This window comes from Triturus cristatus, chromosome 3_1 (genome assembly GCF_964204655.1).
Source record: "Triturus cristatus chromosome 3_1, aTriCri1.1, whole genome shotgun sequence".
In the NCBI taxonomy this organism is placed as follows: Eukaryota; Metazoa; Chordata; class Amphibia; order Caudata; family Salamandridae; genus Triturus; species Triturus cristatus.
In genome coordinates, this window is record NC_140583.1 from 993,257,640 (window position 1) to 993,329,728 (window position 72,089).

General features: G+C 43.7%; 1 protein-coding gene across 1 annotated transcript; it reads left to right on the forward strand.

Annotated features, from left to right (window-relative positions):
- Nucleotides 1–3,970: 3,970 nt before the first annotated feature.
- SLFNL1 (schlafen like 1) lies at nucleotides 3,971–55,208 on the forward strand. Its single transcript, XM_085646235.1, has 4 exons — nucleotides 3,971–4,272; nucleotides 4,585–5,278; nucleotides 29,668–30,315; nucleotides 55,035–55,208. The coding sequence occupies exons 1-4, from the start codon at nucleotides 3,971–3,973 to the stop codon at nucleotides 55,206–55,208; spliced, it is 1,818 nt and encodes a 605-aa protein (XP_085502361.1).
- Nucleotides 55,209–72,089: the final 16,881 nt, after the last annotated feature.

Below are 72,089 nucleotides of genomic sequence, written 5' to 3' on the forward strand. Positions count from 1 at the left end.
TTTCCTTTAGAAATTACATATATGAGAAGGTCTTATTGGCATCAAAATTATGGTTAGTGCTCTAAAAGACTAAAATAAGGACATATTTTCTGAGTTTTCAAATAGCGACAAAGCACTTTTAAATTATTTGTTATCTTTATGTTTTTTTATCCAGTTGACCACTTGATTAAATGTTGCACTTAGGGGAGAGGATGTGGTGTTACTTCCAGAACTGCAGACTTTGCAACTGGGGAACCAGGTTGGAGTTTCTGCTTCAGCTCGACATTCTGTGATTCTGGTCAAATCACTTAGTCTCCCCATGTCTACAACCAAAATGAATTTGTTCTTGTGTGATGTAACCAATGCTCATGTAAAGCACTCCAATACCTGACAAGTCTGCACTATATAACACTGCAAAAACACAAAATAATAAGTGTTTTGCGCACTTCTGTCATTGGGCTATATTTGGGCTACATCTGGGTGATTTTGGGCTACATTTGGGCTCTTTTGTCTCCGGTGGCCATCTTGGGAGATTTATTTGTTATGAAGTTTCCTAATTTCCTCATGTACAGCAGTCTCCTCAGTAGGAAATGCTTTCAGTTTTTTACTTTGATTCCATCATGAAGGTATTCAGATATGTCACACATTTGCCATAAATCTGAATGTTAGCACTCTAGTTGCTCATTAGATCACTGTAGTAAAACTACTGTTCACCATGGAAGTCTGCTCCTGGTATTAAAAGTGCATGTTTCAGTCTGCATGTCAGAATTGTTTAATGAAATAGAAGAGGATTTGAGAAGTCACTCAAAATGTGCCCTCATTTTCTTTCTTCAGCATTAATCATAATTTCTATGGCAAAATGAACCCCCTCATTGTGTTCCTTTTTAAATTAAATGTTTTAAGTGTTACCAGTTTATTCCAATCAAGATGGCTTCAGGTGTGCCATACTTTTGTCATAATGAAGACAGTAAGCGCTCTAGTTGTTTTTAAGAACACTCTGGGACATTCTGTCATTGGGCTATACTTGGGCTACATCTGGGTGATATTTGGGCTACATTTGGGCTCTTTTGTCTCTGGTGCCATCTTGGGAGACTTATTTGTTATGAAGTTTCCTAATTTCCTCATTTACTGCAGTCTCCTCGGTAGGAAATACTTTCAGTTTTTTACTTTGATTCCATCAAGAAGGCATTCAGATGTGTCACACATTTGCCATAAATTCAGAATGTTAGCACTCTTTTTGCTCATTAGATCACTGTAGTAAAGCTACTGCTCACCAGGGAAAACTGCTGCTGGTATTGAAAGTGCATGTTTCAGTCTGCATGTCAGAATTTTTTAATGAAATAGAAGAGGATTTGAGAAGTCACTCAAATTGGGCCCTAATTTTTCTATCTGCAGCACTAATCATACTTTCTATGGCAAAATGAACCCCCTCATTTTGTTCCTTTTTAAATTAAATGTTTTAAGAGTTACCACTTTAATCCAAGCAAGATGGCTTCAGGTGTGCCATACGTTTATCATAAGTAGGACTGTTAGCGCTCTAGTTGTTCTTTGGAACACTCTGGGAAGCTGCAGTAGAACACAAAGGAATCAACTGACAGTCTCTGCCCTTGTTGGATGTACATGTTTTACTGAGAATGTCAGACTTCATTCTCACATGACTGAGAAAGATAATGTGAATTTACAGAAAATAAGCTCTCAGTTTAGCTTATAGATCACCTTCCAAACCTCTGTGGGAAAAGCATGAGAAAATATTTTTCTCTCAATCATGATATCCCAGCAGAAGGCTTTTTCACATGGTGAAATCACCTTAGAACATACCACAATTCCTAAAATGAGTATGGTACCATTAACAAATGATTTATAATGTAACTAAAGTCTTAAAACCTTCTATTAACTGCAATGCTTTTTAATGAGGTGCTATCATGTATATTGGTCCCAAGATGGCTGCCAACACTTCTTGGATGAAGTGCTGACAGCCAATCAGATCTCAGGATGAGATGTGTGGTTAGGCTCCGCCCACATATATATATGATTTTACTTTTGATTTTCTCAGGAACTACTGAACAGATTGACTTCAGATATGCAAAAGGCACATCCCTGACCTGAGGACTACCTCTTTGCCAAATTTAACGTAATTCTGTTCAGCCGTTTGGGCTGTACCTTGGACTAAAGGTCCCTATGGAAAATTGCATGGGAAAAACGTGTTTTGGGACCCCCCTTTTATCTCAGCCCCCGCTTGACGAATCCCCCCGAGACTTTCAGGGTAGGAGCGGAGCGGAGCGCCCCACCTATTTTGAAAACTTCGTGAGGATTCATCAATCGGCGCCAAAGTTATTCCAAATAGAATGTTGCGGATTTCCTATGGAAACACGGTCCTAACTATAACTATCTACTGGCGACCGCCAGTAGATATATATATATATATATATATATATATATATCGATATATATAAATATATATTGATATATATATATAGATATATATAGATATATATGGGTTTAACTACCCTTAATTATAGTTAACTTTCATTGTAAAGGCATGCGTGGTAAAGGAATATTTGCGGTAAGTCATGTGTGGTAAAAGCTTTGAGTTGTAGGGGCAATGCGTGGTAAAGATGTATGGTAAAGGCATGCATTGTATATGCACTGTAGGCCAATATGGCCATGTGCAAACTGTTTCCTATGGCACAATTTGTCCCTGACTTTCAGTTTCAAATGGCAACCATTTTTTCAGATGCGTTCCTTTCCAATGAAGATGCTCTAGTCATGACCAGTGATGAAATTCTTTGCAGATAGACTAAGAACCTCTCCTCTTCAGTGACAGGAGTGACACGTTGCCATTCTTAAGTATGTGTTTTTCCAGTTTCGGGCATTTAGAGCCCCATTTTAATATTAAAATGAGGAATTGGCATATCTTTTCCCTCTATTTTAGCTGCTTATGACTGGTTTTGTGTCTTCTATGGTTCCAATTACTCATGGAGTAAGCCACAAAGGAAAAGCACTGTTTTGTATGGTTTACCTAGTTCTAATCGTTAGCACTACAGTGTGACTCTGTTTATTTAACCCGACAGAAAAGTGGTGATAAGATTAGTGTTTCCCTTTTCACCTGAGACTCACAATTGATTTCCCTTGTCATTCTTTTTCTGATTGAGTACTTTTTGGTTCCCCAGTTTAGCAACTGAGTGGCTGTTCTAAGTCAGTATAGCTTTGTGATTGTATATGACTGTCAATTCATGACCACAGATTGACCAAATGGACAATATTTGCCTCCCTCTTTTTGTTCCCAGGTGAGATGGGTATTTCACGGACATGACTCCCTGTCCTGGTGAGACCCATGAATGTCTGCCACAAGAGACATATTGCCAATATCTCTCACATTGAACTGAGTCTTTTGAACAATCAAATAGGTGTACTGATAAATACTACCTTTTGCTCCCTAGTCTGTGGACTCAGCCTGCCACATAGTGTGTTTGACACATATTCACTCACTTGTGCATTTTGCTCTATGCACCATGCCATCAGTACTTAGGATTATTTATTAGACATCCCATCAATACCTAAGTATGATATTTTTTTTACCACATTTTTGCCATTCAACAGCAATACAAATGCTTGTGAACTGAAAGTTTGCTTTATTCCGGTGTGTTCAATGGGGAATGAGTTCTATTTTATTTCTACATCTCTTATTGAAGGAATGCAAGGTAAGCATTAATCTCCAACTGTGTCTGTATATATAATCATTTGGGCAATGTGCCTAACAACTGCAAACTGACCCTAGAGAATCGCTTTTTTGCTTTACCTACAATTAATCTGTTTCCCTGTGGGATAGGGGTTGTGCCAGTTAAATATAGTGTGAAAATGTCACCAAGTGACACCACATATATTCACACATTTAGATTGAAAAAGACTATTTAATTTGTTTCACATAATAAACTGAAATAATATCAATAAATTCAGAGATATTTATTATTTCTCTGCATTAGATTAAAAGATGGACATTTTGGATGACTTGCAAAACATGGAAAATATGGAAAGAGAGGTCTTATCAAGAGAAGATGTCTACCAGGTAGATCCACCACTTTCGGACCAATTCAAAGAAAACCTTCCAAAAGTGGACTTACCCAAGGATGACCTAACAGAAGACCTTCTTAGGGAAGACCTATCAAAAGAACTAGCGAAGGAAGATCAAGCAGGAGAACTGCCCAAGGAAGACGTAACAACAGAAAATTTACCCACAGAATACCTGGAAAAAGAAGACCTACTCAGGGAAGATCTAACAAGAGAACTACTGAAGAAAGAAGAAGCAAGTGAACCACTCAACAAAGACTTAGCATCACAAGACCTACCCAATCAATATCTGGCAACAGAAGAACTACTCGGGGATGACCTAGCAAAAAACTTAACCCAGAAAGATCAAGTAAGCAAATTACCCATGGAAGACCTAGCAACAGAAAACCTGTCCAATGAATACCTGGAAAAAGAAGACTTCCTGCGGGAAGACCTAGCTAAAGAAATACCCAAGGAGCATCAACCTAGAGAACTACCCAAGGAAGACTTAACAAAAGAAGGCCTATCCAATGAACAACTGGAAACAGATGATCTACTCCGGGAAGACCTATGGAAAGAAGAAACCTCAAAGGGAGACCTGGTTGAAGAGGAGTTATCAAAATATAACCTATCACAAGATGGCTTATTGAAAGTAGATATTCCAGAGCAGGACATCCCTGTACAAAATGGAGATATGTCCACAGAAGATGTGCTAAATGTAGATTCAACACAACAGCACCAGTCAACTAAGGATCTTCATGAAGAAGAACAGTCAAGGGAGGAAATAAAGACAGATATTCTGCTGCGTGAAGCCCAGCAACAAGATTATGCACCCAGTGAAGATGTATCATCTGAGGAGCTGTTAAATGATGGCACATCAGCAAATCTCCTGCCAAAAAAGGATCGACAGACAGATGAATTACTCATAGAAAGCTTGTCAGACAAGCCAAGCGCGTTGTCTCTCTATGTGGGTAATCTGAATTCCCATTTCTCTAAAGAGGTCCTGACTTGTATGCTTAAGGATATACTAGCTAGCATCAGTGTGAACCTGCAGAGGCACGACATAGAGATCATTAAAAAGGGAAAAAATGCATACGCCTTTGTCCACCTGGAGGATGAAAGCAGTTACCAGACTGTCATGACCCAGTTCCACAATCCTTCAAACTTGGAGCAAAGCCTGCTCAAGGAGTTAGTTAAGAAAGGGAAAACCCTGAAGGTATCCGAAGTCAAGAGTAATTTCCCAATAAGAGAGGTGAGCACTTGACAGTCAAGGAAACATTTCTGTTGGTTACACCACCCAAGACATGTTTAATGGAAAAGTGCGTGTCACAAAACTATCAATCTGAGAGGGTATGTGTGTGCCAAAACAATCAGGCATATTATCTTATATTTTATTGTTAAGGCTTGAACCTTTACTTTATTATGTTTGTAGGATTCATTATAGTGTGAATAGTAGGACAAACCAACAAAACTGAAGAAAATCAGACTTCCTAAGTAATTCATTCAAAAATCTGTTGATCTATGCTTGGAACCAGTTGTTTGTATTTATTGGCCATAGTTCTGAAAAAATGACAAATATTTCGAAACTGAAGGATGACAATGCTTGAAGTTGCTCATAACACTGCTGACTTTAACATTGAAAATCCTATCAGGGTTTTGTATGGCAGAGTTTGGTGGGTGGGATACACCGTCCCAAATGTGATGGACATCCCATCCGCCGTATTACAAGTTCTATAAAAAGATTATGGAATTGTAATACAGCGGACGGGATATCCTACTCATTTGTGACAACCCTGTCCACCAAACTCGTGATCCGACCCAGAGTGTTGGTGAGGTATCCATGATAGGGAGACCTGCTAGGATTAGATGCTGCACAGATGATTTTACGCAGGCTGTTACAGGCTATGACAGTGGTGAGGTAACTTGAACACTAAGGGGCATATTTACAAGCCCCTATCGCCACGGGAATGTCACTTTTACGACGTTCCTGCGGGGATAGGGGCTTCGCCTTATTTACGTGGCTTAACACTGCCTTGTATATAAGGCCTCCTTTCACGCTATGCTTAGCGGGAAAGGGGAGGGCAATGAGTGTTGCTGTGGGCGTTCCACTGCACCACCCTTGATTTACAAGGGAGGTGTAAATAGGAGGCAGCACCAAAATAAAGACCAGGGAAAACCTGGCCTTACCCTGGCACAACGAGGAGAAATGTTTAATTTCTCCTTGTTTTTGCTGTTTTCATGTGTACTGCGTTGTGCAGCACATATGGAAACAGCAAATGGCCAATGATTGTTTATGTACAGGAAGGTCCCACTTCCTGCACATTACCAATATATATTTTTTTTAAATGCCATTTTGCAACTTCTATGTGTGCTGCATTAAGCAGCACACATAGAAGTTACAAAACAGCATTCAAAGATTGTTTATGTGCAGGTAGGAGGACATTCCTGCACATAAACAATCTTCCCCTGAACGCAGACACCCTTGCACTATGGTACAAGAGTGCCTGCATTGGCGCTAGGCTGCTAAGTTTAGTGTCAGTTCAGGGGGAAACGCAGGGCTGCACCATATTCTTGTAAATATGGTGCAGCCCTGCGTTTCTGAAGTGGCGAAGTGAGGCGTTCAGCCAGGAAGGCTAACGCCTCACTCGGCCACTGCCCTTGTAAATATGCTCCTAAGTGCCTCATTTATGAGGTTTATTCGCAGGGCAGCACCGCGAGGAGTCTTGTTGAGCTATCCTGCGTCAAAAGAAAAGGGCAGGAATGCGCCTTATCTATAAGATACAGCGCATTCCTGCCCTTTTCCCCCAGCGCTGGCGCACAATGGGCTGCCATGCGCCAACACTAACACCTTTGCACCATGGTGCAAGCGTGCCTGCGTTGCGGGGCTGATTGATTTTGTGCAGGAAGGGACACCTCCCTGCACAAAATCAATCAATTCAGGTGATTTCCTTTTTCTATGTGTGCTTCAAAATGCAGCACACATAGAATAGGGACGCATTCCCAGGATTCCGATTTCTTATAAATCTGGGAATGCTTCAGATTCCATGGGTGTTACGTAGGAACACCCACAGGGATTAATGAGGCCCTAAATTAGTTGAGTGCATGTATGAGAGCTCCTTTTTTGGGTCCTAGTGCAATCACTGATTACTAGTCTGTATCAACTGGTAAGTACTTATACAATTGCTTGTGGGCAGGGTCATTAGCAACTGGTCTTGCATGGCTACAGGTCCTACTGAGTGCTCACTGGTTGAATAACCAAGTTACTCACTTTGTACACTTGACTCTACTTGGTACGCAATAAACAGTCTTAACCCCAAAAGGTGGCACAGTGGTGGAACTCATGTGGTGCACAGCAAAATAAATTACACTTAATAAAGACAAAGTTCAAAGATATTTCTTCAAAGTAGAATCCATCTTCCTATATGAACAGGAAAGGTAGAACTAATGATGCGTACCAAAAACATATTTGAGATCCTTCTGGGATAGAATATGACGATATGACAGAGTTTAAATAGTAGGGCTGGGAACAATCTCAGTGTAAGGTGCAATGGTTTTGATATCGTTAGTAGACTTTGTTAATTTTCAGGTTTAATACAGTCTTTGCTTGCAAGAGCCAGCTGATGGGACAGAAGATCCAGATGTGAAGTTACAGTCTATCAGGTTAGCCATAATATTTCTGCCACCTGCTCTAGTTCTCAGCCTTCCTGGGTGCAAGGTTGGACATATCAGTCGGTTTTAACTTAAGTGACTGATTTTCCATCAAAATGCCACAAATTTCAGGATATCTAAAAACCCACTGCCGAACAATAAGTGTCCTAAATGCCAATTGGCCAATTCAAAAATGTTGGTGTGCAGTTAACGGGGCTGTGTGAGGTATGGCTATAGTTCATGGGGAACAGGAGACCAACTACTCACATGTCTGTGCAGGACGACTACTGGTGTTGATATAGGATGGCACTCAGAGGGGCATATTTACAAAAGAAGTGACGGAGCGCGGCATTAGCCTTGTTGGCTTAACGCCGCGCTCTGCCACTTCTGAGACACAGGGCTGCACCATATTTAAAAGAATACGGTGCAGCCCTGTGTTTTTCACTGCGCTGGCGCTAAATTTAGCAGCCTAGTGCCTACGCAAGCACCCTAGCATCATAGGAATGATTGTTTATGTGCAGGAAGGTGCACCTTCCTGCACATAAACAATCTGAAATGGTGATTTGTGACTTCTATGTGTGCTGCTTTGTGCAGCACACATAGAAGTTGCAACTCATCATTTTTTTTTAATGATTATTTATGTGCACGAAGGGACAAATAAGCAATCAATGGTGTTTTGCTGTTTCTATCTGTAAAGCATTTCTCCTCATTTCACCTCTTTAAGACCAGGTTTTCCCTGGTCTTAATTTGTCGCTGCCCCATATTTACGGCACCCTTGTAATAGGGGGAAGCGCCAAAATAAATGGGTGTTGTGGTGGAACACCCACCACAACACCCATTGCCTGTCCCTTTCACGCTAAGTATAGCAAGAAAGGGTGCATTATTTAAAAAATCAGTGTTAAGCCACGTCAAGTGGCTTAAAGCTGCCTTGCAAATAAGGCAAAGCCTATATCGCCACAGGAACGTCACTCTAAGTGACGTTCCTGTGGCCATAGGGGCTTGTAAGTATGTCCCATAGTATGCATACTTGGCAAATCAAACTTCAAAGTCTCTTATCTTGACAGACTCTGGACACAGTCAATAATATTTGTTGGCAGGGCAACCATAGGACAGGGAATATTAACTGCATCTAGAACAAGAATGGCACTGGTTGGGATAATGACTATGCAGGTTCACCACACTGGAAGTGCTGAATTTTATATCTAGATCCTCAGACTTCAGATCTCACAGAGGCTCATTGGTTGGGATCTACCAGCTGGACTAGAAGTCTCTCAAAACTACAGGTTGGTTCACTCCCTTGAGATGCCCTTTGCCTGGACTTCATAACTTGATATTGCTATTTTTTCCTTCTAATCATGGTCCAAGCTCTGCTCCTCACACTGGGCAGTTCTGCTTCCACTTCTTCAAGGAAGGCTGCAATACCTGGGTTCTCCAGAGTCCTAGCCTAAGTTCTAGCCTTAAAGAAAACACCTACTCCAAGCATCCTGCTCCCAACAGTTGCTTCTCTGGGCAGGTGCAAATTGTTGCTTTGTGTAGTCTATTTGAAGTACAACTACTTGGTAAATGAGGTCATTATTTGTCTTGCTGTGAGGGTACTGGCAGCTAAAGGTGAAGCTTTCTTTAAAGAGAATCTCTACCGTGGAAAAAAACTGTTCTCTTTACCCGGCTCTGACTCTCTAACAATCACCAACAATAGAATTCCAGAATGGTACTTAGTTTAATGACGTCTGCTTGGATTTTGAGATCTATCATCATTCACTAGATGGCCCCTTTAAAAATTGTGAACACTTCTGTATTCAGGGCAGAGGTTATCTCACAGAAATGTCTACCTTGTCCCTGGGCTTTTTAGAAGATACGCAGGGATGTCAGCTGGTCCTGAGAACGTGGATTGCACCCTAATTAAACATATTTCCACCAGGGCAGGCTGGAAGAAGTGCAGAAGTAAATATCTGAATTCTACCAGACATCTGCAGGTTTTTGTAGGCAGCCTTTCATGAACAGCAACATGCAGATTGTGGTGTCCACAGAAGGAGATGTCACCCGGGAATTACCACTTGTTGAAGGCCCTTATTGTGTCCTCTGTCGGAAATGGGAGACGATGTGCAGAGAGGATAGGTCCATATGGAGGCCTTAGCTGAGCTGTGTGCATTCTGCTGGTCTTAATTTTAACTGCCATACCTCCCAACCTGAAAACAAACGATCAGAACTTTTTGAACATATAGGTCTGACTAGAGCTTGAGGTTAGTGAGTGTATTTATGTGTGCCATATAGTCTCAGAATGTAACCCCCTCTTCCAGTTCCCAAAGTAAACCTTGATTGTCCCTCACTACCCTTGGAGAGAGGAATGTGCAAATAAATTAACTTTATTTCCAGTTGCAGCTCATAGTACCCTGGGCTCTGGGACACCAGCGTTAGACAAGAATATCTACCAGTGACACTGTTGAGAAGTCACTCACTGTTCCAAGGCCCAAGGAACAGTCAATGCTGTAATTTGCCCTATGCACTGTCCCACTCCAGGAAAGCCAGTGCTAATATATGCCCCTAGAGTCAAGACAGTCAATGCCATGATGGGATGAGAGCATCCCACTCATACAGGCTTTTGAAAATGGCAATGAGCATCAGACTTTCTTCAGCAGGCCAAAAAGAACAATTGATGGGCTGAATGCTGCACAATATCAAACATTCACCCCAGTAGAGATCTGGGTCTCAATCCATTGTTTGCACCCCATGCCTTTCCAGTTCAGACCCAGCCATATGCAAATCAGTCTTGACCCTGTCCCCCATGGGAACGGCCCAGCCCGAACTGCCAGGCTAGGTCCTTCCTGGACTGGAAACAAGCATCCTGGGACCAGTTTCAGTGCATCCCCCCTCATCAGCCAGGCTAGCTTGACTCCAGTAACATGGAGGGCATGGGACCCACGTCTGGGCATACCCGTCCCACTCGGGGTGACAAATGCAAAAAGAACAATTGATGGACTGAATGCTGCACAATGTCAAACATTCACCCCAGTACAGGGTATGCCCAGACGTTGGCCCCTTGCTCACTTTGCCACTGGATTCAAGCTAGCCTGGGTGATGAGGGGTGTCACCCCGAAACCGGTCCAAGGATGCTTGTTTCCGGTCCAGTGAAGACCAGGCTTCGTAGTTCAGGCACGGGGTAAAGACTGATTTGCATAAGGCTGGGTCTGAACAGGGGTGGCGAAGTGAGATAAAGAACAATGATGGATTCAACCCAGATCTGTGACGGGGGTGAGTATCTGAAAAGTTTCAGTGCTCCGTCCATCGTCTCCTTGTGTTTGCTGTGTAAACGCTATTAGCCAGTTGCTGCCATGATGTACCCTTGGCATACCCCCAAAGGACAGCCAGTGTTTTAATGTGCACCTAAACTCCCCCTCACAGGCCAGTCACTGCCATGAAGTGCTGTGAGTATTATTTGGCCACATACCAGACAGTGTAATGATATACTCCAAGTTATGCCTTCATCCCCTTTCATTTATTTGATTTAAATAGGGAATGTGGAGTGTCACCATTTATGTAGTACCCTCCCTTACTTTACTGCATAAAGGGAACGTATTCACTGTAGCTGGATTAGATAAATAGACCCTCTCCACCAGATAGTTCTAGCTGCATATTGATTCATTTTTGTGCACACTTGCCACCAATATTGTCGATAGCAAAGCAGTGTGGAGAGCCACAAGTACTGTTACAGTTTGGCTCTGGGACAGAAACGGCAAGAGATGTTGAGTTGTAATGTCAAGGGTGATCAGTTGTGCAGCGGCTACATATGTCCTCACCCATAACACAGTGAGTTGCTCTTGTTTAATGGCACAAGGTTCTATTTTACTTACACCATCAACCAATATTTCAGGAAATGTCTGGAATTCTCAAACTAAAATCGTAATTGACCTGCAAAGCCACCTAGGTTTGGATTTGGCACATCATTGCAAAAAAATAAGTTTGTGTCGAGAAAATAAATGACAAAACTCATAAAACAACCAGGTAGGCATAAAATCGTGAAAAAGGGTTTTCAATATATAGGAAGTGATGGCGCTCAGCTAGTATGCGTGTAGGGTGTTTGGCTGAACAGGTAAAAAATTGTGCTAAACAGGAAGGGGAGACCCCTCTACCCCTTAATGTGTGTAGGGTAGACCCTACAACAAAACAGTACAAATAATCCTGTGCACACATATAAGATATAACCAGTAAATACTGCAGTAGACAAAGCAAAATATGCAAAGTTCGTTAGTGTTAATGGATGTTCTTTATTCCTTTAGGAAACGCAAACAGCCGACACGTGTTTCGTCAGGAAAAGTAGTCCCACGAATCTTCAGGGCTGAGAAAAATAGCGTGGATCTAATAGAGGCCTAACACCGGTGATATTTCCAACCCAGCTGGGTACACAATTTGAACAGTGAGAGAAGTAAGCAAGCAATTAAAAGCCTGTACGACGTTTCTTGAATGTAATGTATTCGAAAAGCCGGTGATGATTCCAAACCGATATCAATATCAATAACACACACACTGTAGCATGGGTGCCGCCAGGACGTGCGATCTTTTCTTCGTTTAAATTTACATTACGAACACATACTCGTGTTCTGCCCTTACGTTATCATCGCTGAGATCGCGATGTCTACTGCACTTCGGTTTCATTGACCTTATTGATATTGAATACACTACCCTTTTGGATTCTTTCTCTGTCTTTACTCGTGGCACCAGACTATTGAGATTTGATAACCAAGCTAACCGATTGACACCAGTTTTTATGATTGATGAGACGTGTTAATTGCCAGTTTGGAATTATCACCGGCGTTTCGAATACATTACAGTCAAGAAATGTAGAACAGACTTTTAATTGCTTGCTTACTTCTCTTACTTACTAGCTAAGAACCAAATTGCGAGTCTAATCATACAAGATACAGGGGTTTTGACCTATGATAACGGTCAGATATTAGAGGAAGTCCAAAAATATATGTCAAGGATCTATGCAGAGCGTGGGGATTTCTCCCCTGAAAGAGCTGAAATGTGGCTTAATCAATTAGTCCTACCACATCTCACAGAAGCAGATAGGGTCTTTTTAAGCTCGCCAATCAAAGAGGGAGAAGTATATAATCAACTAAAGAGCATGGCAAAAGGTAAAGCTGCGGGACCAAATGGGCTCCCAGTAGATGTGTATCAAATCAGTCCAGAATTAATCGTACCGGTCCTCACAATCTTATTTAATAAAATACATCTTTCAGGTGAGGCTGTCTCACAAACATGGACTGAAGCGACAGTGACTCTAATATTAAAACCCAGTAAGGACCCCCAGATCGTCGAATCCTATCGGCCAATCTCGCTGTTGAATACTGACTATAAAATCTTTGCAGATGTATTGGCAGCGAGATTGGCTAAAGTTATTAAATCAGTGGTTCACAGCGATCAGAGGGGCTTTATGCCGGGTAGGCAGCTGAACGAGCTTACGTTTCAGGCTATTGCTGCTATAGATGTCGCTACTAATGAAAAATCTCCCCTGACCATTGTGGCTATTGATGCCGCAAAGGCTTTCGACCAAGTTAATTGGTTCTATCTATGGGCAACATTAGCCGCATTCGGTATGCCATTGAACTTTATAGCCTCGATTCGATCCCTATATATAAGTCCCAAAGCTAAAATCTTAGTAAATGGCCTTCTTACCGATTGGGTACATATATCGCGTGGCACCAGACAGGGATGTCCCCTTTTGTTTAATTTATACATTGAACCTCTTGTTATTAAGCTGAGAGCAGATCCTGTTTTCAAACCTTTTAATATTGCGAGTTTGGAGCTGAAATTTGCTCTCTACGCGGATAACCTTTTAATGTTCACTCTGAATCCTGAAGAGGCTATCCCTAGACTTTTTGCTCGGGCAGAAGACTTTGGGGCAATCTCTGGCTACAAATAAGTAGAGAAAAGACCGAGCTTATGCAGTGGAACCAGGTTAAAAAGTATCCGGGTGTCAAACCTAAGATGAGATACCTGGGAATTCACTTAGTTCAAGATATTAATCAGCTATTTAAAATAAATCTGGATAGAGTTTATAAGGAGATTTGTCATCTCCTACAACGCTGGTCTGGTCTCTCGCTTAATATCTTCGGCAGAGTGAATCTCATAAAAATGGTTATTTTACCAAAAATCACCTACTTATTTAATTATATCCCGTTAACTTTCAATTCGAAAGACATTGCTAAAATACAGGGGAAAATAGGTTCATTTATATGGAACTCCAAGTCACCGAGAATATCATGGAAGAAATTGAAGAAGAAACTAAAACTTGGGGGTCTCGCCCTCCCAGATATACTCATTTACTGTCACTCGTTCCAACTAAAAAACTTTAGACGAATGGCTGATAAGGCAGATACTTCTGTTTTAGGCTGTCTATTTCAGGCATTGTTACATGGATTACCCCAAGGTCAGGAATACTTTCTGTTTAAATTCGGAGATCCCAGGTTTTATAAAAAAGTGAGACTAAAGATTTTAACAGCAGCTCAAAAAAATTGTTTTTGTTTCAGGAAAAAGCTGGGAATTCCCTATTATGCTCCCCAGGCCCCGATTTGGGACTCCCCAGGGACTCCCGAGTGTTTAAAGGATCAACTAGCTCGCCCCTTGAAGTCGGACGGTATAACACACTTGGGAGATCTTCTAAAGGATACGCAGCTTATGGATTGGGATTCTCTCTGTAGATTGACAGGGGGTACACTCACCAGGTTTAAATATTATCAACTATCGGGTTGGTGGGCAACTCTCGGGTCGACGTCTTGTTCACCTAATCCAAAGTTTGATTTAGTAAATAGGAAAGGGACTTGGAAAAGAGAGTTGGCCTTTTGGTATTGGGCCATGATGGTGGAAGAAGAAGTGCCAGAGGCCGAACTCTTAAAAATATGGGGTGAGGCGGTTGATTTAGATCATGACAATCTTCAGGAACTGTGGGTGGATTCCTTTACAATGTTACACACTGTGGTTAAGTCAGCTACACTCAAAAGGAATCATTTGTTTACCCTGTATAGAGTATACATCTCACCTAAGAAATTAGTAAAAATTACAAACCTAGAACATCGATGCCCTCGTTGCAGGTTCCTTGCCGCTGACGACATACACATGTTTGTTGATTGTCCATTGCTGGTGAGTTATTGGGCTAGAATAGGTGAATTCATCGTGGCAGTATTGAATATACAATTTACAATCACTCCAAGGATAATCTTGTTTGGGCTAGCTAAGGAATATCGACATGGTGACACGGACTCTAAATTAATTTTTTATGTAATGTTGTTGGCTAGACGAGAAATATGCAGGGCGTGGAAAAACGAGAAGGTACCCACTTTTCCAGACTGTTTGAAACACATCATCCTTGTAAGTGAGTCCGATATTGCTTGTGATCCTTCAAGTGGTGTAAAGATCTGGGCAGCTCTAATGGCCTGGCGGAACAAATGAAGGTATTCCGACCCTTCTCTTTCTCCCCCTGGGCTTTAAACACCGGAACCGCGTCATACATATTGGGGGCAGAGGGGAAGGGGCTCCCCATCTAGATTGCCCTTTTCATCTGGTGGCATATGAGGAATACAAAAAAAAACAAAAAAAAAGAAAATTAAAAAAAAGCAAGAGGTGTCGTGGTGGAATGCCAACTGCAACACGCATTGCTTGCCCCTTTACCGCAGAGGACTGTGGCGAAAAGCAGCATGTATACAAGGTGGCGCTAAGCCAGGTTAGGTGGCTTAGCTCCACCTTGTAAATATGTGAAATGGCACTATGCCACCGGAGCGTAAAAAAAAGTGACGTACCCTTGGCGATTGGGGCTTGTAAATATGCCCCATTGTTTACAAAGTTGCCTAAGTGTACTGGAAGCATGATATGAAGGGAACAAAAGATGACTACATCCAACATGTCAAATATTAAAGGCCTGAGTCAAAAACTGCACATTGTAGTACATTTTGAAGTACTACAGTAGTACCAAACATACTACAATGTGCTATTCACAAGCTGCATATTTGTAGAAACTTGCCCTTTTTAATCAGTAAACTACTTTCTTTATTCACAAACTGCACTTTTGTAGTCACTTACACTTTTCTAGTAAATCCCTACCTCCATTAGTTTATATGCAAGGGTGTTGCAGCACAAGTGGTTAGCAATGTGTAGCGTTTGACTTACTGCAAAACTGTAAGGCCCTGATTCAAAAAGGTAAATTTATACTTTTGTGTAACTTTATGACTTTTTCCAATTCACAAAGAAGTTTTATGAGTAGTATCTTTACGGCTGCCTATCTTTTTATGTGTGGAGCCTCTAAAGCCAGTGTGGAGACCCTGCAGTTGTAAAGATACTGCTCGTAAAATCCCTTTGGCAATTGCAAAAAATAGTAAACTTACACAAAAGTGTGAGTTTACCTTAATGAATCAAGTGACTACAAATGTTTGTGACTACAAAAGTGCAGTTTTTTAATACCGAAAAGTAGCAAAGTTACTCAAATCTGTAAACTTACTCAAAAGTGTAAGTTACCTTTGTGAATAAGAACCTACATGTCAATCATATTGTGTTAATGATACATTTAGTAAAAATTCTACATCAACAAGCACTTTACATTTGATGGTTCGCATACAAAACCTAAATTTGTTCCAAGAAGAGGTAGAGCTCAAGGTGGGAAGCAACGGCGAAAGGACCAGAATCATGGTAGAGAGTGGAGGAATTGCCAGGAAATTGTGTAGAGTCACAGAGGAGTGAAGTTAAGTAGATGGATCTGGAAAGGTTTTCTCAGTGACAAATTTGCCTATGATGGATCCCATCATGACAGCAGAAACCGCTTCAGATTAAAGAGACAACTGGTGGTTCAGGCCTCTATCCTTTCCCGGCTGGACTACGGGAGTGCCTTGCTACTTGGAGTCAACCAGGCTGAGGCTACTAGGCTTCAGAGGGTGCAGAACGCTGCTGCACGGGCCATTGTTGGCCTTCCGAGACGATGTTCTGTCTCTGCTGTTCTGACCTCCCTTCACTGGCTTCCGGTCAGACAGAGAATCAAATTTAAGGCTCTCTGTCTGACATTTAAGATTCTGAAGCTTTCCTCTCCTCCTGCTTTGGCGGGCCTTATTTCTTCATACGTCCCCACGCGGTCCCTCAGGTCTGAATCTTACCATCTGGCGATTAAGCCTAGGTTCAGGCTGAGTAGGATGGGAGGACGCTCCTTCCATGTTCTGGCGGCTGATCTATGGAATTCCCTTCCTTTACATATTCGCGCCCTAAATAGTCTGACTCTTTTTAGACGCGCCATTAAAACCCACCTGTTTGCCTCTGCTAATTGATTTCTCTTCTCCTCAGCTTTGACCTGTTGTGTTGTGTACCTGATCAGGCGCCAGGACGCCCCTTCGCTGGGGCAGCTGTGCGCCTAATAAAAGTTATTAACATAACATAACATAACTTCAGAAGCAGGAAACTTCACATGCAATGGTCCATAATCCATGGTGTTCTGGGGGTGTAACATCTGCCATACCTCAGATTGGGGGTACGTCCAACAAACCCTAAATCAGGCAATTTCATTCTTCTCAGTTTTCTCTTTCACATGAATGTTTCCAGTAACTAGAAAAGCGAAAACCCACATATCTTCAGAATCAACGCAATCACCATGTTGCTAGAAAAGGATTTTAAATTCATGTAAAAAATGTGGAATACTGAATGACAAAAATGGGGACCTTAGCCTGTGAGGTCAGCACTTTCAGATTGTATTTCATCCTCATACTCAGGAGGATTCACCAACCTGCACCACCTACCTTTTTCAAATCGAAGAAATGTATTACTCAAAGGTGTGCGCTGATCTATACCATTGTGGATCTATATTTCATTTTTATTTTTCTGAGTAAATAGACAACGCACCCACCATAATGTCATAAGAGGAAATTGCCAACCTTACTGAACACAGAGCAGAAACATTTGTGTTCACGAGAGAAGAAACTCAATGAATTTATGCTCTGATAGAAGAAACGGAAAGCAGCAGTACCAGTACTGGTTCTATACAATCAGATATCAAACATCTTCTATACATTTCTAAAAAAGCAATCAACCAACACCTTCATGCAAGTACCTTAATCAAGTATCACAAAGTACAGCGCATCCCAAGAGGATTGAGAATCGCCTTGAAATCTACTTTATGCAAGAACAACGCCAGATTTACCGAGAAGTGGCAGGCGATCTTAAACAAATGTTCTTTGGACCTAATATTGTTAATTATTGAGGAGTTATCTAAAATATTGGAGGACCTAAACAAAGAAATTCATCAGCTCAAACAAGAATTGAGTGAAAAGTTGTCTAAGGAAAATTGGGGTGAAACTTTGGATGACCTAAACAAACAACTAGATACATACACAAAAGAAATCAATGAGAGGAAAATTCGGAAATTTAAAAGAGACATGATCGATTAGAAGATGGAGAGGTATACAATTGGGCAGATATTTACGATCAGAGGAGACAACAGAGACCAAACATTGGACGATTCTCGGACACTGAAGCTTCATCGTCTGATGACAAACAACCTAGAGGCTCTCAACCTAAAGGACTGGACCCCCAAAGAACGGACAAGGAAGCCTCATCCCCATCTATATCAAGTAATATCACAGATAGTAGGCCTTTTTTAGAGAAAGGCCAAAGACCACCAGACGAGGCAGGAGGAGAACACAATGAAGAAAGCAACAACCAGTAGCGAAAGGCACAAGAAGCCAGAGACTATATTTATTAATATTTCTCAACATCATCTCACTGAGTTTCAAATCAACACGCTGCAGAAGGGTTCTTCGTATGTACCCACATATCATTCTAATGCATTAGAAGCAGAAATCAACTTATATAAATTCATGCGGTTACTGAGACTGAAACATTTTTTCACCAACGTTGTTGAAGAGAATCCTCGTCCTCATACCAACACTTTACTTGGATTACGGAACAAAAGTACATTCATCGCTCCTATGAGTCATAAAGTTCTAGATGCATTTGAGACAGTTGTACTATGGAATCTACGTACCATCTTCAAACAAACCAAATCGAAAACTTCTAATATCATGCAAAAAGAAAGACAGACTTTACAACAAATAGCATCCAGTCATGAGATTACCATTTTGTCAAGCTGATAAAGGAGGGGCCATGGTTCTCATGGACACCACCTACTACATGGAGAATGTCGAGAATAATGTTCAAGATAAAAACATCTATTTGAAACTATCATTTGACCCAACCAATGAGTTTTTGAAAATCCTTTTAAAGATTGTAGATGACGCTTTGGAAAAAGGAACCATAACGAGAGAAGACAAGGCTTACCTCATCAAAAACAACCCATCTGTACCATACATATACATGATTCCGAAAATACACAAACATTCCACTAAACCTCCATTTCGACCAATCGTATCTACTGTCAATTCTATACATGAACCTATCGGCAAATATCTAGACAAACGTCTGCTGCCCATAGTACAAAATATGTCTACCTACATCAAAGACACCACAGACCTTTTAAACATTCTTGTAACAATAACATCCAGTATAACCTCAGACACTATACTTTGCACCCTTGTTAAATCATTATATACCTCGATCCCACACAATCTGGACATCTCTGTGGTGGAATCTTTTTTAATTCATTGTGAGAAAGATGAACAACTTAAAGTATTTCTAATAGAATTACTATGCTTTTCCCTATTCCACAGCTACTTTAAATGGCAAGATCATTTTTATATTCAATCTTCAGGGACATCGATGGGCAATTGCGCCGCACCGGCGTATGCAAATCTCTTTATGCACAGGTTTGAATTGGATCATATTCTTAACCAAGAAAAATGGATTGAATCACCTCATCCTATACAAAAGAGACATCAACAACAGTTGTGTGCTAAGGAAAGGGACACACTTGGGAGTTATCCGAAGCCATTGAGACCCTCAATTTGGTTGATGAAAGAATTGGATTTACCTCATCAATTAGTCAAGAACAAATCACCTTCTTAGACACATGTATCTCTAACAAAAATGGGCATTTAATCACCAATGTGTACACTAAACCGCCAGACCAAAACAATGTATTGCATTTTCACAGTTTCCATCAACCATCCCTCAAGAAACATCTTCCGTACTCTTAACTGCTTAGATTAAAAAGAATTTCATCTAATGACGTACTATACAAAGAAAGCATGAGTACATGCATCAAGAACCCATATTACAATAGGCAATCACAAAAGCAGAAAACAGTCATGTGAAAGCTTAATAAAACAAACGGAGTCAAAAACCAATGAAGAAAGATTGGTATTCATTTCTAAATTTTCTACCCACAGTAATGAAATCAAAAACATCATTTTAAAATACTGGCCCATGTTAGACACGGAACCAGACTTTAAAGGCATTTTTGAAACCAAACCAAGATTTGCATACTTACGTACCAGAAATTTTAAACAGATCTTAACCAAACCAATGGATTAAAAAGAAGGCACTTATCGTGGAACGGTACCTTGTATGGACTGCGGCAATTGTAATTCTATCATCAAAGGGAACACTATACGGCACCCTAACCGTGGAACCATCATCAAATTAAGAGTGACAGCCACATGTAATAGCCAGAATGTTATATACATGTTGAAGTGTCCATGCGGACTAGCTTATGTGGGAAAGACAGAGAGAAAAATGAGAATACGTCTGAATGAACATAAGAGCAAAATTCGTACGAAAAATGTTAAATCCACAGTTGCCACACATTTTTACTCATTGCATCACAACATTAGCCAATTGAGATTTTATGGTTCTTGAACAGGTACCGATTAGACCAGGTCGAGATAATACGCAATAATACGCAATCCAGTGTGTTTCAAAGGGAAACACACTGGATTAACTTCTTGGACTCTGTAAACCCGAAAGGGTTAAATGAACGGATGGACCTTAGTTGCTTTTTTTAAAAAATTTTTGCCTGTTTTGAACTACACAAGGGATGCGTTGGAAAAAGTGACACTCCATTTACTGTTATTTTTACAATTATCATTTCTTTTTAAATTATCATTTTCATGTACCTTGTTGTTGATTTTAATATGGGTCAGGACGACCCCCATGACATTAGTCCCAAAAAAAAAGTGTCATTTAATGTTCAGAAAATGTACACAGACATTTGCAATACATTTACATAATATATGGTTTCATGTTTTCTATTATTATATTTGTTTATTTATAATGAACACTCTCCAGACAGTCAGACCGATAGCTTGTGTGTACCTTAGCAATTTTTATTTTTCCTTTTCACGTTTTATCGACTATAGGCCGATCACATTCTCTGGGCATTTTTGTGTCCGTTCTCTATTTTTCTTGTCACGTTAGTTTACTGCTACCAGCATGCACCGCTTCACCTTTTCTCTTCTGGGTTTCTACCTTTGTAAACCTTACAGGACTTCCATCTTCCACTTGCGCTCATACCGAGAATGGTTGTTCATACTGGCACGATTTCGGCTCCGGTAAGTCTTTGTCATTTTACAACAAGCGCTCAGAATGAGTTGTGCTTCTAAAACGCGAGTTCGACTAATTGTCACTTCTGTTTAGCCGCATTTATATTGACACACCGCCGAACAGAATATACGCAAAAATACGGCGTTCTGTAAGTTTGCATGTCATGCAGTTCATGTTTTGGATTACAGTTTTATTTAATTCTCCACGTTCTGGGCTTTTCCTTTCAGGGTTTCTCACTTGCATTTTCTCTTTTACTATCACGTATTACCACGATATAATGCATTTACGAATTTCCTTGTACGGCTTGATTGCACTTTTTTATTATACTTTATTGACGCACGCTTACTCAACAACACGTTCGAAACCTAAACTATCGGGAACGTGGAGTTCCATCCACTTCTTCTTTGGAGAGAATTGTTGATCCATCTCACTGGCAGTTTTATACCTTTTTGACTAAGTATTTCACTTTTCACATGTTCAGGGACTACTGTTCATTATGACCAATGCTCACTGATGTTACTAATTCACCACTTATGGTTATACATGGCATTTTTCCCATCCATGTGATATTGTGGCAGGTTTGCCGACTTTTGTGGTACTAAGCTTGAGTTTCTTCTGTATTGCAGAGTGAAGCCCCTGATGAAGGGCCCCATCCCAAAATGCATTGGGCATATAAAAATTTGTGAAATTAATTGTATGATATCAAATGAGGATTATCATTCAAGTTCGTACTAAGATTGATATCAACTAAATGAACACTTCATGGATTCAATAAAGTGAATTGAGCAGGAATTATTTAAAAGTGGACATTACTTTTTATTTGAGTGCAAGTTTGAGACGCTCCTCAGTCTGTGAGGTCAGCGCTTTCAGATTGTATTTAATCCTCATACTCAGGAGGATTCGCCAACCTGCACCACCTACCTTTTTCAAATCTAATAAATGTATTACTCAAAGGTGTGCACTGATCTATAACATTGTGGATCTATATTTCACAAATGGGGAGGAGAACAGTCTGTTTTTGGTGCTGGGAATACTTTTAAATATCTTACCCTGACAAATGCACCTGTAAGATTCTTAACAACGTCCAGGCCACAGTCTCAGCACCAGGTTAAGCTTCATTGTCTGCTGTTTACATAGCAGCCACATGGGTTTCTACTGTCAAACAGAAAATCATACAAATACCTCAATGAGCTAAATTGTGGTAGGAAACTTTCACAAACAATAGCTAAACTGATTTATGCTACTGAACTGTACAGTACTATCCTATAAAAAAAATATTTTGTAAATCTTTTTATTAAACAGACTCGACATCAGGTACAGGGCCACAAAGGTCAGTATAGAGGGTACAGTGGATTCAAATATGCATATAAATACAATAGGACAGTTCATTGGAAATCACGGGGAGGGGGGTTCATTGCTGTCCAGGTCACGGGGAGGAGTACAGATGTCACCACGGTAGGTATTCCAGGGAGCCCATATCTTAGAACATTTCCGGGGGCAGCCCCGGGCCACTGACACAGTCTTTTCTCTTAGCATACACCAATCAAGGTCTTTTTCCCAATCAGTAATCGTGGGTGAATGTGAGGCCCACCAAAGCTGCGCTATGTTCCTCTTGGCGATCATGCAGCCGAGTGTGACCCATTGTGTGGTGTGTGTGTTAAGGTTGGTCGGTTCCCAGATGTTGAGGAGGTACCAGGGTGCTTCTGGCTTAACTTCGACCTCCAATGTTTCGCTCATGACTATGTGAATTTTAGGCCAGTATTCCTGGATTGTTTCACAATGCCAAATAATGTGCAGGAATGTGCCCATCTGAGTGCACCCACGTCTACAAGATCCGTCTGTCAGCCCACCCATGTGCACCAGTTGGGGACCCGTTATATAAATCCTGTGCAGGATCTTTAGTTGCACTAGGCGAAGTCGCACTGGGACCGCAACAGTTTTGGTGGAGGAAATCGCCGTCTGCCAGCCCTCGTCGTCTAATTCGATGCCATCTCCAGTCCATTTCTCACGTAGTGACAGTAAGGGGTCATCTATGTTATTGATGAACTATCCTATTAATTTAATGTGCATAAATAATGTATGATGTTGCAGAAAAATAGCAGAATCCTGAAACATACCTGAGCTAGGTTGAATTTGGCAAGGCAAATCAGAAGGAAACAGTGTTGGTAAAGTTTTCTAAGAAATTATGATGATATTGGAAAAAGGTCAAATACATATCATTTCATAAAGCTTTATTCAACAGTTAAGTCATAAAAGCACAAACATTTAAAAAGAATCACCACTAATTCTATATGCAACTAATTTTTAGAAACATCCATATTAGATCTTTTTATATAAATAATTAAAATGTTATTAAATCCCCATGTTAACTGTCCTGTTGTATAATTAAAATTATAATAATTAATTGAATATAAAAAAACCGACATTCGTTACTAACGCACAACAATGGTTTTCATACAGATTATTTATCATTGCCATAACGAAATAAAAATAATAGATTGATTTCTTAGCAGCATAGTTAAGTTCTCTAAACACAAGACTAATACCATAAGTGGGCAATTATATTACTACAATGTCATCCACCGAACTAGCCACTATCTGCCTAAACGCAGAATCTGTGAACGAATGGCCCATGCCCAATTAAAAAATGTAGCCATCACAATGGGTATGGGCGGAGAGGAATCGGTACCTAATATTCGTAAAGCCTCTACATGTCTTCTAATACCCATAGCATTACATATGGGCTTTACCCACTTACAACGTGGAGCCACATATAGCGGGCAAAAAAACAGTAGATGAGATACAGATTCTTGTTGGTCCATACACATTGGGCATTTATCATTGGTTGATCCAGCCCACCTAGCGCTAAATAGCTTTGTTGGCAAAGTACCTACCCTAAATTGGAAATAGAGTTTACGATCATACGGTTTCTCAATAAGATCCCAATACTTCTCTAGTGCAGGCCAAGACTTATAGTCTAAAAAACGTCCAGTGAGATAGGAAGAAAGTCCTGTGCAGCAAGCTGATGTGAAAACCATTTCCCAATACCTTTCCTTCAAGATCTTCTTTGAAGGAAAAACAACCGTGGAGGGATCATCCCATAATGCGGTCATATCCAATCTGACTAACAGAGAACAGATCTCCTTAAGCCACTTAATTTTATGGTAGAGATCTGCTTGGATAACATCAGTGAAGCCCTGAGCATAATGTATTAATTCCTCAGTGCACCATATTCTACGCCAAAATAATAAGGGACGAAGCTTGGCCATATCTGCTACTGCTTTCCTTCCCAAGTCCAATAAAGGGGCCTCATAGGGGTACTTTGCGGGACACCATTTATTTTGCGAAGAAATGCATTCTCTGCTATAGTTAGGTGCTTTAGATTTTCAAACCCCCATAACTCAGCTCCATACAGGGCCCAGCTCAATACCTTCATGCCATAGATTTCTAATACGGGGCTGATAGGTTTGGTAAGGGAGGATTTGAATTTAGTTAAAAGAATCCCAGCTTGCTGATTATGATGTTTTAGGACTGCCAGGTCAAGTTGCCTTTTCCAACATATGTTCTTCTGAAGGGTAACACCTAAGTAAGAAAAGGCATTGACCTGTTCTAAGGGAAGTTCATTCATATACACTCTTCCTTTAAAAGATTTATGCTCTTTAAAGGACATAAATTTAGACTTAGCAGCGTTAATTTCCAATCCACGAGTGAGGCAAAATTCCTCAAACCGCTGGAGGGCCCTTTGGAGACCACTCAGTGTTTTAGAGATGATTAGCGTATCATCCGCAAACATGAGGATAGGGATACGAATACCTGCCAACACCGGTGCGTCAGTGGGGGTCTGGGAAAGATAATCTGCAACTCCATTGATGAAGAGCAAGAATAGAGTAGGGGCCAGAACGCATCCCTGGCGTACTCCTCTTTCAACGGGAAAGGTTTCTGTCACATCACCCTGTGACCCCCACCGGACCCGGACAAAGTTATCCTCATGTAAGCGGACAATCAATGTCAACAGCTCTGGGGCCATCCCCATCTCCCGAAGAACTTTCCATAATTTACAACGCGGGACTAAGTCAAAAGCTGACTTTAAATCAACGAATACAGCATATAATGCCCCTTTACCTAAGACCACTGTTCGCCAATATATGGTTATAAAACGGAATATTTGGTCTATCATACTCGTGGAGGGAAGAAACCCTGCCTGCAAAGGGGACAGGATATTATGCTCCTCCACCCAAGCCTGCACCTTACTCAATACTAATCGGCCCATGACCTTCTGCATTGAGTCAATAAGGCTGATGGGTCTATAGTTACCTGCAACAGCCTTATCTCCTTTCTTGTATACAGGTATTATCTCAGCCCCTTTCCTCGAGGGAGGGACCGCTGCTCCATGTGCTATGGCATTAGACAGGATGACGATATACTGGCACCAAATTTTCTTTTCTTTAAAAAAAAATCTGCTGGGATACAATCCATTCCTGGTGCTCTACCCTCTGTAACAGCATCCAATGCTATATCAACTTCCTCTGGGGTAAAGACCACACCAGAATAAAATACGTGAGAAAATATGCTGTTTGACATTTCGTCATGACTACTAGCGTACTGTGTTTGAAATAATCAACCCATCGATTCTGGGCTACGTTATTCTGTGGAGGATCTGGACATCCACCCCTATCCAATTTGAAGATGTCCCAAAATAATTTCGGATTTTTGGCCTCACACGCTTGACTCAGCTCCTGCCATCTACATTGATCCCATTGCCTTTTAGCCTCAGTCTGTGTTTTCCTATAGCAATCCCGTGCCTCTCTTCCTTTGTCAAGGTCCCTTACACTTAATACTTCACCCAACTTAGCCCGGGCTTTTCGGCAGGCCCCATTATACCACCCACAGGGTTTCCTATTCTTTACGCTCTTACCTAATCCTGGTTTGTAGAAATACGTTTTTAACATGGAGAAGAGCTTAACATGGGCTTCGATCATAATCGAATGAAAATCCGGTTGATTGATACTAGCACCCATATCTGCCAGTACATTATTGACTTCTTTAATTATGGCAACCAGGGTATCGGGATGTTTAATGATTTTACTCCATTTAAGATGACGCATATCGTTGATCAAAATTAAATCGGATGTTATTACGCCTTTGTTTGCAATTACCTAACCCCCCGCCTGGAAATTAAATATTGAACAGAGGGGATTATGATCACTTTATAAACGTCCCACTATCCCCATATCCTTTAGACAGTGCCATAATTTTAAATTAATTAGCAAGTAGTCAATACGGTTAGACCTGTAGCCATTGTCATATGTATTAGCACCTTGCCTATCGGAAGGTGTACAACCATTGGCAGCCCTTAATCCTTTCCCCATGCACAGCCTCTTCATTTGTATGGCCACCTCCGTCCATTTTTTTATAGATATTAGCTCAAGTTTGGGGATACCCCATCTAATATCTTCCTCGTCAGTAAGATCCAGATCTTCTTGCCCTAACGGTTCAAAAGTTGTGTTAAAATCCCCTGCTATGAGTGGCAATATGTTACAAGGAAGAGCTTCCAGTATATGATCTAGGGCTGTAATTACTTCTGAACTACGCCCCCCCACTTGACCTCTTGCATAAATGTTATAAACATCGATACTACAACCTGTAGATAAACTTATTCTCACTGCAAGAATATCATTGTTTATGACTGATAGTAAATGAACTTTGTAACTTAGAGCCTGCCGGACCCAGATAACAAGTCCCCCTATTGGTCGACCTTTATCTTTCTTTGTTGCAGGAACCTGAAAATTAAGATAGCCTGTGCGAAAAACCTGGTCCACGGACCATGTCTCTTGAAAGATACAAATATCATATTTGTTGATGAAATTAGACCAGTCGGGCGATGATAATTTGGACCCAAGTCCCGCTATATTCCCTGATAACATTGATATTTTGGAATTGTTAGAAATCTTATCATCAGGACCATTAATCCTACCGGGATAACATTGCTGTCTTGATTCAATTATTGACCCTGGTACTATCTTTATGTTCGATACAGCTACCAAATGGGTTGGAATTACCTCAGGGCTAAATAGATCCTGGACTACTTTCTGGATTCTAGTTTGCATTTTGGGAAGACAGGAGTCGTTTGTCCCAATCTGAGAGTTGACTATGTCAGCAATTATATTTCTCCCCCGAGGTGGATTGCTATCATTTGGTATCTCAGCTTTTACCTTCTACTCAAAATTACGATATGTACCTAAGCGTCAATCGCAATCCTCCAAACCTGACAAGGCATTAAATCTATTATTCAATCTGATTTCCCCTCCTTTACACACAGCTTCTCTTCTACCCTCCAAAGATGTAAACGAAGGGCCCTTATATCCACGTAGGGGACACTTTGATGGAGGAGGTCTACAATAAAAAAACTCTAAAGTAAGTGGAATTATTGGGGAGCTCCTAATTTGAGGAGGGAAAAGGTTAATCAATATTTTTGGGAGAACTCTTGGGTTAGAAAAATTGATAATAACACAGATACCTTCAAACAACTTCTTCTGCGTTCCCACCCACCCCACCCCACTAGCCATAATAATTTCATTAGCCAACTGGTAGCCCCCCTCTTTAGTAATATTCATATTATTAGTCAACCAATGTAAACATTTATCCAATAAATGGCTTGTATGTTCTGTTTGTTTGGCTCTTAACTGGGGAACTTTTGCTAAAACTATAGCCAATGGTGCAGCAGCTGGAACAGGATGAAATGGCATCGGATGAAACTGTGCTCTATGTCTAGTGGAGGTTAATTTTGTTTCCCCCGACTTGCTTCTGACATTTTGAATTCTAACTGCCAAATCTGGGGTACATGGAGGGCCTCTTTCGACACATTCCTGGAGCAGATATTTGTCACGTCAAAATTAGATGCATGGTTATTCAAACCTAATTCAGGAGGAGATGGAACAATGATCTCTGACGAATGATTGTCTGTGTCCCCCTCGTTTCCAGGCAATGGTGGGGATATGTTTGTCACCACAGATGGGTTTTGGGGCTCAGACTCTCCATCTCGTTGACCATCATTATTATAGGCTTTAGCAATAATAAGCCTATGGCGATTCTGGGTTCCCAGTTCAGTCATCCGATTTTCCATAAGCGACAACCTTATTAAAACTGGTGCCATTAGATTATCTATCTTTGTAGCAATAGTTTCCCAAAGAAGATTGTTAGACTGAATTAAGGTGGTAGAAGAATCAATGGACCCCTTAGAACCCGTCAGCTTTTTGGAGGGAACAGGTTGTTTTTTCGCATTTGTTTTAATAACCAAGAGTAGGCCTTGTCTGCTTTGCTTTATTAGAAACCACCATATCTCCTATTCTTGTACAATTGTCCTGTAATATTGGCAGGGAAATGGGATCAACCGAAAAGGAATCCATAGGAAGCACCATCAAGCTATCGTCATGAGGCAAATCTATAAGTGGAACAGATAGAGGAGGGGTTGCTTCTCCTTCAATAAGATCCCTTAGAATACCTGGTGATGTTTCGTGAGAGGGTGAAGAAGGGGCATCAGAGACTTCAAGAACAACTCCCGGTGTTAGGCTCCCAACATCCATGGATAATCGCCTTTCGGTACGCTCAATTTCATCCGAGAGTATGCTCGCTGCTCTAGTCAGATATGAATCCAGAGTGGCCCCCACCCCTCCATTCGCCTTGTCTCTTAAGCCCCGACGTTTAGCCATTGTTGATAATAAATAAAATTTAAAAAGCACGATACCTTGTCTTACTCAGAACGTTGTCGCGTAGGCCCGGCCCAGCCTCTTCCGGGCTCAGACGGGCCCGCCCTTGGCCCGGGCTTTGGCCGCGCGCCGCCCGCGCGCGTCCCGCGTTGCGTGGGCACCTGTCGGTGATGTAGTCGCCTTGAGGCGCGTGCTGCGCGTCAGTCGGTGCGAGGCTGCCGCCGCTCTCCTCGCGGCAGGCTCAACCGGCAAAAGAGCAACTAAACTGCAGGGTTCCATCTAGGCAAGGAGTCCCGCGTTGCGTGGGCGCCTGTCGGTGATGTAGGCGCCTTGAGGCGCGTGCTGCACGTCAGTCAGCGCGACCCCCGTGGCCTCCTGGGGGTTGAAGTCCGAGGTTGCTGCCGCTCTCCTCACGGCAGGCTCAACTGGCAAAACAGCAACTAAACTGCAGGGTTCCGACTAGGCAAGGAGTCCCCTACAAATACATGGATGGCATATTTGGTCTTTGTTGTCTCGACAAATGTTTAACTTATTTAGTAGAACTTCTAAATAAAGTGTGTGTATTGTTTCTGTTTCATGTTATATTGCTTTAAAGTTCTCAGAATCGAAGGCAGTCAAATAACAAGGTATTATATTTCATGGTCTGATTGGGGCCAAAAATTACCATTACTCTTCCTTACCCCAGTCAATACTTTTGAAGAATGATACTTGATATAAGTAACTATTCTCCTAGGATTTTTTGTTTTACTTTTCATCAAACTGTAACTTGCATGGTTGGGTGTTAAACCTTATGTCTTTCATATTTTTCTTATGTTCTGCACAGACATCATCACCCAAACGTAAGTCTGTAAAAAAAAGTAAAATGGGCGAAGAATCACAAAGGTTGTCTGGGAGTGGAACCAACTTCCCTGTGGGGGAATGGACAGACCCGATGTCAGGGATTGTGGCTGGCACAAAGTCAGAAAGTGCTATAGCCAAACAACACATCAAGGGCAAGGAGCACTTCTACTATGGCGCCCTCTTGGGCAGCGAAACAAGGAACGTGGAATTCAAGCGTGGAGGAGGGGAGTACCTGATCATGACCTTCAAGCACCACATACGCAAGTACACCTGCGGCTTCCTCAACAGTGACGGTGGTAGCCTGTTTGTTGGAGTTGAGGACAGTGGTGCTGTCCTAGGGGTGCATTGTAACCACAAGGAAGAGGACCGCCTGCGGCTGCTCGTGGACTCCATTTTAAAAGGATTTAAACCTCCTCTCTTTCCAGACGCCTACTCTTTGACATTCATCCCTGTGATCAAAGCTGAAGACACTGGGCTATTTCTGAAGGTGATCAGGTTAACAGTTCACCGGCCCAAAGAACTAAATGAGCCCCTGCTTTTTGAAACTGACCAAGGAGAAGTCTACCTGCGTAGAGATGGCAGCATTCAAGGACCTTTGTCAGGGAATGCCATACAAGAATGGTGCCGAAAGGTAAGAATTTAAGTTACTTCTTCCTTCCTTTGGTTACCACACTAATATTTCAAAAGAACCACAACATGCACATAAAGGTAAAGTTTCAGGTTACTGTGCCGCCCTGGATGTGTTTGTGTTATGTGAAGGTTGCAGCTTGTATTCTCATTGTGTTGTGCCAGCTTTTTAGTGTTCTGACATTAAATACAATTAGTAATGTCGTTGGCATTGGTATTTGTATGAAAAAAATGTAATATTTGATGGACAAATTGCAATAGCTACTCTTTTTTTAGAAACACTTCCTGTAACTGCCTGCATATTATATTATCTCATTGTGTTACATTCTACAGAAACCATAGTTCCTTAGGAATCATTTAGGAAATAATTCATTTAGCATTGACTGGGATGCAACCGGGTAAGTCCCCACCTACAAAACGGTCCCCCCTTGAATTCTTCCCTGCTGACACTCCCCCGTTTAGACATGTATACCGATGTTTCACAGACCAGACTTCAACCAGCAGACATGACAAGCAGGAAGGTTTCTAGTTCTGTGCTTCCTCTATCGCTCAATCGCTCTTATTACCACCAAGGCCAACATTTTGGCCAAAACACTAACCAGCAGATTATCCAAAGTCATAACCTCCTCCGTACATCAACATCAAAACAATTTTATGTCTAGTTGGAACACACAAGATTGCCTCGGACTTGTACAATTGACTTTGGCCTGCACTTACAAATTCTCTGTACTATTGCATCCATCTTACTGGATTTTGAGAAGTCATTTGACTTTCTAAGCTGAAGTTTTCTCAAGCAGGAAACATGAAATTGAGTTTTAGATGTGTCTCTTATGAGGGGGTCCTACATAAATCCTCACTGGGGCCCAGTGTGAGTGCATGGCACGCCATCCTCACCCTTTCCCATCGAGAGGGTTACCCTTTATTGCTATTATTGGTTGCCCAGGCATTTGAGCCTCTGGTAGAGTGTGTTAGATGGGAGGTGCTGTCACAAGGTTTTTAGTGGGAAGGAGACACTGAAGACCGTGTTTGTTTTTTTGCAGATGATATGCTCTTCCTTCAGTATCCTGAATGGACTGGGAAGAGACTTATGGAAATCCTAGATCTGTATGGTACGGCTTCGGGACTCACGTCAGCTTTAACAAATCTATTACTGTCCTAGTGCAGGGGGACGCCTGGCCACCCATTGCCAATCATTACTCCAAGTCTAAGGATATCATTTAAAGTACTTAGTATATAAACCACAACAAATCCTCAGGCATGTTGGGACCTGAATAAGGCCCTTCATACAGAAAAGATGCAGAGGGACGTGTGCAGATATGGGATACTCTTGCCATTACAATCCTTTGCAGTGGAATGTTATTCAAAATGATCACACTCCCAAAAATGCATCACATACTTCAGAGTTCAAAACATGGCTGTTTACCCAGGCATATGATTAACCGCAAACATGGCTGTTGACCCGGACATCTGATTAACTGTCCAGGACTCTTATCACTCCTATAGACAGCGCCAAGAAACCAACTGGTGTACATGCGCTTTATAAATAATTTTAACATAATTTATCAGAGTAACCTGTGCGGCATACCATAGGACTTTTGAAACTCCGTTACATGCCATACATCCCACAATGTCAAAACATTCTAGCACCTTGCAGTAAAACCCTTTTCTCTGAAAAATCTTGAGCTTACGCTATGAAAAGCTCAAAAAGTGGCAAAACCTGGAATCATAACTACCATGGTGACATTTTTGCTGGGGCGTACTTTTATGCCTTTTCCTACTCTTGCATCATACATGGGATCTTAGAAACTTTACTGCAGGTTGACATCCTTCAAAGAGGCACGGCTGCTGATAGCCAAGGTCTGGACAGTACTCCATGTGCTTGGATACCTTGTTTTTATATTAAAAATAATTACGTTCTTTTTTTTTTTTTTTTTAAACTTATTTTTATTGCCATTTTCACATTTCTTATATTGTACATCATACATATTCGTCAAGTGGTCGTATCCGATCATGCATCCTGTAAGGTTACTCAACAATTGTATTGCTTGATGATTCGTTACCAAGAGGCCTAAACAGTGTATACAATCATCGTGACGTTCACAGCCTACAATCTCGGGTTCCATATATGGCAAAGGAACTGGGGGTCAACAATGGTGTAAACTAGGGGATGAATATGGAAGAATATATCCAATTGCACTAGGGGGGGAATGCAGCGTCGTGATGGTGAGGTACCTCTAATACCATGTGTGCCTATCTTGGTCGTTGCGACCCAAAATCGTAACAGTGCGCCTGGAGTTAGGGTCTGTCAAGGTTTTGCACGGCTGGGGGCCTACGGGTTCAGGTGGGCAGAGCCTGTGATTGTGTATTCCGGATTAGTTGTGTAGATGCGTCGTCTGGCGGGTCCGCCCCCGGGGAGAGCTGCCTAAATTGGTACAGTAACATAGCCCATTCCATTGATATAGGGTGCTTGCGGGTCCCTTTCACCTCCTCCTCCCGTAATGTCTCCTCCTCCGCCGCCGCCCATTTGAGTGTAGCTCCCACCCACGCCGCCACCGGAGGGCCGATGGGGGAACGCCAATGCATGGCTATGCTGCGTTTGGCCAAGAGCACCGCTAAGGAGAGGAAGCGAGTCTGCACCTTGTGTTGCTTACTGATGCGGAAGATGCCTATGGCGCTGGCCTCCCAAGTGTTCATGCAGGTTAGCCCAGTGAGGGTGCCCAAAGCGGTGTGAATGTGATGCCAGAAGATTTGAATGACGGAGCAGCTCCAGAACATATGTCGAAAGTCTGCGTTTTGTTCTTGACATCTGGGGCATAGGAACTGAGTGTCAGGGTAGAATCGTTGGAGGCGTGCAGGTGTGAGATAGGCCCTGTGTAGGATATAATATTGGATGTTTTTAAATCGTGCGTTTCTGGAGACTTTCTTCGGGTATCTCAAAGCCTTCACCCACTCCCCGTCATGAAGCACCCGCCCGATTTCTGCCTCCCAGGTGGCCCGGAGGGTCGCCAATGGTTTATTAGTTAATTCCCGTATGGCTTTGTAAAGCCATGTAGTTAAATGGCGTCCTGCTCCCATGTGTAGGATCGTGTGGAGCACTGGGTGTGGGAGCGGTTCCCCGTTACTTAGGTCCTGATGTGGTCGGTAGCTGTCTAGGAGTTGGCGGTGGAGCATAAACTGCCCTGGGGGAAGCCCGTATTCCTCCACCAAACTAAGGAACGGTCTTAGTTGCCCGTCTTCGAAAAGGGACGCTGCCTCTGTTAAGTCACATCCCGTCCATGTGCGAAGCGCGCTATTCGTGTAGTAGTGTTCCCGATTGGGCCATCCCACTAGAGTGAGTAAAGGGGAGTACAATGGGGTCCCCGGGGACATGCGGTGTATCCGCAGCATACACTTACGTGCGACCAGCACCTGTAAGGGGTACGTGGGCTTTGGGCGTGTGCCAGGGAGGAGCAAGCGACGGATCTCCGGAACTGATACCCGTCCCGCGATGGTATGCGTTTCCACAGTGTACCTGTCTGCTGTCCAATGAGACAGCCATTGCAATTGTGCTGCTAAGAAGTAGGCTTCGAAGGATGGGGCTCCCAAGCCACCCTGCGTGGTGGGCAGTTGTAGTTTTGTCAGGGCTATTCTGTGTCTGTTAGACCCCCAGATGAGCGCACTAAGAAGGGAGTCTAGGTCCCGGAAAAAGGTCCTGGGCGGGATTACGGGGAGGTTGGTAAAAAAGTACAGCAATCTCGGAACCATAATCATTTTGGCCAATGCCACTCTCCCAATGGGAGCCAATGGGAGGCTCTTCCAAAAGCCGATCGAAGCCCTAATGCTCGCTAAAGCCCTGCAATGATTACCCTCGAACATATCTGCGGTGGAATGGTAGAGACGAATACCCAGGTACCGGGGCGCCTCCGCGCTCCAGGGTACTCGCTGGGTTCCCATGTGAACCACCTGTGGAGGTAGTCCCGGGTGCAGCGGATAAATTGCGGATTTATCCCAATTTACTCGTAGTCCTGAGGCCATGGTAAATTCCTGCAAGGTTTCCCAGAGGGGTGTCAGATCATCCGCAATGTCCCGTAGATAGATCAGTAGGTCATCTGCGTACAAGGAAACACTATGCACCATGTCCGCTATCGGGATGCCCCAGCTCTCACCTTCCCTCCGGAGCCGCACAGCCAGGGGCTCCACCGCCAGGGCAAAGAGCAGAGGGGACAGCGGGCAGCCCTGTCGCGTGCCTCTCTGAACCGCGAACTCCGTCGATATGCATCGGCCTAGGCGCACCCGCGAAGTCAGTCCGGTGTACAATAAGCGCGTGTAGGCGAGGAGGGTGGGCCCTATGCCTACTCGCTGCAGCACCGAGAACAGAAACTGCCATGCGAGGGAATCGAAGGCCTTCTCAAGGTCTAAGATGAGACAGGCCGCTCGAGGGTATATCCCCTGTACCTGATCCTGAATGTGGAAGACTCGCCGTATGTTCTGGGACGTACATCTGCCAGGTATAAATCCGCACTGGTCCGGGTGAACCAGAGAGCGTATAATTTGGACATATCTATCCGCTAAGGTCTTCCCGAAGAGTTTACAATCGGCAGACAATAGCGATATCGGACGGTAGGAGGCCATTAGTTGTGGGTCCCTATGTGGTTTCAGGAATGTCACGATTACGGATTCTCGCATGGATTTCGGCAGTTCTCCTTTCTTCAGCGCCGCCGTAAACACCTCCACTAACCGAGGGACCAGGTGCACTGAAAATGTTGTGTAATATTCTAGAGGGAACCCATCCAGCCCCGGAGCTTTATTGCGGGCCAGGGCACGCAGGGCCCGCGTCACATCCACCGAAACTAGTATGGTATCTAGGGCCTCTTGCTCTGTTCTCGTGATTGTTGGGAGCGGTAAAGGATCTAGAAAGCGATCCACTACTTCCTGCGGGGTAGAGGTGGGGTCACTATATGTCTCGGCATAGTAGTCGCGGAAGGCCCCCAGAATCTCCGCCTGGGAGTGCACTAACACCCCCCTAGGGTCCAGTATCTCGGTAATGGGCTTGACTTCCGTGTCTTGCCTGGCTAACCACGCCAGTAGCGTGCCCGTCTTGTCCCTCTCTTTATGCATCCGGGTAGCATATGATCGGAAGTTGCACCTTCGCAGATCCGTGGAGGCCGAGTGATAGGCTGTTTTGGCTTCTGCTATACGCCGCGTTTCCTCTTCGGACGTAGCATCCCGCTTGGTGAGGGTCGCCAGGCGGTGTTCCGCGGTGGTGAGGGCTTGTTCCAACACGCGTCGAACACCCGCTATTTGCCGCAGGCATTCTCCCCGGGCCACCACTTTAAACGCATCCCATTCCACCAACCTAGAGGACGCCGTCCCCGAGTTGCGCGTGAAATAGTCTTGGATGCTACCCTCCTGATCGTGACGAAAGATCTGGTCCGATAGGCAGTCCCGTGGCAAACGCCACATGGGGACCGGTGGGTGTGGGGGCTGCCAGCGTATCTGGAGAATGTGGGCATCATGATCGGATATAATCCTGCCCAGGTAGTCTGTGTGGGTGATCCGGGGTAGGATAGTCGCCGTAAATAAGAAGCGGTCAAGGCGGACGCGCAAGTTGTGCGGGATGGAATGAAAGGAATACAAGCGGACCTGGGGGTGGCGCAGCCGCCAAGCATCAGTTAGCGACCAGTGTGAAATCCATGCCCGGAATCTAGTGGTTTGCTTATGTGCCGGGGAGTGCAGTGGAGGTGGGTGCGATCGGTCAAGGTGCAGGTCTAGTGAGCAATTATAGTCTCCTCCCAGAACCCAGGGTATGGAAGCAAATGGGGCAAGGACCCCTGTGAGATGGTCCCAGAACTTGTCTTGGTCAACATTAGGGGCGTAAATGCTACCGAGAAGTACTACCTGTCCGTCTAAAAGACCCTCCAGTAGTGCATATCTACCTTCTTTGTCGATTACCCTCCGAAGCTCCCGGAAGGGGGTCCCCGGTCGCACCCAGATCAGCGCCCCGCGCGCATACGCAGAGTAGGTTGTGGCACACAGGAGACCCCGCCATTTCAACTGCAGTTTCCCGACCTCTTTTGCAATGAGGTGTGTCTCTTGCAAAAAGACTATCGGGGTATTGTGACGTTTTGCATAGGAATACACCGCATATCGTTTGCGCGGAGTGTGCAGCCCCCTAACATTCAGGGTAAGGAGGGTGACATCAGTGTGTGGTGTGTGATGCGTCATGGTCTGTGTCTGTTCGCCTAGCGCAGGGACTACGCCTATTGAGGTGCGTATACCTCGGTCGCTCCGGGTGGTAAAGAGTGTCTGCGCCCCCCGACGCCGCATAAGCATATGTGGGAGATGGTTGGATCTGTTTCATTCCATGTGAGGGGTGGGAAAGGTGTGTAACTGGGGTATACAACTGAACCAAAGGGGTCGAGGAACATCCCCAATACCTGGGACCCATCGTCAAGGACGGTGCGTCCAAACCTGTTCACCCACTTAAGGGGAAATACGACAATATATGAAGGGGGGCGGCGGTGCATGCGTGCTGGGCCAGAAACGAATCGGGCCAGTAGTAGGAGAAAAGGACGTTGCACCTGCTACAGCAGGCTACGATAGAAGGGCCAAAGTGCAATAGGTGGGGAAGAAAGTACATTTGTCGCAATGGTAAATACAAGAGTCCCCTTTTCATGTCGCATGGGAGCCAGATTGTCCATCTAGAATGAGGTCCGCCGTCTGCGGAGTGACCATGGGGGGTGTCACGGAGTTCTCCCCCGTCCCATCACTGTCATTCTCCTCCTCCGAGGTAAAGATATGCGGCGGCCGATCAATGTCATCCGGTAGAGGAGACGCCTGCAGGTCGATCACTGCTTGCAAGGCCTCCCTTCGTTCTTTCACGATTTGCTCAAGGTCAGGAGAGTCTTGGGTGCGGGCAGGTGCCCTGCCACTCGCGCCTGCGCGTGGGCGTCGATGCGACCGCCTTCCGGATCGTGGAGGCTTAGGATGCGGGTCTCTTGTGATCTCCGCCCTGGATTGTCGTGCACAGTGCTGGTCTGCCCAATCTTGAGCTTCCGTGACGTTCGTGAAGAACACAGTAGAGTCAGCGTAGACCACCCTGAGACGGGCTGGGAAAAGCAAGGAGTAGTGGATATTGTTCTCGCGCAGACGTCTCTTTACATTCAGAAAGGAGGCACGTTGTTGTTGAACTGCTCGTGCATAGTCGGGGAACACCATAACACGTTGGTTGTCGACTCGCAGGGTGCCCGCCACTCGTGCCGCACGTAGCACCGCATCCCTGTCACGGAAGTGGAGGAATTTCGCTAGCAGCGGCCTCGGGGGCGCCCCTGGGGGCGGTCGGCAGGCCGGGACCCTGTGGGCTCGTTCCAGAGAAAAGAATGCGGAGCGGTCCTTATCCGGGGTGAAGGATTTCACCCAGGTCTCTACGTATTGCAGGGGGTCCGTGCCTTCGATTCCTTCGGGTAGCCCTATTACGCGAATGTTGCAGCGTCGTGAGCGCCCTTCTAAATCGTCCGCCCGCTCCTCCATGATGGTTAGGCGATGCAGCACCTCCTGGAGCGTCTGCTGGTGTTTATCAAGCGTTGGCTGTACTTCTTCCATCTTCTTCTCTCCGTCCTTCACTCTATCCACCAGTTTCCGATGGTCGTCCCGGATAAGGCTAATGTCCGTCGCTAGTGTCCCGAGTCGCTCCTCCATGGAGACCCTGGAGTGTTCTATGGCGGCCAGAACCTGGTCCAGCTTGACAGATACCGAGGAGTCGGGCGGCGACTCCGTCGCGCCCACCCATGTCCGGGCTCTAGGCATCTTTTCCGGGGCCGTCTCGGGGACCGCCGTCTGTTGGGTCCCCCGGGGCTTCCCCATGGTTGCGGGCGAGGTGCGTCCGCTGGGGGGCACCGATTCCCTCTCCCCCCACGGAGGCAGGGGGGTCGTCTCGTCTCCTGTTTCGCTCAGTCCAATGGTTTATGTCCCCGCCGGGGCCCCCCACACTCCGCCACCGGCCTCCGCAGCTCCACTGGATCCTCCGTTATTCCGCTCCTGTCTGTGCGCTATGAGGAGGCCGCCGTCCGGCGTTCTCAGGGATCGTTTATGCACAGCATGTGAGAGGCGCCGTCCCAACTCGTGTCTTCCCTCAACGCGGGCCCTCGCAAGGTACTCCACCGCTCGGCGCTCCTCGGTAGGTTCCCAGGCTGGCCACCCCTATCGGCGATGTTCAAGGTCTGGGTGCCGTCCGGGTTCGTGTCGCCCCGCAGGGCGGGGTATCCCGGGTAGGGTCCGGGAGGGATGTAGGCCGCTCCTCCACAACACTGGCGCCCTCCGCTCCAGGCCTCAATGAGGTGCCGTCCCGTCGGGCGCCATCTTAGGGTCAGGCGCCCCGATCCCGTTTCCAGACCCACCAGGGCTCCCCTCCGCAGCACCGCACTCACCGCGGGCGTCGCAGTCTCCAGGCGCCTCCAGGGAAAGCGCCGGGTCTCATCTGGTGCGCCTCGTCCCTCTAGCTGCGGGGCCGATCGTTGCGTGAGACTCGGGCCGCTGGTGTCATGGCCGCTCTCCTTCTTCGCGCCCGGGCAGGGAAGGGGACGCCCACACTTGCAGCCCGTCTCCGGGGCTTCACCAGCCCACCGTGGTATGCAGGTATCAGTTGTGGCTCCACGGGGGTCACAGGGTAGGTGTGTCGACTGTGCCCGCCGTCCAGTGGTCCACCGGTCCCTCTATCGCGGGCTTCAGGGTCCGCTCGCCGCCATCTTGCGCTCCCGGGTCCCGGTCCGGAGCTGTTCGTCGCCGCTACTCCGTTTCCCCCTCTCAGCGGTGCACCACAACGGAGCAGCGGGTGCCTGAGACCCTCCACTGCCCAGCGGTAAGTTTGCCGAGGGGGTGCAACGTCAGGAAGTGGCCACTTGTCCGGCCCGATCGCGGAGCCCTAGCAAGATGCAGCCGCCATGATAGCCGGCTTGGCCACGCCCCTAAAAATAATTACGTTCTTTTTATTTAATTCTATACATCGCTTTTAATCATTTTTAATACATAATAACATTTTCTTTTTTTTACTTTAGTTTAAATCTTTTTTCTTAATTTAAACTTCATAAAAATAACTTTATTTAAACTTAGTATGTTCAAAATAATGCTGAAACATTTTTATATTATTCTGAATTTAAAATAAATATTTCAAATTTAGATTATTATTTAGCATACAAATATCGCCCAGATTGAGGAGGTCTCTACCAAGTGTGTGGAACATCAAATAGGGCTGTAAAGCCACTACTGTTAGTAACTTTACAGTTAAATTGGACATTTTTACTGACTCTACACTTTATTTTAGGGGTGAGGATATGTACGTCTTCACTTCTGAGTAACTTTACACTCGGAAATGGTGAATAGCCAAAAGTAGTAAAGTTACTCAAAAGTGTAAGTGTACTTGTAGTAATTGTACACGTGTAGATTTACCTTGGTGAATAGGCCTCCTAACCTGGAAGTACCATATCTGTTTTACAGCTCTTGTTTGAGAGTTCGGTCCACATAAGAATAGCAAAAGCTTTCGAGGCTTGATCACATGTGACATTTGATTTTAAGCAAATTGTCCCATTTGTGCACGCTACAACTGACTTATTAAAATATTGACTAGGCCAATCATTCAGCAGAAACAGCTTTCATGCTTCAGGGAAAAGCACATACAATCAGGAAGTGTTTGATAGGACAAAACGGTATCATGGTAAAAAACGTCAACTATTCAGGACAACTGAAGGAGGAGAAGTGACCCAGATCATCCAGATTCACAAAGGTTTATCACCGGGTTAGCGTTACTTTTGCAACGCTAAACCAATGCTAAACCTTTTTTGGGATTCACATACTTTTTGTGTGGAAAAGTTACGCAAAGCAGCGCAAAACCTTGCTTTGCATTACTTTGCATCCAGGGGGCATTACTTGGGTGGTACATGGGTGTACTCGTCCTACCAACCATGCTTTTTGATGCTAAACCCAATTCTCAAACATCAGTAGAAAGGGGTTAGCACTAAATATTAACGATGATGCAGAAAAGCAGACGTTAAATGGAGAAATGTTTTCCTTTCTCCGTGCTTTGCTGACTTTGCATGCATGCTGCAATGTACAGCACACATACAAAGTAGGAAAAGCTTTAAACTTATCTAGAAGTAGATTTTGTACAGGAAGTGTACCCTTCCTGCACAAAACCTATGCCAGACTCACGCACACACCCTACTGCTATGGCGCAAGAAGTGTGTGTGTGGCGGCTGGCAGCTGAAATCAGCACTGGCGCTAGGGATAAGGGAGGAGAGAGCCATTTATATGTGAATCTGGTGCTCTTCTGCTCCCTCCCTGTCACACAACCCAGAGCAGCATCTCTGGGTGCTGCGCTGCATTGCCCGACACCTACGAGAATCTTGGCTTTGGGGGTCTATTTACTAAGATTTAATGCCGTGTTTGCATCACAAAAGTGATGAAAAATGACGCGAAATCTTTTTTTACAAATTCACTTTCCAGCGCGAAACTGGTTTAGCGCTGGAAAACACTTAAAGTAGCGCAAAGCAGCAGATAGCGCTGCTTTGCATTACTTAGCGCCAAGGGGGCTTACTATAGGTGGTGCATGGGCTTTCCCATGTAATCATCCAAGCTTTCTGACGCTGAACCCTATTTACTTAAAAAAGACCGGGTTTAGCGTGAGAAAATAGCGTCCATTCCAAATAGGTGTTATGAGGGAGAAATACTTTTATTTTTCCTTTCTTTTCTAACTTTGTATGTCTGCTGCACTGTACAGCACACATACAAAGCGGGAAAAGGTTTCAAGTTAGTCTACGCATGGTATTTGGTACTGGAAGACTTCCCTTCCAGTACAAAACCTATGCTAGACTGACAAAGACACCCTTGCACCATAGTGCAAAGGTGTGTCTGCAGCGCACTGCAGCATACTTCTGCGCAGGCACTAAGGAGATGGGAGGAGAGGGCCATATTTCTGTAAATATGGAGCTCTGCTGCTCTCTCCTTCTCATACAGCGCAGCATGTGTGGCTGCTGCACTGTGCTGCACGAAAAACTGGCAAATCTTCGCCTAAGAATACTCCTCCTATCCAGACATTTTTGCTTCACTGCTTTCACCCAGTTAACTGTGGTGAGAATTGAGCAGGCTAACTGTGCAAAATTCGAGGTTGGGTTTCTTAGAGAGAGGGAAAAGACATAGAATTAGTGAGTATCAGCTGTTCTTAGTGGTGCCAGACTGTTCAGTGTAATAGATCTATTGTCTGCTTACCACCAAATAAAAGTCCATGACAATTCAAGACATCTACCCTCTATTGTGACGCCTCTGGGAACTTTCAAGTGTATCAGAGTTGCCTTCAGGATGGCTACTGAAGCTGCTTGCTTCCAAATGGCCATGAAGATTGTTTTGATTGATATTCCTCATTCCTCAGCTGATAATTTTTCAGGATCATATTTTGGTTTTCTGTAAAGATGAGGTGGAAAATTACAACATTTTGAGACAAGTCATAAGAAGACTGGTTCAAAATGGACTAACTGGGGGTGTGGCTAGCCAACACCCAAGATAGCCACACTGGGATAGAGCCCTGGTCGGCCGCCGACTAATTCTCCCCTCACATCCGTCACACACATTCGTTTGCCCGCAAATTCCCTGGCTACTGAGGCGGCTTGAGTCAAGGATCAGTCCGATCCGCCGCAGAGACAAATCGGACCCCGATTGCCGGAGCTGGAGCCCTTTGATGATCTCAGCCGCGGGGCGCACGCAGACACCGTGACACCGTGATGCCTTCCCTGTAGCCGGTGGGCGCGTCGGAGACGACCGGCCTAAAGGAGGTGCTTGCCGAGAACGGACCTCGCGGCCGGTAGCTGCCGCTTCTACATCACACCGTCCAGGCTCGGGGACTGGTGTGGACCCCCACAGACTATCGGTGAGTCACAAAGGCCCGAGGTGCTCAGATCACCGCGCCCTGGACACATACGGCGCACTGGAGTCCACGGCACTTCTTGACCGGCTCTCGAACTGACTGTGGGCAGAGATACCTATCGCTATACACCCCGCGAAGCCTAAGGAACAGTGTTGGGGCCCATGAACGTTACGGGACTGTCCAAGACGTTTTTGGCTCCTCTTCTTACCCCCCCCCCCCCCCAACCTGGTGGCCTGACTCTGCTGGGAGCGGGGGGCTCCCTCTTGGTGAAGACGATGGGGGCTGTCTTCCTGCCTATCTTGCGCGCCAGAGCTGTGGCGCCATCACCCCTTTGAGGGAGACCTTCAGTGCCCGGGCTGCGCCTGCCTGTGATCCAGCTGCCGCCATTTTGGGCCGCGCATTGCTCCTTGCCGAAGAGGCACTGGCCCAACTGACGTGCCCACGCCTGTCCACTACCTTGTTCACCCGACACCTGACGCTCCTCCTACCCGCCATCTCCCGACGCAATGGCCACAGCTAGGGGCCCCAAGCCATCCACTATGCATAAACTGTCCAAATGTGGCCATTCCAAGCCTGAGGAAACAGAGGGGAAGCAGAAGGGTACATCTAATGATGGAGGCCCGACTTTGGCGGACATAATGGAAGCGGTCCAGGGGGTCCGCAAGGCATTGAAACTCAAAATTGACACCGTCTCTAATGATGTCAACCTGATGCGCGCTGACTTGAAGACTATGGGGGAGCGAGTCAAGGCAAACGAGGGCTCTATTGGCATGCTTACGACCTCCATAACATGGCTGGATTCGGTAGTCAAGCAACTGCCGGCCCAAACAATCGATCTTGAGGCACGACTAGAAAATTACAAAGAGTGCAAGACGAAACAACGTGCGTATCCTGGGGGTTCCCGAGCGAACGGAGGGGCAGGCCACCGACCTGTTCGTCGAGGACTTGATCCAAAATCATTTGCAGCCTTGGTCTCTCTCCAACTACTTCTCCGTCGAACGTGCCCACAGAGTGCCTGGAGGCCCTCCAAAGCCAGACGCTCCACCTCATCCCATTCTGGTGCAGATCTTCAATTTTCATGACCGAGATATTATCCTCCAGGCTGTGAGGAGTGGACCTACCTTGAAATTCGAGAACTCAAGCGACACTTTTTTTCTGGACTTTACCTACAAATTGCAGCAGAGGCCCCGCTCATTCCTGGAAGTAAAGCGTGCTCTCAGGGCACACAATCTGAAATACGCCATGCTCTTCCCAGCAAAGTTACGTGTGCAATCGGACGGCAAGTCGCTCTTCTTCCAGTCCCCGGAGAAGGCCTGGGACTGGCTGGATGGGTGGCGTTCTTCCACAGACCGGGACGGCGCTTCCCGGGATCAACTTCACAACTCCGACCGTCCTAGAGGAAGAATTGGCTGAGCTCCTGCGGTACAGGTACTGACGGGCTTAACACGAACTGGGGTTCACGCCTTGTGTTTGGTGACTTGCCATAATATTGACTACGATACCCCTGTCCACACTCCTTAGTTTTGGTGGATGAGAAACATTTGCCAGCCGACTATTGGTTAACACTTCTGTATTCTCCCACTATCGACCACTCTGAGACAATTGTTACGGTTTAATTGTGGCCTGGTTTATTGGGGGGAAGAGGATGGGCGGATATATCGCCCAGAGCGATTGGGGTTACACACTTCCGGTTTGGGGTAACAAGATCGTTTAGGCTTCATTTTGGGCAACTGCGATGCTTTGTTGGGGGGAAGAGGATTGCATTGTGGGTTACATTGGTGGTGTAGCGTTCCCCTCTACTTTTTTTAGTTATGGGTATTTACGCGCTCTGAAAATTGGGGTGGTGGGGAGTTCTGAGTCCATGTTGCAGGGAGGCAGGGGGGGGGGGGGGTTCCAAGGTGTTTTATTAAGGTTTTATTTCGACTTTTGTTTTAATTTTCTGAGAAATCCATCTATGATGATCATGCACACTTGTAGGGTGGTTACTGGCATACATGCCGACTTCATCTGTATATTTCAGTTATGTATCCCACTGCGCACTATTATTTCCTGGGCCCGGTGGGAGACGGGGCTCCTGTTCTCCGATCCCAATGAGTGATACTCCTATAGTCTCTACCTTCTTGGGCCGACTCAAAATAATCTCCTGGAATGTGAACGGCTTAGGCGACCAGATAAAAAGGGGGCTAGTCTTGCAATATCTGAAACACCATACCCCTGACCTCGTACTTCTGCAAGAAACACACATTCTCGGCAATACATACAATGCATTGGATCGATGGGGCTATAAACTACTTGCGCACGCGGGTTACACTAGGGAGTCCAGAGGGGTAGGCATTCTTGCACGCTCCTCCCTTCCTTTCTAGGTCAACACAATTACACGCTACCCCGCTGGGCGGTTTGTTACGGTATCTGGAGGATGGGAGGGCCGCTCTCTCAATGTGACTTCATTATACATACCCCCCAAACTCCACTCCTCCACCCTGACTACTTTAGGCCCTCTTATGCTGAACTTACCAGAGGGAGACATCTTACTAGGGGGAGACTGCAACGCCGCCTGGCTGGGGACTTGGATCGATTACCGCCCCAACAGAATGAACCACAGGGAAAATTCCGGTCAGACTTTTTAATGGCCCTGGGACTAGTTGACGCGTGGCGCACACATCACCCGTCAGATTGGCAGTACACCTTCCTTTCCAGGGTTCATTGGAGCATGTCACGTATTGACTATCTTTTCTGCCAAGCCTCACAGCTTTCTATGTTTAGTGACATAACCTTTTTCCCAGGGGCATATCCGACCACTCTACTATCCTGTCTCATTAGGGTGGTGTTCCTTCCCACTCTCGTCGGGAGATGGCCCTCAACCCATGGTACCTCCGAGTCCCTGAGATACGAGATAAACTGATAAAGGCCATGTCGGATTATTTTGCAGACAATGAGGGCTCCGTCACCTCGGATGTAACGTTATGGGAGGCGTATAAGATGGTGATTCGGGGGCGTGGGGTGGCGGCAGTGGCCGGCCATCGAAAGGAGAAACGTAAGCGTTTAGAAGATATAGAACTAGAGGTGGCCGATCTTGAATGCGACCTAATCGCATCCACTTCCCCGGACACTTCCCACAAGCTTGCAGTGAAGCAGAAAGAATATCATGATATCGACAGGAAAGCGGCCCAGGCGCAGCACTACCGCTCTACTCAATATCGGGTATATGAAATAGGAGATAAGGCCAGTAAATTGTTGGCGTGGCTGGATAAGCGGGAATACGCCAACGGGTAGGTGGCTGAAATTGTGGCCCCTAGCGAAGAGAGACAAAGCGACCGGGATGGAATTGCAGAGATATTTGTGAATCATTTTGAACGCCTCTATGGCCCTACGTCCACTTCCATGCAGGAAGAAGCAGCCGACCTGCTTTCTACCCTCCCCCTGCTAAGGTTAGACCCTCAAGATGTTACAGCCCTTGACACTCCATTTGATCCTGAGGAAGTATCTAAGGCGATTGGTGCATTGCGCTCTGGGAAGGTCATGGGTCCTAGTGGCCTCCCAATCGAGCTCTATAAAGCAGTCTCCTCGGTGCTGGCCCCATACCTAGTGTGAATGTATGATGAAAGTGCAGAACATGGGATTTTGCCTGAGACAGCACTTAGCTAACATCGTGGTCATACACAAGCAAGGGAAGCCCCTGGACCAGTGCGGCTCACATCGACCGATTTCCCTCCTCGACCCAGAGGTCAAGATCCTAGCTAAACTTCTGGCCCTTTGCCTGTCGCCCCATCTCCATAAATTCATACACCTGGACCAATCCGGTTTTATACCGACAAAAAATACGGCGCTCAACCTCCGTCGCCTCTTCCGAGTATAGGGCAGAGCCTCCACCATACAAGAAGATGCAGTAATTGTGTCATTAGACGCCAAAGTGGCGTTCGACATGATGGAATGGCCTTTTTTATTTGCCTCTCTGGAAAGATACGGCTTTGGTCCACGTTTTAAGTCCTGGGTGCGTCTCTTATACGCCAAACCCTTGGCCCGCGTTTCAGTCAATGGTGGCAGATCGGCAATTTTTGAGCTGGGGAAGGGCACAAGACAGGGCTGCCCCCTGTCACCGCTGTTATTCGCTCTGGCTCTAGAACCCTTGGCGGTATGGATCAGAGGTGACCCATCTATCCGTGGACTGAATTGGGCCCTGGACTGGTCAGACAGGATATCCCTCTATGCTAATGACATTCTTTTATATTTGGCCAAACCACGATCTTCACTTCATGCGGTGCTCCATACTGTCGCTGTTTTTCGGAAATATTTGGGCTACACCATCAACTGGGACAAGTCATTGATTTATGTCCTCAGTGTTGATCCCCAACGCCTTTCTCCAGGCTGCAAGGCTAGCATAGTCACGGATGGCTTTTGTTACCTGGGTATCTATGCCACGAGAAATATGGACGTACAGCATTGGAGGGCGCTGCCCCTTACCCTGCTGGGTAGGGCCGCCCTCTTCAAAATGATGGCACTTCACCGCTTCCTCTATGCCCTACAGGACACACCCTACCCCATCTCACTGCTATACTTTCAAACAATTGATTCCGAGGTCCGTTCACTATTATGGAATGGCGTTACTTACCGAATCGCCCTGACAAAACTCTTGCGCAGTTGGTACGACGGCGGAATTGCTCTTCCCGCAATCAAAACATATTACTGGGCCTCGCAATTGGTGGTCCTCAATCACTGGGACCACCATCCCATTACAGACCCAGCGTACAGGATGGATAGGTTCAATATGGCGGCGGGCAATTATATGAGGGCATTATATGGGAGGCCCAAGCACCTACCCTTATTTACGCCCACCTCCACTACAGTTTCACTCTGGCACGCGACCACTGCCGTGCTGGAACGGTAAAATCTTCTGAGTTACCCCACTGCTGGAATCCTGTCACTTGAGAATGCCGTCGAGTCTCCCTGGTTTTGATAAATGGGACTTGATTGGTCTTTCCGCAGTGGGAGACATACGGGTGAAGTGTGCGGTGGTTCCATTCGGGGCATTGCAAGTAAAATACCAGTTGCATGAGGGGGAAACATTCCGTTACCTGCAAGCACGTAGTGCGTTAAATAAAGCCATCCCCAAGGGTACCGATCTGCCCGTCTCCTCATCTCTAGAAGACAGGCTCCTTGACGACTATCTCCCTGACAAGGCTATTTCCCTGACTTACCGCAAGATACTTAATAACTTACCTGAACCACTCGATAAACTTCGCATGAAATGGGCGGACGACATAGGGGAAATACCAGACGAGGATTGGAGGGAGGCCTTGGCATCTCCCAGGGAGGTGGCAATCCGATCCCTTTTTAAGCTTATACAACTCATAAAACTCCATAGGTCTTATTACACTTCCACAGCACTCATTAAAATGGGTCTGACAATCTCCCCACTCTGCCCCCTGGATTATTGCTTCGTGGGTACTTTCCTACATCAGTGGTGGGATTGTCCAGTTCTCAAACACTATTGGAACGAGATTTTATCCACCATGTCCTGACTATGTCAGAAATCAATAGAACCCTCCCCTCGGCTCTGTCTTTTAAACATTTGGGATGCAACCGAACTTAACCGCACCGAACAACTATGGGTTTCGTTAGGCTGTATCATCCCAAAACGTAACATTGCTAGAACTTGGAAGGGGGGAGCCGTGCCCCGGCGCACGGATTGGGCGGAAGACATGGACTGGTGCATGCAGGCCGAGAGGATGATATACGAAAGCAGAGGCTGCCCAGGCAAATGGACTAAAATATGGGGCCCCTGGAACGAATACAGAGGATTTATGTTTACCCCCTTTGAAGATGACGCCCCATACAATGTGGATAAGGAGTCACTTTAAAGACTTCATGTTTTTGTGTGCCCGTATCATTATTTGTAATGTTTTTCATTGGTCGTATATGTGATGTGTCTACTTTACGTGATATGCTCATCCTGACGATCGCTCCTTTTCTTTTTTAGGTTGATGTTTTTGTTTTATTGTTATTTTGTGTTTCCTTAATAAAAAAGATTTTATTTTTAAAAAACCTGACAAACTGTGAAGAAAGAAAATTGAAGATTTAAGGTTAACTTGGACACATAATATCTGGTGAGGGTATAAATTTAGTTGACAGAAAGTATAATAGGAGCCTCCAACTCAACTGATAAAGAACAGATCCTGTAATTCCTAGAACTAGTCAAATACTATTCAAAGTTCATCAAGGACTCTGCTATTGTGGTACAAATTATAAGATCACTGTTGAAAAAGAGGGCGGCTTCCCTTTGGTTCGATGATTGTAAATATGCTAACAGTTCCATAAAGAAAGAAATTTGAAATATGCCTACGTTTGTGACATTTTGATGCTTTAAAAAAACATACTTAACCACTGATGCCAGTCTGAAAGGGTTAGGAGCTGTTTTATCACAACTCATAGCTAGAGAAGAGAGAGTGGTGTATTTCCCTTGTTGTGCTTTCAAAGGAACATTACTCAGCCTTTGGAAGGGAAGCATTAGTGTGTTGCTAGGCAATACACCATTTCAGGTATTATCTTTGGGGCATTTCTTTCATTGTTAGGATGGAACATTGTCCCTTATTTTAGATTTTTTCTTGTAAGGGAAGTTAACATTTGAACCCAAGAACAAAAAGAAAGAGTGAGGAATTGGAAGAATTTAACTTTCAGGTACAATATTTATCTGGTTCTAGGAATAAAGCGGCAGATTTGCTTTCTCGGCTGCCTGCGGTTGGTTCGAATGAGAGTAATACAGACGATATTTCTGAAGTGAACTGCTTGCGTGAAAGTGCTATAACAGAAGTAGAGTGGAAGGCAGGCAGAGAGAAGGATGTTGTCATTCCGGTCTTGCAGAAGTTGAAAATTCAATGTTGGTTACATTTCAAAGACCTAGACCAATGTGTTAAGAGAGAAGAACTATCAGTTTAAAGTGGGAAACTGATGAGAGGAAAAAGAATAGTACAGCTTATGGATCCTCCAGGAATGCCATATTTCTCTAGCTCAGGATCAGAGCCCAGGCCTTTTGTCACCCTGTGGGGCTCAGTTAATTACATTTCTCTCCAGCAGTAGGAACAATGGCCTCCCCACACAAAGGGGGCAATTAACTTCACTAAGCTCCTGAGGAGGAAATGGGTGGGAAGGAATGCTTTGAATCGATTGATTCAATAAACTTTATTTTGATTCATAAGTAGAATCATAAAAGTATACACAGATTTACATAAAATTATTTTAAAAAGAAAACATGTTATATATCTATATTAAATTTGCAATACATTTAGGCTAAAGGGGTCACATATATAAACATATTGTAAAGTGCTTGTGCATTCCATTAGAATACAAATCCACAAAGTAATCTATTACAATAGGTTTCCAATAATAATACTGTTCAATATCGATTTCTAATATTGAGTGCCAATTTAATAAAACTAAGCACAGCACTACATATAGCTGGAGATGACAAGGACAGTAAATACTCATAACCCTCTTTATAGTAACGGGATCAAAGGGTTAACAAAACAGGCTTAATAAACCGGTTTCTTGGATCTTCGTACAAAGCACAAAAGAGGATGAGGTGCACTGTGCTTTGTGAGGCCTTATCATTACAAGGGCAAGGGGGTAGTCTCTCACACCACCCCCCTTGTTTTGGGAAAGCAAAAAGAAAGTGCAAAGAGCTGAGACGGAACCTTGTCAAATAAAAACGCCATTGGGTATGCATGATATTCGATAGGTAAAACTGCTGCTGCAGCTTACCCCTATTATATAGTGCATGCTCACTATTTCTTAACATGCCTAACCTGGTACAGTAAGCGTTTTTAATCATTAGCTTAGATTCCTTGCCAACCATTTCTGGATTTTCAAATATGTTTCCCATCCCAATCTTATAAAGGGTTTCCCTTACATACAACAGCCATGGGATCTCCATAGAATAATCAAGCTTAAGGCAGTCTTGTAAAATTTCCTTTGTGAGTTTCAATTCTTCAGACCGCCAAACCTTGCTCCATAGCAACAGAGGAGAGACATGGATAATATCACTCACAAAATCAATACCCACCTCAGTATGCCAGAATCTATTTGAACTACCAGATGGGACAGACAGAAGTCGCTTTATAAATTTATTTTCCATAACTTGGATCTTGTCACAATTTTGTGTCCCCCACACTCCTGCACCATATGTGGCAACAGGGAGGCATTTTGCTTTATATAGAGTTTTTAGTTCTACAATCGGCTTTTGACCCAATTTACTAGAAAAACGAAAAAGGGCCTCTATAGATTGTGTAGCCTTTTGGGCACGGGCTGCTATTAAAAAGCCCCAACTCAACGTTTTATTGAATAAATTCCCCAGATAATTCAAATTGTCCACTTTCGCAATAATTGAGTCATTCATCATAAACCTGCGAGATTTTACCCCTTTGGGACCACAGGTCATGGAAAAAGACTTTGTGAAGTTGACCCTAAGATCTAATCCTTCCATGAAAGTATCAAAGGCATTCAAACAAATGTGCATACTATTGGCAGTGAGGGTCATTAGCACTGTGTCATCTACTTTGAATCAACCAGTCAGCAGTCACACTGTACCAGGGATGGGTCTGCCAAAGCCCACTGAACATAGGAGGGACCCCAGACTTTTGAAGCCAACACAGGAGGGGAGCTCCCTTTGAAGATTTGGTGGGAAAGGCCCTGGCAGTGATGTCAGCGAGGGGAGGAGCTTAGGCCCCCAGAGCATATGTGGCAAGTGACTCCTGAGTGATGCCATTTTGAAATGTCCCAGCAGGCTGTGGAGAGGTGATGTGGCACCCCATGATAGGCCAGAGGTGCCTCACTTCAGGAACCTACCGCCCCCACTTAAAAGGTCTTGCACTTGGTTGTGACGTTCTGCTGGACACTGGGACTGGAGGCAGCAGCTATGGACAATTGGAAGGGAAAAAACTCCTGATGGGCATCTTGACTGAGGACTCTGACTTCAATTGACCCTAGAAGCAGTGGGGCTCTCCATAGGGTCAGGAATTTCCACATCGATGACCCCAATGACAAAAACACTGCTCACCTCTTCAACGGTATGAGGAGCCTCAGACTGACCCAAATCGTCCACGATCCTACACACACTGCAGGACACACGCTGGATCTGATTTTCACTTCAAGCAATCGTGTCAAACATAGCCATGTCACAGAACTCACATGGACCAATAATTCTATCGTTCACTTCTGCATCTCCAGCCCCCACACCTCCACCCCAAAGATGACCAACGCCCCCCCACCGGAGGTGGAATAAAATTTCAGAGACCAGCTGGGTTAACACTCTCAACACCTCCAACTATGCTACCTCCACCAACCTCAAACACAGAGTGAAAAACTTCAACGTCTGCATCACCAACTGCGCAGGCAGCATCATCCCCAACAAGTGCAACATCCAGAGAAAATCCTCTAAAAGGCCAGTGGTACACCCAAGAACTTGACAGCAAACAGTTGGAGAGGAGATGGCACACTAGCAAGTACACCTCCGACAGGGCAGCCTTCAAGGCCTCCCTCAACCTCTACCACCGTCTGCTGAGGGCAACAAAGAAGACAGCCCTTGCTGCACACATTAAAACCAGAGTAAACAACACCAAGGAACTTTTCAGCATCATTAACGAATTCCCCAACCCGGCTGCCAGAGAAAACATCATCACACCCTCACAAGAGCGGTGCAACAACCTCGCCCACTTCTTTCATGATAAGATCGCAACCATATACAGAAACTTCGAACCCACACCTATGGACTTCCTCCACAGATATGCCACCACCGTAACCAACACAACCACACACCTACCACCTGGAACATCTTCTCCACCCAGGACACCACCTCCACCATGAAATCCATCTACTCTGGAGCTCCCTCAGACCCATGCCTGCACCACATCTTCAACCTCCCAAATCGAATGATCAGCCAGGAAATCCCCACCCTACTCAACACCTCTATCACCACCACAACATTTTCATTGAGAATACTATGCTCCACCTCCCTTTCAGTTGCCCTATGCTCCTTCTATCTACCGAAGCAGACGTGCTCCTTCTCCCACATCACAGCAAAGACCTGGAACAGCCTCCCCACGCACCTCCGGACCATCACCTCACTTCCATTTCCAGAATTGCGAAAGGCCCTCTAGTCCTGTCTTTTCAAATAAGTCTCTGGGGCCTGCAAGCGACTGGATACCCTATCGGGTCATTAGCCGCGCTTTATAAATCCTGATTGATTGATTGTTTGTTTACGTGCAGGAAGGCACACCTTCCTGCACATAAACAATCATTAATGGCGTTTTGCTTTTGCATAATGTAGCACACATAGAAAAAACAAAAATGAAGATAAATAAAAGTATTTCTCCTCATTGCACCATTCTGCTATTTATTGCATGGTGTTCGTTTTTGGTGCTGCCTCTGATTTGACACATCCTTGCAAATCTGGGGCAGTGTCAAAATGCAATGGGTGTTGCAGTGGAACAGCCACGGAAAAACACATTGCATGCCTCTTTCACGCAAAGTAATGTGTGTAACAGGGGCATATTTACAAGGTGGCGTTAAGCCACTCAAAGTGGCTTAGTGCCGCTTTGTAAAAATGGAGAAGGGCATAGCGCCAGGAGAATGTCGCTAAAAGTAATGTTCTGGTGGTGCTATCCCCTTGTAAATATACCCCTCAGAACTCATATCAGTTGTCAGTCTTTGCTTAGTATTTGAAAATGGAAAAGTAATTTACCAATCAGACAAAACACAATACTGTAGAAAAGATATCAGAGAGCAAAAACCACTGTTATTATTCTGCAACATGGGTAACTTTGGTGGGGGATACAGTCTAGGCTGCTAACACGGTACAACCCTCAATGCTATTCTTACTGCAAAAAGTACTAAACAGTCTCCAGGATTCGTATCATGGGTGTCAAGGGAACTGATTGCCATGGTAGGGCTGTCTGGCTTGGGCCAATGCGTTCACCAACAAACTCCTTGTCCTATGGATTTCTGCCGCCTCCTCCCTAGTTTGGTATCTTCCCTGATTGCACAATACCCAAGTATCCATTTTACCTTGGTGAGGCTGGCAGGGCCTACGTTGAGTGTTGACCAACAACGCAACACTACCTGCTTAATGTGATGTACATCTGGGGTGCCCTACTGAACACGGATGGCACAGTCCTTGCTGCAGCCCATCTGACGTGGCCACAGTCCATGACAATGGTGTCTGTACTGGATCAGATCAGCAGTGGCAGCAACAGCTGGAGAGGACGTTGCACTGTGATAGTAGTGCTCCTAGTCCAGTAAAACTTGCTGCATGGGTTCTTCTTCAATCAATCAAACCCACCAACCAAACATTATAGATGGCTACGTCTGGATGTGGCTGTGAGTTACGGACTTGTGCACTACATTTAGTTGCAGAAATATCCCCTCGGGACTCTAGATCTTTCACATGGAGACTGCAGATCGTCGTCCGGTTTCTCTAGCACATGCTTCTTCAGGGGAGTTTGTGCATGGTCGAATCGTGTTCAAGCACAATGGATTCAATACACACTGCAGGATCAGTCCAGGGCTTCCAGACTTTGCTGTCAGAGGGCTAAAGTTATTTCCCTAGTGGTGCAGCCGGTGGCCTCAGTTTGTCCTGCTTCTGCTCTTATTCAGCCCCATCTCTTCCGAGCAGGGTCGTCCTCGTGCACGGGCACCGCCAATGCCTATCCTGAGCAGCCAGTCAGCATTCTCCCTCGAAGCAGTGGCCAGGCAGTCCTTCCTAGAAGCCTTACTAGAAGCTCTCAGGTTTCTGGTCTCCAATGTGGCAAGGAAACATGGCGTTGGTTACCCCAACTCTGGAGCTCATAGAGTTTCTCTCTGTCACGGACGTGAAGACCCTGGTTTCTGGTAGAGAAGTCTTCGAATAATAACTGGAATTTTTTTGTCCCATCTTTATACCAAAAATTGGAAGCAATAGTTGTCTATTCCACCTTTAATCTCCGAGACTCAGAATTATTTTGAGTAGTTCCTGCCTTCTGCTTATTCCACTCATTACTGATCCAGGCATCGTCTTTGTTGTCACGTTTTAGCACAAATGTGGGATGCGGCTGGGAGTCTCCTGAAAGAAAGGGAAGCTGTCCCACCTAAATATTTGCGAGCGGTAGCCCTTCTAGTGAGGAATGGGGTAGGAAGGGCAATAGGGAATTCCTTAAGGTTAAAAGGGACACTATGTCTCCTCCTCTCCCCACTAAAAAAACAACCCTGAAAAGCCCTGGTAGATCTCTACGATTCACATTGTTGCCTGTAGCTCCCTGCAAACATGCATCCTAGGTACAACTTGGATGTATGACAAACAAAATGGATTCCAATGTGGCAAAGACCACATGTTTCCCACATGCTCCACACACACACTACTCACAGCTGTAATGCATACACATGCAAAATCTATGTCCCACATGGATGGCTGGGCAAAGAAACAGGTTGAAGTCGACTGACAGGTCAATTTAAAAATGCAGAAGAGACTGGTAAGCAACTATTCTACCAGTGGAATCTTATTGCTGTCACAACAATCAGTCCTCTACAATCTTACGAGCAGGTGGTAGTCACGCTCATGAATGTCATGGGTGCTAAGGTGCAGAACCATGTGGGGGGCCTTTCTCTGTCCCAGTGATAATGTACATTGCTGTGATTGCATTTCCCTCTAATAGCCTGCTTTATTTTTTATCATTTCTGCTAATAACCTTGCTAAATATGAACTATAAATGAACTCTTTAGGTAAAATATGACAACAAAAATCAGTACATTAAAACATAGTTGACCCAGTTCCATAATAATGACATACATGCTTCTTTACTTGTCTGCAGAAATGGATGGCAGAGCTGAGGAGGTTGGAGGAGCGGTCAGAACTCCTTTTGAACGAGAAGATGGAGCTGCAGGAAACGCTGCACAGCCAATCACTGAACGCCATCCACGAGCCCAAACAGACAGGGGCCATCAGCAAAAAGAAGGCAAAGTCCACGATCTGCCACATCATGTGAAGGGCCACAGACCGGAAGAAAGAAAAGGGTTAAAGAAATAAAACTGTATTTGCAAATATATGTCTTTTTCATTTAGGCACATATATTTGCATTTTATGGCAGGTATTCTGAAACTGTGGTTCATGACTCCCAGTGAGTCATATGCGAGTTCATAGGTTTCTTTATTGTAATGCGCAGTTAATCACTATAGTATCTAGTTCCCGCTAGGGGGCTGGGGTATTTTTGATAATCCTGGCAGCGGATGTATTTGTTGTTCCTGATGTCGTCATTGTCTAGACCAACTGCCTTATTTTTACTGTTGCTGTCAGTACTGGTCATAATTATCTGTATTTGTTTTGACGAGACTTTTGGACCAGGGCGGCACTCTTATTTGACAAATCCTAAAATAATTTAATTAATAAATTTATATTCAAAATCCAGTTTAGCCATTTGTCCTAGCCAATCAGAAGCTTAGTTAATAGCCTTGAGGCTGTCGATTCTGTTTGAAGCATTTGATGTGGCTCCACCACCTGAGCCGAAGCAAAATGTAAGACATTCCTTTACACGCAGATATAGGAATTGAATCGGGGGTATATCTACATTTGTAATCCATTTACAATCTTCCCATCAAAAATGAGTACTTGTGAAAAAAATATTAGCTGAGAAATCCTTGCCTGACAAATGAAAACTGATGAATCCATGTTGGCCCAATCACACTTTTGAGGTGGCGGGTCAGATTTCCTAAGGGTGTGTGCAGGTGCATAAAACGAAAGTGACGCAGAGCATCACAAAGCATTTCAGAGTGCTGCAAACAGCAGAGATGAATCAACTTTCAAACACAAAACCTATTTTTGTTTTTTCAATTCACAATTTTCAACTCTCCCTCACGCCGCAACCAAACTCTTTTGCGCCATTTCCCTGTTAACGCATGCAAGGGTGTGAATCTGAGGCAGGTCAGAACAAAACCCTTAGGGCATTATTTATGAGGCCTTGTGACACTTTTACGCCGTCGTCTTTTACTGGTGGCGTAAAAGATGCATCATGTTGCGCCCTATTTACACAGTGACGCATCTAGGCAGATGCGTCACTTTGTAAACCTCTGCACCAAGTATAATGTATGCAGGGTGGGTGTTCCCCCGCATCAAAGCCTTGTAGAAGTGGAGCATTGAAATCTATAAGATTTTAGTGCGCCACTTCTAGGACGCCATTGCGTCAATATCTTACGCCTGCCTCACAGCAGGCGTAAGACTGACGCAGGCCCTTTCACATGGGGCTTTATCCATGTGAAAGGACACATTGCTGAAGTTGCGTCTGTTTCAAGACACACCCCAGCAATGCGGCATTTATGTGCCTACAGATACGTCAGAAATACTGACGTATCTGTAACTCCTTTTGACATGGAGCGCCATACATCAAATCTGGCGCACACATCCTGTTGCAAGGAGGGTGCAGTGAAAACTAGCGCATCGCTGTTTTCACGTAGCAATGCAACAGTTTTCATAAATGAGGCCCTTAATCATGTTTTTGCAAAACCATATTTACTGAGACAGCGTAATCTGGCATTGCCCCCAATCCTAACTTCAAGGAAAATCAGATGCAAGAAAAGGGTTAATCTATATATCGCCTGAAACATGTCTGACCCCTGTCCCGGTGTCTACAGGTGAGAATTTGTACTAGTGTGTGTACCTACAGCTCAAAGCCTTTGCTACACATTACAGACTAGCCTTTGTGCCACAACTCAATGCTCTGTATGATGCAGAACAGCCAGATTTAGGGTGAGCCCCACTGGTGAAGTCATCAACAGGCCACTCTTACTTCATCTAATGCTGCTCTGTTTTCTCATCTAACACACTGCTGCATTTTTCACTCAGTGATTCCTTGCTTGAAGAACAGTAAATCTGGACCGCATTTTTAAGGTTGGTGGAATCAGAATCAACCAAACAAAAGCCTATTTATACGGAGAGGACTGTTTTCCTCTTTAGTCAATGGTGGAGGCAGCATAACCTCCAACCATCTCCTCCGCCCAAAGATTTTCCATTACATTTCAGCACAAAGAACCCCAGTTATTGTAATAGCATGGAGTAAGTCATCAGGAATTTGAGTTTGAGATGCATCGTGCTTTATATCTACATTCTGAATGTGTCAGGTTGCTTTGCCTTTGGGAGTTAGCAAAGCAACAGATACATACATACATACACACACACATACACACACACACACACACACATATATATATATAGATACAGACCTGTCCAATAAAAGCCCTCACAATATGAACTCCGATACTCACACAAACACACATATTTTTTAATATCCTTCTCTCTTCTCTTCTCTCTTTTCCCCTAAATCTTTTTTCCCAATTTTATAAATATTAAATTTATAGATTGATATGTAGGACAAACACTTTTGTTCTAGACTGAATTTTACACAGGTGATACTATGTCACAATTTTGCACTTTACTTGCCAATTTTGCACAGACAGAAAACCATGCTGCTAAACCCGATCAATACTCTAATGCCAATGTTAATAATGTTTAGATATCACATTTTAAACATGGTTTTAACATTTGTATTTCTCTGATTTTATAAGTGCTGGTTATTTATTTATTGTATTTATACGTAAACAATTGCACATTATGATAAGTGAGCTTACAGCTCTAATATTATGAATCATGAGATATGAGATAATCTTTGTGAAATGCATTTTACAGTCACATGATGTACCAACGAATAGAAATGAGATTCAAATGTTGTGGCAAGGTAGTATTTTGTCTATGCCTATGGGCAATTATCTATGCACTGGCACTTTAAAAATGGGACAAACGCAGGGGGCACGTCATGTGATCAAGGGCTGCAAAGCCCGAAACGCGTCATGGCGGCAGAGCGCACAAATACAAAAAAATAAATCATACTTGGTACAACAAAGTGGAGTCCGTTCCCTTCTTGATCCGGATTGCAGAGGATCGCACAAAAGAAAGGTTTACTGCAAAATTTACCAGGAAACAGCTTCCTTGGTTTTCGTGACGGACCCCCTCCCAAGTGCGGTACATCGACAAGAAGCTGAGTTTCCGGGTCTCGGCCCGGAAGTGAATCATAACTCCAGGAGGAGAGAGTCTGAGTTACCCCCGGTCACAACAGGCATCGAAGCTGAAGCCAGACGTGGATAGCAGCGGAAAGCTTCCGAGTCGGAGGACGAGGTGAGCGACTGCAGCAATCTACAAGGTACGAGCGGCCACAATTGACTGGTGGGAGGTATACCTGACGTGTATGTGGATTATCTGCTATTAAATACACGCACACAAGATCAAGCGCTAATAATGTCTGCAGACGTGTTAAGAGGGAGAGAGGAGATCGCGGAGGGCATTTTCATAGAAAGTACGTCCACCCAAGTTAGAAAACCGACCAACAATGAAGGGACTAACAAAGGCAGGAACAGTCTCAAGGATCTTTATAAGGTGTTGGAAAAAAAGATGAAGGCGGAGCAAGCCAAGTGGTGGGAGCACAAATCCCTCACTAGTTATTTGGAGGTCAACAGAGTCCCACGAGGGCTTCGAATCTTCTTGGCACCCAGTTATGAAAAACCAAACCCAGACATGCTAAAAGAGTGGGCTGAATGCAACTTAACAGCATCAAGTGAACTAATGAAAGTATTAATCAAATACACCCACATTGACAGATTGGAGCTAGTAAAAGAAATTGAACAATTAAACGCACAGATTGCAGCTGTAGAAAGTGGGGAAGGAGCAAACAAATGGCGAGATGAAATGATGGTAAGACTGAAAAAAGAGGAAGATATCATCATAAAAAGAAAAAGCTTTAAATTCCAAAGGGACAAACAAGATTATGACTGCAGGCAGATTTTCACCTTCGCCCGCAAATATGATGCAATAAAAGCCTCTTCCAAAACCAGCAAGCCCTTTACTTCCTCTGCTACAGCGGGACCTAGCCATACACAGCAAGAATTGTCCACAGTGTCCGATCTCAGTTCAGCCATGGATAGCGAGTCTGATGTAGAATCCAACAGAGGGGCAACAGGTGGGATCACCAACGCTAATACCAAACATACTCTAGTTGACGAATTGCATTTTTTTAGGGACGAGTTGCGCCAAATCTTGCGCCCCAGAAACCCACAATCGACAGGAACCAAAAACGAAACATCAAAAGAAATGAAAGAAGGAAACAACGAAGGAAAAAACAAAGGGAGGTACAACAAAACACAGAAAAAGAACTGGCGCCGATAAAAAACCTTGAATCCCAGTCCTCCAATACTATCATTAATTTGGCTAATGTCAACTTAGACAAGGCAGAACAACAACTCCTAGCGTTAGGACTTTCATATTGTCCTGAAACAAATTTTGACTATGTACAAACAAGAGCGGATGTGTATCACTTCATACGGAAACTAAAATTAAGAAAATTTCATTCACAACTACATAACAAAGAACCTGATACTTCTATAAGGGAGAGCTCAACGGAAAAAGCTACCCATCTGGCAATATCAGATGTCAACCTATTAGGAGTACTACAAGATCTAGAACAAAATATGCCACCTAGTGCATCGCCACCTTCCTCTTAATAAATTCTAGCACAACAACAACTCAACTCAAGTCAAAGGCCAACTACTAAATTCAAACCCAAGTCCAAGTTTGTTCCAATTTTGCCTAGAGACAATATCGATGTGTTCAATGAGACTGTGGTTGCAGAAATTAAGAAACTGAATTACAAATTAGCGGGAACAAAAAAGACATATAGCCACCAACAACAAAAATATTACCAATTAATGAAAAGACTAAAAGAACAAGATAAAGTGGTTATCCGCAATTCAGATAAGGGCGGAAACGTTGTATTATGGCCCCTGCAACAATATACCGAAGAAGCATTGTCTCAACTCAATGATCGATCATGTTACAAATTGAGCAACAAACAGGCAACAACACAGGCACAAAACGAACTATTTACCAAACTTCTGGCTTGGAAAAGCATTGGCCTCATAAATCAAGATGAATACAAATTTATGAAAAAAGATCATCCTATCACGCCGGTAATATATTTTATACCAAAGATCCATAAAGATATCCAAAATCCACCAGGACGGCCAATAATATCAGCCAAACAAAGCTTACTTGAAAATATTTCGGTTTACATAGACTCTTTTCTTCAAGACCTCGTGAAAGGATTACCATCATACGTCCAGGATACATCAGACTTTCTAAGACAGATATATAATTATCGGTGGAAAGAAGATTATCTTTAAATAACATTGGATGTATCTAACCTGTACACTTCAATCAACCACAGAGATGGACTCAGAGCTGTAGAATATGTTTTGGCTACCAGACTGGTCCAATTTTACCAACACAACAAAATGTTGATCAGTCTAATCCATTTTTGTTTAAACAATAATTTTTTCTTGTTTAATCAACAAACCTACCAGCAATTAAGGGGGGTAGCTATGGGGGCTAGCTTTTCACCAAGCTATGCCTGCCTCCACATGGGCTTTTGGGAAGAGACAATTCTGAAAGTAAACTATGCTACAGTAATGGACAAACATTTGATGAAATGGATGCGTTATATAGACGATCTTTTTGTAATTTGGCAGGGTAGTGAGTTGGAGGCGCAGAATTTTATTGATTGCATTAATGTTAACAATCTCAACTTACAGTTTACAAGTACCATTGATAAAAAAGAAATTTGTTTTCTTGATGCTCAGGTATATGTTGATAACAACCAGTTGCACACCAAACTCTATCGCAAACCGACATCAGGTAACACCACTTTGCACTTCTCAAGCTTTCATCCGAAACATACGATCCACAGCATCCCATATGTGCCGGGACGCCCCTGGGTAAGCTGAGCGCATTACAAATTTCATATTATTATTATTATTATTATTATATGGGGAGATGCTGCGGATCCGAAGAATATGTAGCACTGAACTGACTTAGCGGTTGCTCAACAAGAAAGCAGAATCAGATTCCTAGAGAGGGGTTACAGCAATAAAGTCATCAATGTGGCCATACAGAAAACCAAGTCCATGAGACGAGAAGACTTACTGTTTAAACCACCTAATAGTAAAGTCAAACCAAGCAATAGTGGTGAGTGCCCAAGTAAGATTGAGGAGGTAAGACTGATCTTGACATACAACAAACAAAGGGACAGTCTTAGCAAAATCATAAAAGACAACTGGTACTTATTACACCTTGATACACAACTCAATGAGATTATCCCAGCAAATCCTACTATTACATTCAGAAGAGCACCATCAACTAGTGATATCCTAGTTAGCAGCAGCCCGGAAATAAGATCAGGAACCAATTGGCTGACGAAACCTAAGGGCTTTTCTAAATGTTCTACATGCAAGGCATGCCGACACGCCATAAATAAAACATCTTTTACAACACCTTTTGAGGAGAAACCAAATACCATCACTAAGAACATGACATGCAAAACAGAATTTGCGATTTACGCGCTGGAGTGCTCTTGTGGACTGCAGTATGTGGGAAGCACAAAACTGCAGGTCCACAAGAGAATTCTCCAGCACTTACGGGCCATCACCAATATGGACACATCATATCCGGTGGCCCGGCATGTTAGGGAATTTCATGAAAGCAACACACAATTCCTTAATTATTTTGTCATTGATTGCATCCCTGCTCTCAGAAGGGGTGGGGATCGGGAGTCTCTCCTCAGGAAATTAGAGACCAAATATATCCTTGAATTGGACAGCAAAAGCCCACATGGGCTGAACATGACAGAAGATCTGTATACGTGGCTATAGGGAGTTTATGAATAACTGAGAAACCAGTACTCCTCAATCAATATTAGCGATACAGACCTGTCCAATAAAAGCCCTCACAATTTGAACTCCGATACTCACACAAACACATTTTTTAATATCCTTCTCTCTTCTCTTCTCTCTTTTCCCCTAAATCTTTTTTCCCAATTTTATAAATATTAAATTTATAGATTGATATGTAGGACAAACACTTTTGTTCTAGACTGAATTTCACACAGGTGATACTATGTCACAATTTTGCACTTTACTTGCCAATTTTGCACAGACAGAAAACCATGCTGCTAAACCCGATCAATACTCTAATGCCAATGTTAATAATGTTTAGATATCACATTTTAAACATGGTTTTAACATTTGTATTTCTCTGATTTTATAAGTGCTGGTTATTTATTTATTGTATTTATACGTAAACAATTGCACATTATGATAAGTGAGCTTACAGCTCTAATATTATGAATCATGAGATAATCTTTGTGAAATGCATTTTACAGTCACATGATGTACCAACGAATAGAAATGAGATTCAAATGTTGTGGCAAGGTAGTATTTTGTCTATGCCTATGGGCAATTATCTATGCACTGGCACTTTAAAAATGGGACAAACGCAGGGGGCACGTCATGTGATCAAGGGCTGCAAAGCCCGAAACGCGTCATGGCGGCAGAGCGCACAAATACAAAAAAATAAATCATACTTGGTACAACAAAGTGGAGTCCGTTCCCTTCTTGATCCGGATTGCAGAGGATCGCACAAAAGAAAGGTTTACTGCAAAATTTACCAGGAAACAGCTTCCTTGGTTTTTGTGACGGACCCCCTCCCAAGTGCGGTACATCGACAAGAAGCTGAGTTTCCGGGTCTCGGCCCGGAAGTGAATCATAACTCCAGGAGGAGAGAGTCTGAGTTACCCCCGGTCACAACAGGCATCGAAGCTGAAGCCAGACGTGGATAGCAGCGGAAAGCTTCCGAGTCGGAGGACGAGGTGAGCGACTGCAGCAATCTACAAGGTACGAGCGGCCACAATTGACTGGTGGGAGGTATACCTGACGTGTATGTGGATTATCTGCTATTAAATACACGCACACAAGATCAAGCGCTAATAATGTCTGCCGACGTGTTAAGAGGGAGAGAGGAGATCGCGGAGGGCATTTTCATAGAAAGTACGTCCACCCAAGTTAGAAAACCGACCAACAATGAAGGGACTAACAAAGGCAGGAACAGTCTCAAGGATCTTTATAAGGTGTTGGAAAAAAAGATGAAGGCGGAGCAAGCCAAGTGGTGGGAGCACAAATCCCTCACTAGTTATTTGGAGGTCAACAGAGTCCCACGAGGGCTTCGAATCTTCTTGGCACCCAGTTATGAAAAACCAAACCCAGACATGCTAAAAGAGTGGGCTGAATGCAACTTAACAGCATCAAGTGAACTAATGAAAGAATTAATCAAATACGCCCACATTGACAGATTGGAGCTAGTAAAAGAAATTGAACAATTAAACGCACAGATTGCAGCTGTAGAAAGTGGGGAAGGAGCAAACAAATGGCGAGATGAAATGATGGTAAGACTGAAAAAAGAGGAAGATATCATCATAAAAAGAAAAAGCTTTAAATTCCAAAGGGACAAACAAGATTATGACTGCAGGCAGATTTTCACCTTCGCCCGCAAATATGATGCAATAAAAGCCTCTTCCAAAACCAGCAAGCCCTTTACTTCCTCTGCTACAGCGGGACCTAGCCATACACAGCAAGAATTGTCCACAGTGTCCGATCTCAGTTCAGCCATGGATAGCGAGTCTGATGTAGAATCCAACAGAGGGGCAACAGGTGGGATCACCAACGCTAATACCAAACATACTCTAGTTGACGAATTGCATTTTTTTAGGGACGAGTTGCGCCAAACCTTGCGCCCCAGAAACCCACAATCGACAGGAACCAAAAACGAAACATCAAAAGAAATGAAAGAAGGAAACAACGAAGGAAAAAACAAAGGGAGGTACAACAAAACACAGAAAAAGAACTGGCGCCGATAAAAAACCTTGAATCCCAGTCCTCCAATACTATCATTAATTTGGCTAATGTCAACTTAGACAAGGCAGAACAACAACTCCTAGCGTTAGGACTTTCATATTGTCCTGAAACAAATTTTGACTATGTACAAACAAGAGCGGATGTGTATCACTTCATACGGAAACTAAAATTAAGAAAATTTCATTCACAACTACATAACAAAGAACCTGATACTTCTATAAGGGAGAGCTCAACGGAAAAAGCTACCCATCTGGCAATATCAGATGTCAACCTATTAGGAGTACTACAAGATCTAGAACAAAATATGCCACCTAGTGCATCGCCACCTTCCTCTTAATCAATTCTAGCACAACAACAACTCAACTCAAGTCAAAGGCCAACTACTAAATTCAAACCCAAGTCCAAGTTTGTTCCAATTTTGCCTAGAGACAATATCGATGTGTTCAATGAGACTGTGGTTGCAGAAATTAAGAAACTGAATTACAAATTAGCGGGAACAAAAAAGACATATAGCCACCAACAACAAAAATATTACCAATTAATGAAAAGACTAAAAGAACAAGATAAAGTGGTTATCCGCAATTCAGATAAGGGCGGAAACGTTGTATTATGGCCCCTGCAACAATATACCGAAGAAGCATTGTCTCAACTCAATGATCGATCATGTTACAAATTGAGCAACAAACAGGCAACAACACAGGCACAACACGAACTATTTACCAAACTTCTGGCTTGGAAAAGCATTGGCCTCATAAATCAAGATGAATACAAATTTATGAAAAAAGATCATCCTATCACGCCGGTAATATATTTTATACCAAAGATCCATAAAGATATCCAAAATCCACCAGGACGGCCAATAATATCAGCCAAACAAAGCTTACTTGAAAATATTTCGGTTTACATAGACTCTTTTCTTCAAGACCTCGTGAAAGGATTACCATCATACGTCCAGGATACATCAGACTTTCTAAGACAGATATATAATTATCGGTGGAAAGAAGATTATCTTTAAATAACATTGGATGTATCTAACCTGTACACTTCAATCAACCACAGAGATGGACTCAGAGCTGTAGAATATGTTTTGGCTACCAGACTGGTCCAATTTTACCAACACAACAAAATGTTGATCAGTCTAATCCATTTTTGTTTAAACAATAATTTTTTCTTGTTTAATCAACAAACCTACCAGCAATTAAGGGGGGTAGCTATGGGGGCTAGCTTTTCACCAAGCTATGCCTGCCTCCACATGGGCTTTTGGGAAGAGACAATTCTGAAAGTAAACTATGCTACAGTAATGGACAAACATGTGATGAAATGGATGCGTTATATAGACGATCTTTTTGTAATTTGGCAGGGTAGTGAGTTGGAGGCGCAGAATTTTATTGATTGCATTAATGTTAACAATCTCAACTTACAGTTTACAAGTACCATTGATAAAAAAGAAATTTGTTTTCTTGATGCTCAGGTATATGTTGATAACAACCAGTTGCACACCAAACTATCGCAAACCGACATCAGGTAACACCACTTTGCACTTCTCAAGCTTTCATCCGAAACATACGATCCACAGCATCCCATATGGGGAGATGCTGCGGATCCGAAGAATATGTAGCACTGAACTGACTTAGCGGTTGCTCAACAAGAAAGCAGAATCAGATTCCTAGAGAGGGGTTACAGCAATAAAGTCATCAATGTGGCCATACAGAAAACCAAGTCCATGAGACGAGAAGACTTACTGTTTAAACCACCTAATAGTAAAGTCAAACCAAGCAATAGTGGTGAGTGCCCAAGTAAGATTGAGGAGGTAAGACTGATCTTGACATACAACAAACAAAGGGACAGTCTTAGCAAAATCATAAAAGACAACTGGTACTTATTACACCTTGATACACAACTCAATGAGATTATCCCAGCAAATCCTACTATTACATTCAGAAGAGCACCATCAACTAGTGATATCCTAGTTAGCAGCAGCCCGGAAATAAGATCAGGAACCAATTGGCTGACGAAACGTAAGGGCTTTTCTAAATGTTCTACATGCAAGGCATGCCGACACGCCATAAATAAAACATCTTTTACAACACCTTTTGAGGAGAAACCAAATACCATCACTAAGAACATGACATGCAAAACAGAATTTGCGATTTACGCGCTGGAGTGCTCTTGTGGACTGCAGTATGTGGGAAGCACAAAACTGCAGGTCCACAAGAGAATTCTCCAGCACTTACGGGCCATCACCAATATGGACACATCATATCCGGTGGCCCGGCATGTTAGGGAATTTCATGAAAGCAACACACAATTCCTTAATTATTTTGTCATTGATTGCATCCCTGCTCTCAGAAGGGGTGGGGATCGGGAGTCTCTCCTCAGAAAATTAGAGACCAAATATATCCTTGAATTGGACAGCAAAAGCCCACATGGGCTGAACATGACAGAAGATCTGTATACGGGGCTATAGGGAGTTTATGAATAACTGAGAAACCAGTACTCCTCAATCAATATTAGCGATACAGACCTGTCCAATAAAAGCCCTCACAATATGAACTCCGATACTCACACAAACACATTTTTTAATATCCTTCTCTCTTCTCTTCTCTCTTTTCCCCTAAATCTTTTTTCCCAATTTTATAAATATTAAATTTATAGATTAATATGTAGGACAAACACTTTTGTTCTAGACTGAATTTTACACAGGTGATACTATGTCACAATTTTGCACTTTACTTGCCAATTTTGCACAGACAGAAAACCATGCTGCTAAACCCGATCAATACTCTAATGCCAATGTTAATAATGTTTAGATATCACATTTTAAACATGGTTTTAACATTTGTATTTCTCTGATTTTATAAGTGCTGGTTATTTATTTATTGTATTTATACGTAAACAATTGCACATTATGATAAGTGAGCTTACAGCTCTAATATTATGAATCATGAGATAATCTTTGTGAAATGCATTTTACAGTCACATGATGTACCAACGAATAGAAATGAGATTCAAATGTTGTGGCAAGGTAGTATTTTGTCTATGCCTATGGGCAATTATCTATGCACTGGCACTTTAAAAATGGGACAAACGCAGGGGGCACGTCATGTGATCAAGGGCTGCAAAGCCCGAAACGCGTCATGGCGGCAGAGCGCACAAATACAAAAAAATAAATCATACTTGGTACAACAAAGTGGAGTCCGTTCCCTTCTTGATCCGGATTGCAGAGGATCGCACAAAAGAAAGGTTTACTGCAAAATTTACCAGGAAACAGCTTCCTTGGTTTTCGTGACGGACCCCCTCCCAAGTGCGGTACATCGACAAGAAGCTGAGTTTCCGGGTCTCGGCCCGGAAGTGAATCATAACTCCAGGAGGAGAGAGTCTGAGTTACCCCCGGTCACAACAGGCATCGAAGCTGAAGCCAGACGTGGATAGCAGCGGAAAGCTTCCGAGTCGGAGGACGAGGTGAGCGACTGCAGCAATCTACAAGGTACGAGCGGCCACAATTGACTGGTGGGAGGTATACCTGACGTGTATGTGGATTATCTGCTATTAAATACACGCACACAAGATCAAGCGCTAATAATGTCTGCCGACGTGTTAAGAGGGAGAGAGGAGATCGCGGAGGGCATTTTCATAGAAAGTACGTCCACCCAAGTTAGAAAACCGACCAACAATGAAGGGACTAACAAAGGCAGGAACAGTCTCAAGGATCTTTATAAGGTGTTGGAAAAAAAGATGAAGGCGGAGCAAGCCAAGTGGTGGGAGCACAAATCCCTCACTAGTTATTTGGAGGTCAACAGAGTCCCACGAGGGCTTCGAATCTTCTTGGCACCCAGTTATGAAAAACCAAACCCAGACATGCTAAAAGAGTGGGCTGAATGCAACTTAACAGCATCAAGTGAACTAATGAAAGAATTAATCAAATACGCCCACATTGACAGATTGGAGCTAGTAAAAGAAATTGAACAATTAAACGCACAGATTGCAGCTGTAGAAAGTGGGGAAGGAGCAAACAAATGGCGAGATGAAATGATGGTAAGACTGAAAAAAGAGGAAGATATCATCATAAAAAGAAAAAGCTTTAAATTCCAAAGGGACAAACAAGATTATGACTGCAGGCAGATTTTCACCTTCGCCCGCAAATATGATGCAATAAAAGCCTCTTCCAAAACCAGCAAGCCCTTTACTTCCTCTGCTACAGCGGGACCTAGCCATACACAGCAAGAATTGTCCACAGTGTCCGATCTCAGTTCAGCCATGGATAGCGAGTCTGATGTAGAATCCAACAGAGGGGCAACAGGTGGGATCACCAACGCTAATACCAAACATACTCTAGTTGACGAATTGCATTTTTTTAGGGACGAGTTGCGCCAAACCTTGCGCCCCAGAAACCCACAATCGACAGGAACCAAAAACGAAACATCAAAAGAAATGAAAGAAGGAAACAACGAAGGAAAAAACAAAGGGAGGTACAACAAAACACAGAAAAAGAACTGGCGCCGATAAAAAACCTTGAATCCCAGTCCTCCAATACTATCATTAATTTGGCTAATGTCAACTTAGACAAGGCAGAACAACAACTCCTAGCGTTAGGACTTTCATATTGTCCTGAAACAAATTTTGACTATGTACAAACAAGAGCGGATGTGTATCACTTCATACGGAAACTAAAATTAAGAAAATTTCATTCACAACTACATAACAAAGAACCTGATACTTCTATAAGGGAGAGCTCAACGGAAAAAGCTACCCATCTGGCAATATCAGTTGTCAACCTATTAGGAGTACTACAAGATCTAGAACAAAATATGCCACCTAGTGCATCGCCACCTTCCTCTTAATCAATTCTAGCACAACAACAACTCAACTCAAGTCAAAGGCCAACTACTAAATTCAAACCCAAGTCCAAGTTTGTTCCAATTTTGCCTAGAGACAATATCGATGTGTTCAATGAGACTGTGGTTGCAGAAATTAAGAAACTGAATTACAAATTAGCGGGAACAAAAAAGACATATAGCCACCAACAACAAAAATATTACCAATTAATGAAAAGACTAAAAGAACAAGATAAAGTGGTTATCCGCAATTCAGATAAGGGCGGAAACGTTGTATTATGGCCCCTGCAACAATATACCGAAGAAGCATTGTCTCAACTCAATGATCGATCATGTTACAAATTGAGCAACAAACAGGCAACAACACAGGCACAAAACGAACTATTTACCAAACTTCTGGCTTGGAAAAGCATTGGCCTCATAAATCAAGATGAATACAAATTTATGAAAAAAGATCATCCTATCACGCCGGTAATATATTTTATACCAAAGATCCATAAAGATATCCAAAATCCACCAGGACGGCCAATAATATCAGCCAAACAAAGCTTACTTGAAAATATTTCGGTTTACATAGACTTTTCTTCAAGACCTCGTGAAAGGATTACCATCATACGTCCAGGATACATCAGACTTTCTAAGACAGATATATAATTATCGGTGGAAAGAAGATTATCTTTAAATAACATTGGATGTATCTAACCTGTACACTTCAATCAACCACAGAGATGGACTCAGAGCTGTAGAATATGTTTTGGCTACCAGACTGGTCCAATTTTACCAACACAACAAAATGTTGATCAGTCTAATCCATTTTTGTTTAAACAATAATTTTTTCTTGTTTAATCAACAAACCTACCAGCAATTAAGGGGGGTAGCTATGGGGGCTAGCTTTTCACCAAGCTATGCCTGCCTCCACATGGGCTTTTGGGAAGAGACAATTCTGAAAGTAAACTATGCTACAGTAATGGACAAACATGTGATGAAATGGATGCGTTATATAGACGATCTTTTTGTAATTTGGCAGGGTAGTGAGTTGGAGGCGCAGAATTTTATTGATTGCATTAATGTTAACAATCTCAACTTACAGTTTACAAGTACCATTGATAAAAAAGAAATTTGTTTTCTTGATGCTCAGGTATATGTTGATAACAACCAGTTGCACACCAAACTCTATCGCAAACCGACATCAGGTAACACCACTTTGCACTTCTCAAGCTTTCATCCGAAACATACGATCCACAGCATCCCATATGGGGAGATGCTGCGGATCCGAAGAATATGTAGCACTGAACTGACTTAGCGGTTGCTCAACAAGAAAGCAGAATCAGATTCCTAGAGAGGGGTTACAGCAATAAAGTCATCAATGTGGCCATACAGAAAACCAAGTCCATGAGACGAGAAGACTTACTGTTTAAACCACCTAATAGTAAAGTCAAACCAAGCAATAGTGGTGAGTGCCCAAGTAAGATTGAGGAGGTAAGACTGATCTTGACATACAACAAACAAAGGGACAGTCTTAGCAAAATCATAAAAGACAACTGGTACTTATTACACCTTGATACACAACTCAATGAGATTATCCCAGCAAATCCTACTATTACATTCAGAAGAGCACCATCAACTAGTGATATCCTAGTTAGCAGCAGCCCGGAAATAAGATCAGGAACCAATTGGCTGACGAAACCTAAGGGCTTTTCTAAATGTTCTACATGCAAGGCATGCCGACACGCCATAAATAAAACATCTTTTACAACACCTTTTGAGGAGAAACCAAATATCATCACTAAGAACATGACATGCAAAACAGAATTTGCGATTTACGCGCTGGAGTGCTCTTGTGGACTGCAGTATGTGGGAAGCACAAAACTGCAGGTCCACAAGAGAATTCTCCAGCACTTACGGGCCATCACCAATATGGACACATCATATCCGGTGGCCCGGCATGTTAGGGAATTTCATGAAAGCAACACACAATTCCTTAATTATTTTGTCATTGATTGCATCCCTGCTCTCAGAAGGGGTGGGGATCGGGAGTCTCTCCTCAGGAAATTAGAGACCAAATATATCCTTGAATTGGACAGCAAAAGCCCACATGGGCTGAACATGACAGAAGATCTGTATACGTGGCTATAGGGAGTTTATGAATAACTGAGAAACCAGTACTCCTCAATCAATATTAGCGATACAGACCTGTCCAATAAAAGCCCTCACAATATGAACTCCGATACTCACACAAACACATTTTTTAATATCCTTCTCTCTTCTCTTCTCTCTTTTCCCCTAAATCTTTTTTCCCAATTTTATAAATATTAAATTTATAGATTGATATGTAGGACAAACACTTTTGTTCTAGACTGAGTTTTACACAGGTGATACTAAGTCACAATTTTGCACTTTACTTGCCAATTTTGCACAGACAGAAAACCATGCTGCTAAACCCGATCAATACTCTGATGCCAACGTTAATAATGTTTGGATATCACATTTTAAACATGGTTTTAACATTTGTATTTCTCTGATTTTATAAGTGCTGGTTATTTATTTATTGTATTTATACGTAAACAATTGCACATTATGATAAGTGAGCTTACAGCTCTAATATTATGAATCATGAGATATGAGATAATCTTTGTGAAATGCATTTTACAGTCACATGATGTACCAACGAATAGAAATGAGATTCAAATGTTGTGGCAAGGTAGTATTTTGTCTATGCCTATGGGCAATTATCTATGCACTGGCACTTTAAAAATGGGACAAACGCAGGGGGCACGTCATGTGACCAAGGGCTGCAAAGCCCGAAACGCGTCATGGCGGCAGAGCGCACAAATACAAAAAAATAAATCATACTTGGTACAACAAAGTGGAGTCCGTTCCCTTCTTGATCCGGATTGCAGAGGATCGCACAAAAGAAAGGTTTACTCCAAATTATATCTTACCTGAGATTGGTTGTTTTTCTTCTCTAAATCAAATAGGCATCTTGAAATTATTCATTTGATTGAAAACAAAATCTAATCGGTAGGTTATTCATGTATAAGAAAAGTTTAACACTTTAAAGCAAAGTGACAATCTTGATTTTTGGTATTTACCAAAACAGCAATAACTGAGTAATTTGTTTGAAGATGATGTTCATTTATTTACAGATTTGAATTATTATTATGAAACTTGCATATCTCAGAAGAAGTTGAATCGTGTAGAATGAAAAGCGAAAGGAAGGAGATGCATGTGGTGTACATCGACCAGTTCTAG

Coding starts and splice junctions, on each gene's coding strand:
- SLFNL1 (XM_085646235.1), top strand. CDS start 3,971: ATGGACATTTTGGATGACTTGCAAAACATGGAAAATATGGAAAGAGAG. Junction 5,279..29,667: donor GTAATTTCCCAATAAGAGAG/GTGAGCACTTGA, acceptor TGTTCTGCACAG/ACATCATCACCCAAACGTAA. Junction 30,316..55,034: donor TACAAGAATGGTGCCGAAAG/GTAAGAATTTAA, acceptor ACTTGTCTGCAG/AAATGGATGGCAGAGCTGAG.